General features: G+C 43.2%; 3 protein-coding genes across 3 annotated transcripts; 1 reads left to right on the forward strand and 2 right to left on the reverse strand.

The window, feature by feature from the left end:
- Positions 1 to 810: 810 nt before the first annotated feature.
- LOC134353282 (probable G-protein coupled receptor 139) lies at positions 811 to 3055 on the reverse strand. Its single transcript, XM_063061313.1, has 2 exons — positions 2986 to 3055; positions 811 to 1604 (listed from the first exon to the last, which is right to left on the reverse strand). The coding sequence occupies exons 1-2, from the start codon at positions 3053 to 3055 to the stop codon at positions 811 to 813; spliced, it is 864 nt and encodes a 287-aa protein (XP_062917383.1).
- A 14800-nt stretch (positions 3056 to 17855) lies between these two features.
- On the reverse strand, positions 17856 to 20165 carry LOC134352516 (probable G-protein coupled receptor 139). Its single transcript, XM_063059782.1, has 2 exons — positions 20096 to 20165; positions 17856 to 18754 (listed from the first exon to the last, which is right to left on the reverse strand). The coding sequence occupies exons 1-2, from the start codon at positions 20163 to 20165 to the stop codon at positions 17856 to 17858; spliced, it is 969 nt and encodes a 322-aa protein (XP_062915852.1).
- Positions 20166 to 24091: 3926 nt separating this feature from the next.
- LOC134352517 (probable G-protein coupled receptor 139) lies at positions 24092 to 34610 on the forward strand. The gene is made up of 3 exons (XM_063059783.1): positions 24092 to 24161; positions 24365 to 25263; positions 34323 to 34610. The coding sequence occupies exons 1-3, from the start codon at positions 24092 to 24094 to the stop codon at positions 34608 to 34610; spliced, it is 1257 nt and encodes a 418-aa protein (XP_062915853.1).
- The last annotated feature ends 37479 nt before the right edge of the window (positions 34611 to 72089 follow it).

Raw genomic sequence — 72089 nt, forward strand, 5'->3', positions numbered from 1 at the left:
AGAATGGGATAGTAAGATATTGTGCAAATGTGGAGACTGGCTGGGGGTATTGGCGATCAAGAGAAGAATGGGTAGCGAAGAGGGAACAGAAGACAGGAATAAATGAACACGATCACGCCAAACTGTGTGAGTACATTGGTGCTTGAAATTTCCCATTCTCGTTTAGACAATTGTCTCTGTGGCCCCCTGCATTGTTACCACAAAACACAACGCAAGATGAGAAGGGACAACTCCACCTTCAGCCTGGGATCATTGCAGCCTTCCAGATTTAATTTCGAATTCTCCGATCTCATACATTCTTGTAACATTCATCTGAATTTGACATTTCTGATTGTCATTAACTTAGTTCAGTTATTTCTTTTCTCCTATCCCGTCTGCAAACGCAATATGCTTCTTCCTGACTTTCGGCTAGATTTACCGCATCCGATATTCCCTCTGTTCTATTGTCCTTGCAACGTTTTCTGCTGTTGAACAGTTAATTGCTTTTGTTTTCTTTCCGTTCCGCCGAAGAGTTTCGGCACTGAAATCTTGATCATCTTTCCTCAGATGCTGGCTTACACGCTGAGTGCTTTCAGTATTTTCTGCTTGTATTAAGCCCCAGCCGAACAAACTCAAAATATTTGAAATTCAGGTGAATAATAAGTGCAGTTGTCTTCGAATAGGTGCACAGATACTTCTGATGAAAAGAATATCAATTCAGATTTAGACTTTAATTATTACGTTATTTTACATATTATATAAAGTGGATATTTCACCGCGTTCTTTAACTGCTTTCTGAAACTACTCTGAGTTACCGCGTATATAAAGGTATTAGTACAAGAATTCAATAACAGCACTTTCTCGTAGAATAAATTTGGGATCGTTGTAGCCGGCAATTTGATTATTAATCGTAAAACGCTTATAAATAAATTGTACAACGTTTGTCATCCACAAGAGGATGAAAGTACCCGAGATAGTAAACAGTAAAACGATGGATTTCCTCCGGTTGTCGATCTCTGGGTCACCTTGTTTCTCTCCATTGCCATGCACACGAAGCCTCCTGCGAGCTTTACTGGCTACTAGGATGTACCTGACGGTCAGAGCATTGAACAGGAGTATCAGAAAGAACGGAGCGAACGGGGTCAAAATACGGTCGAACCAGTCGAATGCTCTCCACAAGGCAGAAGTATAACGGATTTCCTTCATTCTGCAAAACCAGGGAACATCACTGATCACAAACATAGGTTCGTGTATAAAATACCAGGGTACGCTTTTCAAACTTCCGAAAACACTAATCGTTCCTATAACCACAACCGCCGTCTTCTCGATGCAGTATTTTGTTTTCAGCTTTTGGCAGCAAATGGCCACAAATCGATCAAAAGTGAAAGCGACTGTCAACCAAACGGAGCTGTCCCTGGTTGAATAAATTAAAGCAATGGTGAGACTACATACGGGTGTAATGGATAGAAAGCTATTCGGGAAATAAATACCGGGAATCCTATTTAATAAAACAGCCGTGATAATAACTAGGAGGTCGGTCGCCGCCATTGAGAGCAGATACTTCGTTATACACCGGGAGAGACCACATCTTCCTTTGCAAAGGATCACAATCGCCATTAAGTTAGCTACAATAAAAGAGAAAGACAGAATAGTATGATGTGGAATAAGCACCTCAATGATATAGTGCAATGATAAATATATTACGCAAAGATACAAATATCGGCGATGTAGATTTTGGCGAACGAAAATAAGCGTTTACATTTATAATGATATGCACAAAGATTAAAAGTCTCGATTCTAAATACTTCAATATGGTCAGTTTTCCATGTTCAATAACCTGTCAGTACTCTTCACCCGTACTGTCATTTAAGGAATTGAGAAATTGCGGGATGGTCGGCTGGATTGCGGAGGGAGAGGACAGACAGAAATTGATTAATGGAATAAAATCAGTCGGATAAACTGTGCTTTACGTTAATTGCGAGTCACAATTTCTCAACGAACTTCCATACGATACAAAATATAAAATGTCATTATTATAACTTGAATTTATTAATATAAAACGAAATTTTCGTTGTTATTTTGGTTAGATTGTCGCCATCATCGATAAATTGACGTATTACTAAACCCGGGCTATCCATAATTGTTACAACCAATCCCGTTGTGATGAATTCCAAACCAAATCGATGAAAACAATCATTTCGTTTACTTCCGCAGCTGCTATTGTGATAAAGCTACATTTGGATATAACCTTCAAAAATGATGCTGAGAGACATTCAGAAACAAAGCGACAGCGCGCAAGACATTCTTCAAGAAAATATTTTTAAGAGCGTCGCAGATCTTCCCCGTGACTAAGTTGGTTTCCTCCCGGTGCTCCAATTTTCAAAAACATGCAGGTTAGTGGATTAATGGGGTATTTTAACTTGCCTCTATTCTGTCGCTAAATACCCTTTCCATTTCATTTTCCCACTCAGACCCGATGTGCATTGCATATAGTACGACCCAATTCACAGCGCGTCTCTATATATTTAAAAGTGCATTGACATGCTACTTTACATTTCGCCCAATTCGTAATCACAAGTAGGAAGAAAAAGATCCCGTGACTGGAATTATCAAAATATTTTCAGAACAATAAGTAAAATTATAAGCATTTCAACATAGCTTAAAGTAGAAACTGCTTTGATTGCCAAAATGTTGTTTTTCTTCTCGTCTCTATGTTGTTGGATGAGTTCGGACAGAATCTGCCGGACACTTACGCAGGCAAAATTGCAGATATATTTTAAACGATTATTATGAGGTCTATGAACTGGCCCCTTTCCTTCCCACTGCGTCTTATCTCCGCGTTCACTTCGTGAAAGTAAATCAAGTCAATTAATACTGAGGTACAAATAACAATTCGCGTCATCCATAAACGCAGCCACCAAACAACGGAATCTGGAAGGAGCCAAACAATGGACTCTGGAATAAAGAGTATTCAGTACGGAGTAATATCCTGCTGAAAAGTTTCACCTGGAATAGCGCAAACTGCAAGGGCAGTGTAATAAACAGCGTACACTGGCCCTCTCGGCGGGGCGTGCATCTGTGCGAGCGAGTCTGTTCGGAATCGCACATACATTCAATCTAATTGACATTCACACGATCCGTCATATACATTTATAGTGGATAAGTCCACCTACCGAGCACAATTCCTGACAAGTACAATTAGAAAATAGCTTAATTTATCCATTAAAGTCTTCCAAACATCTGAGTACACTTTTGTTATTTATATTCATTGAACAAAGATAGTATAGCAATTAATCTGAGTTTCAATTTCCATGCATAAAAATGTATCAAACTGAATAACATGCTCATTTAAAAGGATATTCACAAATGTCTGACTATCTATCTATGTATATCTATATGCAGTACGTCCTCGTTATCCTTACCAAGATTTATCACTTTGCATTGAAAGTACATTGAATTTCACTCATCACTCCTACTTTTTTTCCAAATTAAGAGTGGTTCTATGGATCCTTCGGTTAAATTTGAAAAAACTTGGAGGCCATTTATTCAATATTTTCTTATGATGTAAGTTGACCCTTTCTGAATCCTTTGTAGTAATTTTTGTGTTCATGTATAGAGGAGCGGAGTTAACGACAATTAATAATTTTAGCCGATGTAATATGACAGCCCAAGCTCTCCTTTTTTTAGTTTACTTTTTCTTTAGTTTAGGGTGTTTTCTTTTTTCTCTTTATAAAATATCTTTTCCATGATTAGTTACTTGAGATTGGGAGGCTGAACTATATTTGTTACTTGGAATCTATGCTTGTTCATATTAACTGTTATTATTGTAACCCCGATCTCTATGTACCATTACTATTATTGTTATGTTTAATTTTGAAACTTAGTAAAAAGATTGAAAAGAAAGAATTTCACTCATCACACAATACCGTCCACATTCAATTGAAGTCTCACTTCTCCCCGCTCTTTAGCATAATTTCAACTTTTGCCACATCTGCATAGTTTCAAGTGTTTCCGTCTACATTCATGTTCTAAAGTCATCTTTGGGAAAGCAATACTTTACCATTGACCGCTGGGAAACATGGCTTGACATTTCTCGTATATCAAGGCAACCTTCGCTTCGTTGCTCTAAAATGTCACTGGCAGGGTTTATGTTGACTAGACCTGAGATATTTCATGCTTTGCTGGAGCTTCTGCATGACGGTAACTAGATTTGGTAGTCATTATCTGATGCTGCCTATTTTATCTGAACACATGGTAGAGAAGAGAAACCCATATAATGCAATGGGCGTCTATCTTCGACGCGAATCCAATTCTGCATTTTCTTATCACAATCCAGTGGCGTATAACTTTTCCAAAAATCTTGTCCAGGTTTCCCTTTGACGCATCTTCGAGATAATGCAAATCCGTTGTCTATCTAGTCTAATTAGTTCTAACCAGTGTTTCGAAACTAGGATATAACAGGTGCAGTTGATCATGCGTAATGTTTTACGTCATGTTACAGACAATGTTTGCACCAAAAAATTAATATTTCATGGCGTGGCAATTAGTTCAGATTGCACAAATGTGTTATCCATGTGGAAAGAAACAGAAGCAACAGTGTCACGTTTCTTCACAAAGTGTGCTGCCATGTTGCGGCCGCCCGCCAGCACAGAACGAATGATATGTCTGTCCAGATATAGCGGGCGTACGTGAACAAAGTTACCTGGAGCGCAACTGAAGTCTTTGCTATATATATAACTCCCTTTCTCTTGAGGTTAGAAATATGAGGTCGTCTTTTAACGAAAAGGGGCCTTGACAGAGTAGATACAGAGCTAATCTTTCCACTTGTGGGGATAAGCCTGAGCAAAGGGCACCAATATAAAGCAGTCAGCAAGAAATCAACACAAGGAGTGGTGTGAATCTCAGCCTTATTAACGTGGCGCCTTGCCAAACGCTTAAGGGACAAGTATTGCGTTAATGCAAAGAGATGAGAAAGTCAGCATGAGGCTTGAATATATGATATCCATGGAGAGGTTGTAACGTGGATTCGAAACTGGTTGTTATCCATGGACAGGTTGTAAACTGGATTAGAAATTGGCTGTTATCCATGGAGAGGTTGTACACTGGATTCGAAATTGGCTGTTATCCATGGACAGGTTGTAAACTGGATTCGAAATTGGCTGTTATCCATGGACAGATTGTAAACTGGATTCGAAATTGGCTGTTATCCATGGAGAGGTTGTAAACTGGATTCGAAATTGGCTGTGTGAGAGCAGACAGAGTGTGGTAGTGGATGATTGCTTCTCAGACTGGAGGCCTGTGACTAGTTGTGTGCCTCAGGGATCTGTGCTGGGACCATTGTTGTTTGTTGTCTATCAATGATCTAGATGATAATGTGGTGAATTGGATCAGCAAGTTTGCTGATAACACTAAGATCAGAGGCGTTGTGGACAGCGAGGAGGGCTTTCAAAGCTTGCAGAGGGATCTGGACCAACTGGAAAAATGGGACAGAAAATGGCAGATGGAATTAAATGCAGGCAAGTGTGGGGTGTTGCATTTTGGAAGGACAAATCAAAACACAGTAGGACATACACAGTAAATGGTGGAAAACTGAGGAGTGCGGAGGAACAAAGGGATCTGGGATTTCAGATACAAAGTTCCCTGAAAGTGGCGTCACAGGTAGACAAGGTTGTAAAGAAGACTTTTGGCATCCTGGCATTCATAAATCAAAGTATTGAGTATGTCATGATATCCGAATTCTGGTTGACGGTCCGGCTCATCGATCCTTATTTCGGGTTTTCCTGTTTTCCCTTGTTCCATTGGGTGCATTAATTGAGGCGTTTGATTCTCGTTTTGGGCTGGTACTTAAATACCTCTGCAAACAAAGGATTCCCTGCTAGACTGTTCCCTTCCCCTCCCTTCCGAATCCCCGATGGTTACCTCGCCTGCAACCTTCGTCTGCCACTTCGTCAAGTATCCTCGGCAAGTATCTTCTGCAGTTACTTGGACAGTTACCTCGGCAAATATCCTCGGCAGTCATCCCGGCCCTGCGTCCTAAAGAGGGTTCCGGCCCTGCGTTCTGGAAAGCACCCCGGCCCTGCGTTCTGGAAAGCACCCCGGCCCTGCGTCCTATAAAGGCCTCGGTGTCTCCGAGCCCAAGCAGGAATCCCGGATCCGTACCCTAGTGCCTAACTTAGCCAAGTCCAAGAGCCGAGCCAAATCTAGTTCAAGAGCCACGTCCTGCCCTGGAGTTTCCTCGTCCTGTGCTGGAGTTCCTCGTCCTGTACAGGAGTTCCCTCCCCCAGCCCTGGAGTTCCCTCGCCCAGCCCAGGAGTACCTCGCCCAGCCTGGTGCTCAAGTTCCCTCGTCCTGTCCAGTAGTTCCCTCGTCCTGTCCAGGAGTTCCCTCGTCCTGTCCAGGAGTTCCATCGTCCTGTCCAGGTGTTTCTCGTCCTGTCCAGGAGTCCCTTGTCTAGTCCATACCACGTCCAAGAACCTCGTCTAGTCCAAGCCTAGTTCAAGAACCTCGATATGTCCAAGTCAAGGCTTTGTGTTCTCGTCCTGTCCATATGCCTCCTCCTATGCAGGAGTTCCACGTCCAGTTCTGTAGCCTAGCCACGTCCAGTCCTGCAGCCACGTCTTGTCCTCGCCTAGATCCGGGGTCCGAGCCCGTCAAGACCCAGGATTCAAGGATAAAAGGTGGTAACATTTCCATGGGTGCAGAATATGCGGGAGATGTCCTCAACGAATCCTTTGCTTTGGTATTTTCCAAGGAGAAGGATATAGATGGTAGAGAGATCAGTGTCGAGAGTAATAATATGCGATGTAAATGAGGAGTTCTCGATGGGTCCCTTAAAGAGCATTAGGGTATGTAAGTCTCCAGTCCATTATATAGATATATAGCCCAGGTTATTGAGAGAGGGAAGAGAAGTAATTGACAATGGCCAATAGACAACAGACAATAGGTTCAGGAGTAGGCCATTCGGCCCTTCCAGTCAGCACCGCCATTCACTGTGATCATGGCTGATCATCCACTATCAGTATCAAGTTCCTGCCTTATCCCCATAACCTTTGATTCCTCTATCTTTAAGAGCTATATTCATCTCTTTTTTGAAAGCATCCAGAGACTTCGCCTCCACAGCCTTCTGGGGCAGAGCATTCCATATATCCACCACTCTCTGGGGGGTGAAAAAGTTTTTCCTCAACTCCGTTCTAAATGGCCTACCCCTTATTCTTAAAATGTGGCCTCTGGTTCTGGACTCACCCATCAGCGGGAACATGCTTCCTGCCTGCAGTGTGTCCAATCCCTTAATAATCTTATATGTTTCAATAAGATCCCCTCTCAGCCTTCTAAATTCCAGAGTATACAGGCCCAGTCGCTCCAATCTTTCGACATATGACAGTCCCGCCATCCCGGGAATTAACCTTGTGAACCTATGCTGCACTCCCTCAATAGCAAGAATGTCCTTCCTCAAATTTGGAGACCAAAACTGCACACAGTACTCCAGGTGTTGTCTCACCAGGACCCTGTACAGCTGCAGAAGGACCTCTTTGCTCTTATACTCAATTCCGCTTGTTATGAATGCTAGCATGCCATTAGATTTCTTCATTGCCTGCTGTACTTGCATGCTTGCTTTCAGTGACTGATGTACAAGAACACCTAGATCTCGTTGTGCTTCCCCTTTTCCTAACTTGACTCCATTTAGATAATAATCTGCCTCCCTGTTCTTACCACCAAAGTGGATAACCATCTGCCCACTCAGCCAGCCTGTCCTCATAACATTCTCTTCACATTTCACACAGCCACCCAGCTTTGTGTCATCGGCAAATTTGCTAATGTTACTTTTAATTCCCTCATCTAAATCATTAATATATATTGTAAACAGCTGCGGTCCCCAGAACTGAACCCTGCGGTACCCCACTGGTCACCGCTTGCCATTCTGAAAGGGACCCATTAATCACTACACTTTGTTTTCTGTAAGCCAGCCAATTTTCAATCCATGTCAGTACTCTACCCCCAATACCATGTGCTCTATTTTTGCCCACTAATCACCTATGTGGGACTTTATCTAAGGCTTTCTGAAAGTCCAGGTGCACTACATCCACTGGCTCTCCCTTGTCCATTTTCATAGTTATATCCTCAAAATATTCCAGAAGATTAGTCAAGCACGATTTCCCCTTCGTAAATCCATGCTGACTCGGACCAATCCTGTTACTACTATCCAGATGTGTCGTAATTTCATCTTTTATAATTGATTCCAGCATCGTTCCCACCAGCGACATCAGGCTAACCGGTCTATAATTCCTTGTTTTCTCTCTTCCTCCCTTCTTGAAGAGAGGAACAACATTAGCCACCCTCCAATCCACAGAAACTGATCCTGAATCTATAGAACATTGGAAAATGATTACCAATGCGTCCACGATGTCTAAAGCCACCTCCTTAAGTACCCTGGGATGCAGGGTATCAGGTCCCGGGGACTTATCATCCTTCAGACCCAACAGCCTATCCAACACCATTTCCTGCCTAAAATAAATTTCCTTCAATTCATCCATTACCCTAGGTCCTTTGGCCACTATTACATCTGGGGGATTGTTTGTGTCTTCTCTAGTGAAGACAGTTCCAAAGTACCTGTTCAACTCGTCTGCCATTTCATTGTTCCCCATAATAAATTCACCCGCTTCTGTCTTCAAGGGCCCAATTTTGGTCTGAACTATTTTTTCCCTTTTCACATACCTAAAGAAGCTTTTACTATCCTCCTTTATATTCTTGGCTAGTTTACGGGCGTACCTCAGTTTTTCTCCGCGTATTGCCTTTCTAGTTACCTTCTGTCGCTCTTTAAAATCTTCCTAATCCTCCGGCTTCCCACTCGTCTTTGCTATGTTGTACTTCTTCTCTTTTATTTTTATACTGTCCATTACTTCCCTTGTCAGCCACGGCCTCCCCTTACTCCCCTTAGGATCTTTCTTCCTCTTTGGAATGAACTGATCCTGCACCTTCCACATTATTCCCAGAAACACTTGCCATTGCTGTTCCACTGTCATCCCTGCTAGGGTAATGTTCCATTGAACTTTAGTCAGCTACTCCCTCATAGCACCATAGTTCCCTTTGTTCAACTGTAATACTGACACTTCCGAGTTTCCCTTCTCCCTCTCAAATTGTAGATTAAAACTTATCATATTATGGTCACTACTTCCTAATGGCTCCTTTACCTCGAGGTCCCTGATCAAATCCGGTTCATTGCACAACACTAGATCTAGAATTGCGTTCTCTCTGGTCGGCTTCAGTACAAGCTGTTCTTAGAATCCATCTCGGAGGGACTCCACAAACTCCCTTTCTTGGGGTCCAGTATCAACCTGATTCCTTGAGTCTACCTGCATGTTGAAAACCCCCATAACAACTGTAGCATTACCTTTGCGACATGCCAATTTTAACTCTTGATTCAACTTATACCCTACATCCAGACTACTGTTTGGCGGCCTGTAGATAACTCCCATTAAGGTCTTTCTACCCTTAGAATTTCTCAGTTCTATCCATACTGACTCTACGTCTCCTGATTCCATGTCCTCCCTCGCAAGGGACTGAATATCATTCCTCACCAACAGAACCACCCAACTCCCTCTGCCCATCAGTCTGTCCTTTCGATAGGACGTATACCCGTGAATATTCATTTCCCAGGCCCTGTCCACTTGAAGCCATGTCTCTGTTATTCCCAGAACATCGTACTTACCAATTTCCAACTGTGCCTCAAGCACATCCACTTTATTTCTTATACTCCGTGCATCCATATACAATACTTGTAATGCATTACTCCCCTCACCTCCCATATCAGTTCCTATTTCACTTGGCCATACTGTACAATCCCTTCTTGAGCTTTCTGCTCTGTTGATTCTGCTGTCTTTCTTAACTTTTCTTATTCTCACTTTCCCTTTATCTCCATCCTTATGTTTCCAGTTCGTCCGCTCCCTCCCCCCACCCACTACTTAGTTTAAACACACCCGTGTTGCAGAGGCAAACCTGCCTGCCAGAATGCTGGTGCCCCGCTAATTAAGGTGCAACCCATCCCTTTTGTACAATTCATCCTTACCCCGAAACATACCCCAGTGGTCCAGGAATGTAAATCCTTGCTTCCTGCACCAGTTCCTCAGCCACACATTGAGATCCATTATCTCCATGTTCTTGACCACTCCAGCACGGGGAACCGGATGTTCACTTTCACTTTTGAGGATTCCCAGCAATCGGTCCGTGACATCCTGGATCCCAGCACCAGGAAAGCAACACACCATCCTTAAATCTCGCCTGTTGCCACAGAAACCCCTTTCTGTACCTCTCACTATGCAGTCCCCTCCTACCACGGTTCTGCCTGGCGTCTGTCTCCTCGGCTTTGCCTCAGCACCAATTGTTGACTCGCAGACCCGTCCGTCTCTCAGACTGGCAGTGTCTTCTGTCCCGACAGCTTCCAAAAGTGACAACCTGTTTACGAGAGGCACATCTCCCGGGGTCTCCTGTACTTCAAGCATCCTTTCCTTGCTCATCGTCGTCCTCCTTCTCTCTTCCTGTATCCTGGGTGTAACGATCACACTGTAGGTCCTGTCCAGAAAACTCTCGTTCTCCCGGATTAACCTAACGTCGTCCAGTTGCCTCTCCAGTGCTGCAACACGGTCCTTCAGAAGCTGAATCTGGACGCATTTTCCGCAGGTATAGGATCCAGAGGAACTATTGCTGGAGCCTCGACTAACATCTGAGTGGTAGCACAAGAAAAAGCAGTGATTTCATTTACTTCCAAGGCTGAAGTGTAAAAAGGCAGCACCTCGCGGCAGTTGTCATAGTTAGATTGTGCCGAATCAGTGAACGGATTCATTTGAAAGGTTGAATAAAGATAGGCAGGGGCAAGCGGAGCGGCCATTGTGCGAATAGGCCAGTGTTGGAGTGACTCTGTTTCATCAGGCTTAGACGACGTAAATAGCTGATAAGTTTCTTGTTCTTCCTCTGTATTCTTCGTTCTTCATTTCTTAAGGCACAGTTAGTGCAGTAAGAATGACTGTAGCAGCCGTGATTTGTTTAGCGTGAGACGTGGGGATGGTGGGAGATGTCTGGTCTCCCAGTAAACCACATCTGCACTAGGTGCACCAAGCTGTAGCACCTCAGCAAACGTGTTAAGGAACTGCAGCTGCAGCTTGATAACCTTCGGCTCCTATGGCAAACCGAGGGAGTGAAAGATAAGATCTGGAAGGAGGTAGTAACTTCTAGGTTGCAAGAAACATGTAACTTGATGACTTCAGGAGAAGCAAGGGAAATATGTAACCAGTGCAAAGTACTCCTGTGTCTGTAACCCTCAATAATAAGTATACTACTTTGGATATTGTTGAGAGGACGACCTGCCGGGGAGAGCGGCAGCAATTGTGTCTCTGGTGCTGAGTGTGGAACTCTGGCTCAGAAGAGTAGAGAGGTGAAGAGAACTGCAGTAATGATAGGAGATTCCATGGTCAGTGAAATACAGAAAATATTCTGTGGATGTGATCGAGACAGCCGGATAGTCTGTTGGCTTCCAGGTGCCAGGGTCATTGATTTCGCGGATCGGGTCCAAAGGTGGTGGGGGGTGGGGGGGCGGAGGATGACGGCGGAGTGAGCAGCCAGAATCCTTGGTACACGTTGGCATTAATGACATAGGTAAGAAAGGTGAGGGAGTCCTAATGAGAGATTTGAAGGAGCAAGGTAAAAAGCTAAAAAGCAGGACATCCAGGGTAGTAATCTCTAGATTGCTGTCTGTGCCCATTGAGTTCAGAATACAATGATTTGGCAGATGAATGCTGAGGAACCGGTGCAGGGGCGTGAGTTCAGAGTTATGGATCATTGGCATCTCTTTAGGAGTAGATACAACCTGTGCGAAAGGGATGTGTTTCATCTGAATCCGAGGGAGACCAGTATCCTTTCTGGCAGGTTTGCTCGAGCTGTCGGGAGAGTTTAAACTAATTTTGCGGGAGGATAGTAGCGGGAGTGTTAGAATTGAGGATGGGGTAGTTGGATTACAAATAGAAGCAGAGTGTAGTGAATATGCTAGAAAGGAGAGGCTAATGATAGAGCAAAAACGCAGTGAACAAGAGAAGTTGCAATATAAAAGGGGGTCAAAACCGAAAAGGGCGACGACTACAGGACTAAATGTGATATATCTGAATGCACGGAGTATACCAAATAGGGAACACCATCTTGTAGCCCAGTTACAGACAGGCTTGTGTGATGTTGTGGGCAGCACTGAATCGTGGCTGATAGAAAATTATAGCTGACAGTTTAACGTCCACCAATGCATACTTTATCGATAGGACAGACAATACGAGGAGGAAGCGCGGTGGGTCTGTTGGTTAAAAAAAAATCAAATTAAGAGAAAGAGATGGTATAAGATCAGATGGGGTATAATTGCTAGGAAAATGTAATTGTAAAAAGATCCTGATGGGAATTATATACAGACTTCCAAACAACAGTAACGATGTGGCTACAAGTTACTACGGAGATAGAAAATGCATCTGAAAAGAGCAATGTTACAATAGCCATGGGGGATTTGAATATGCTGGTAAATTGTGTGTGTTGGGGGGGGGGATGAAGATGACGCCAGTGAAGAATGTAACCAAGGGCGAAATCCTCCAGGCGATGCAAATAACTTTCTTCAGTTCTTTCATATCTTTTTCGGCTTTCAAGGTTGCTTCTGCTACTGTGGAATCCGTGATCTACATTTTGGTGGCTGAATGGACGATGTGGCACCTTGCAGTCTCCGAGTGTGTTCCGTGAGGTTTCGGGTGAAGTGTGCGGACAGGAATCCAAGAACCCTGGAGAGAGCGCGCAATCTCTTGATTGACTCCATTTCTCTCGGATCCATCTGATTAAAGCGTCGAGAAGATCTGAAGTAAAAGAAGCGAGAGTGGTCGGCGAGCGAGTATTCTGCGCTGTCTACCAGCCTCTCGGTCTCTGCTGGTGGCGGATGGTGTCTAGGTGTGACAGTCTCTGCTTCCCTCTCGCTTGCTGCTCCCGCAGGAAGATGTCTGCGTTCGAGTGGTCTCTTTCTCCCTCGATGCTGTCAGAGGATGCTGCCTGAGTTCTGGTCTTGGACAAGGTTTAATCGGTGCAGTTTATGGATTGGACACTGGTTCGTGATGTGATGCGTTTCTGGTTTCTGGGCACTCATGTTTTGTTGTTGTTCTTCTTCTGTGCGATTTTGATTAAGGCAGCCTGTGGCCTGTGGCCTGCAGTGTATTGAGCTGGGCCGAACTGAGTAGAATGTGCTTGTGCTCCTTCGATTACCTTTTTGAGTTGTTGGGTTATGTAAGGTGTTATCCCTTGTCTGTTTTTTTGCCGTTTGTATTATATTTTTGAACGTTTGGTATTGGCGCTATTATTTGAACCAGTTCCATGTATTTTCTTTCACATTTTTTCGTGACTGTCTGTGGGAAGACGAATCTCAAGGTTGTATACCGCTTACATACTTTGATAATAAATGTACCTTGAATCCTTGAATCAAGATGGTACTGAATCCCAGGAGAGGAGATTTTATAGAACGCCGACAATATGTCGTTTCAGAGCAATTCATGGTTGAGCCCACATGGGGACCAGCTATTCTGGATTGAGTGTTGCGCAATGAACTGGAATTGAATAGAGAGCTTAAGCTAAAGGAAGCCTTTGGGGACAGTGATCTTAATATGAAGGAATTCACCCTGCAATTTCAGAAGGAGAAGCCAAAGTCAGAAGTATCATTATTAGGGGGGAGTAAGAAGGAATTACAGAGGCATGAGAGAGGAGTTGACCAGGATTTACTGGACCGGAAAATTATCAAGGGCTGACAGCAGAGCAGCAATGTCTGGAATTTCTGGGAAGGTTTAATTAGATTCATCCCAACAAAGAAGTATTCTAAATGCAGGATGACATAACTGTGGATGCCAAGAGAAGTCAAAGCCAGCATAAAGGCTGAAGAGTGGCATATAATAGAGCAAAAAATACTGTAAATTAGAGGATTGGGAATCTTTTAAAAACCAACAGTAGGCTACTGAAAATGTCATAAAGATGGAAAAGATGGAATACGAAAATAAGATAGCCAATAACGTTAACAGAGATTCCAAACGTTTCTGCATATGTATAAAATGTAAAGACGAGGAAAGAGTAGATATTGAACCACTGAAAACTGATGCTGAAGAGGTAGCAATGGGGAAGTAAGAAATGGCAGCCTAACTGAAAAAGTATTTTTCATCAGTCTCCACTGTGGAAGACACCAGCAGCATGTTGGAAGGTCAGTGGTGTCAGGCGTCAGAGGTGTGTGAAGTTGCCATTACTAGGGAACTGAAAGGACTGAAGGTAGATAAGTCACCTGGACCGGATGGTCTACATCCTAGTGTTCTGAAAGAGGTAGATGAAGATATTGTGGAGGCAATAGTAATGATCCTTCAAGAATCAATGGATTCAAGCATGGTTCCAGAGTACTAGAAAAATGCGAGTGTCACTTCACTCCACCCTTTAGTAAAAGAGAGGAACAGAAGGCCTTTGATAACGTGCCACACGTGAGGCTGCTTGTCAAGTTAAAAGCCCATAGTATTACAGGAAAGATTCTGGTATGGATTGCGCATTGGCTGATAGACAGGAGGCAACGAGTGGAAATAAAGGCAGCCTTTTCTGGTTGCCTGCCAATGACCAGTGGTGTTCCACGGGGGTCTTCGTTGGGACCACTTTTTATGTTTTACGACAATGATTTGGACAACGGAATTGATGGTTTGTGGCCGTGTCTATAGACGATAAAGGATAGGTGGAGGAGTAGGTAGATTTCAGGAAGCACAGCCGCTGCAGAAGGAATTAGATGGATAAGGAGAATGGACAATTAAATGACAGGTGGAATGCAGCGTCGGTAAATGAGTAATCATTCACTTTGGTAGAAGGACTTCTGTACGGCCTTTGACAAGGTTCCACACGGAAGGTTAGTTAGGAAGGTTCAATCGTTAGGCATTAATATCGAAGTAGTAAAATGGATTCAGCAGTGGCTGGATGAGAGACGCCAGAGAGTAATGGTGGATAACAGTGTGTCAGATTGGAGGACGGTGTCTAATGGTGTGCCTCAGGGATCTGTACTGGGTCCAATGTTGTTTGTCATATATATTAATGGTCTGGATGATGGGGTGGTATATTGGATTAGTAAGTATGCAGATGAAACTAAGCTAGGTGGAGTTGTGGATAATGAAATAGGTTTTCAAAGCTTGCAGAGACATTTAGACCACTAAGAAGAGTCGGCTGAAAGATGGCAGGTGGAGTTTAATACTGATAAATGTGAGGTGCTACATTGTGGTAGGACTAATCAATATAGGAAATGCGTGGTAAATGGTAGGGCATTGAAGAATGCAGTAGAACAGAGGGATCTAGGAATAATGGTGCATAGTTCCCTGAAGGTGGAATCTCATGTGGATAGGGTGGTGAAGAAAGCTTTTGGTATGCTGGCGTTTATAAATCAGAGCATTGAGTATAGGAGTTGGGATGTAATGTTGAAATTGTATAAGGCATTGGTAAGGCCAAATTTGGAGTATTATGTTCAGTTCTGGTCACTGAATTATAGGAAAGATGTCAATAAAATTAAGAGGATACAGAGGAGATTTACTAGAATGTTGCCCGGGTTTCATCTCCTAAGTTACAGAGAAAGGTTAAACGTGTTAGGTCTTTATTTCTTGGAGCATAGAAGGTTGAGGGGGGACTTGATAGAGGTATTTAAAATTATAAGGGGGGATAGATAGAGTTGACGTGGATAGGCTTTTTCCATTGAGAGTGGGGGAGATTCAAACAAGAGGACAGGAGTTGAGCGTTAAAGGGCAAAAGTTTAGGGGTAACATGAGGGGGAACTTCTTTACTCAGAGAGTGGTAGCTGTGTGGAACGAGCTTCCAGCAGAAGTGGTTGAGGCAGGTTTGATGCTGTAATTTAAAGTTAAATTGGATAGATGTATGGACAGAAAAGGAATGGAGGGTTATGGGCTGAGTGCAGGTCGGTGGGACTAGGTGAGAGTGTGTGTTCGGCACGGACTAGAAGGGCCGAGATGCCCTGTTTCCGTGCTGTAATTGTTATATGGTTATGGTTAAGGAATAAAAGTGTGTACTAACTTCTAAATTGAGAGAAACTTCACAAATCTGAAGCGCAAATGGACCTGGGGAGGGGTCCTCGTGCAGGATTCCCTAAAGGTTAATTTGCAGCTTCATTCAGTGGTGAGAAAGCCAAATATGATGTTAGCATTCATTTCAAAATGACTCGAATATAAAAGCAAGAATGTAATGTTGGAGGCTTTATAAGGCATAGATGTGGCCTCACTTGGAGTATTGCGAGCAGTTTTGGGCCCCTTATTGAAGAAGCGATGTGCTGACATTGGAAAGCGTTTGAAGGAGACTCACGAAAATGATTCCGGGATTGAAAAGCTTATCTGAGAAGCGTTTGATTGCTCTAAACCTCTACTCACTGGAATTCAGCAAAATTGGAGGGCTGGCGGTGAATCTCTTTGACACCTATCGAACGTCGAAAGGCCTCCATGAAGTGGATGTAGAAAGTATGTATCGTATGATGGGATACTCTAAAAAAAGTACGACACACCCTTCGAATGGAGAGTCGTCTATTAAGAACGGAGATGAGGAGGAATTCCTTTAGAAAGAGAGTGGTGAATCTGCCGAATTCTTTACACCAATCGCAGTGAAGATCTGATCATTTGGTACAGGCAGAGGTAGATAGATTGTTGATTAGCCTGGGTACAACTGAATGCTGGAGAAGACAGGGGATCGGAGTAGAGAAGCAAATGGAAAAACTATGATGAAATCTGTTTTCACTGTTGACTGTTCCTTGTTGAAATTTGTTGACACCAAAGAGTCTTTTTGTTGATCAGTGCCTTAAAAAGTCAAAATAAACCCACTGTGATTCAATGTTGTAAAACAATAAAATATTTATATACTTACAGACAGACAGAGACAGAGACAGAGAGAGGGGAGGCGAGAGAGAGCGAGAGAGGGATAGACAGAGAGAGAGTAGAAAGAGAGTTGCACATGTTTGTGTATATCGAATAAGTTAGGGTTAGAGACAGTGTCATTTTGAAGGCTACCAAGCAAGGGGTGAATTTTTATATACTGTAGTAAGCGCAAAGTGATAACGTGAGAATGGAGAATGGAGACGGAAACAGGGCAGTAAGAGATTGTGCAAATGTGGAGACTGATTGGGGGCATTGGGATCAAAAGAAGGATGGGTAGCGAAGAGGGAACAGAAGACAGGGATAGATGTACACGATCACGCAGTACAATGTGAGTACATTTGTTCTGGGAATTTCCCATTCCCGTTTAGACAATTGTCTCTGCGGCCTCCTGCATTGTTACCACAAAACACAATGCAAGATGAGAAGCGCCAACTCCGTCTTCAGCCTGGGATCAGCCTTCCAGATTTAATTTTGAATGCTCCCAGCTCACGCATTCTTGTAAAATTCATCTGAATTTGACATTTCTGCCTGCCATTAATTTAGTTCTGTTATTTCTTTTCCCCAATCCCGTCTGCTAACCAGGAAACACAATGTGCTTCTAACGGATTTACGGACGGATTTACCTGATCCAAAGTATTCCCTCGGTTCTACTGTACTCTGCAATGTTTTCTGCTGTTTGACGGTAAATTGCTTTCGTTTTCCTTCGGTTCCGCAGAAGAGTTTCGGAACTGAAATCCTGATCATCTTTTCGCAGATGCCGGTTTACACGCTGAGTGCTTCCAGTATTTTCTGCTTGTATTAAGCCCCAGCCGAACAAACTCAAAATATTTGAAATTCAGGTGAATAATAACTGCAGTAATAAAGTTTTTGGCCTTCGAATAGGTGCACAGATGCTTCTGATGAAAAGAATATTCATTCAGATTTAGACTTTAATTATTACGTTATTTTACATATTATATGAAGCAGATATTTCACCGCGTTCTTTAACTGCTTTCTGAAACTTTTTTGAGTTACCGCGTATATAAAGGTATTAGTACAAGAATTCAATAACTGAAGCATAATAGCACTTTCTTGTAGAATAAATTTGGGATCGTTGTAGCCGACAATTTGATAATTATTCGTCAAACGCTTATAACAAAATTGTACAACATTTGTCATCCACAGGAGGATGAAACTACCCGAGATAGCGAACAGTAAAACGATGGATTTCCTCCGGTTGTCGATCTCTGGGTCATCCTCTTTCTCTCCATTGCCATGCACACGAAGCCTCCTGCGAGCTTTACTGGCTACTAGGATGTACCTGACGGTCAGAGCATTGAACAGGAGTATCAGGAAGAACGGAGTGAACGGGGTCAAAATACGGTCGAACCAGTCGAATGCTCTCCACAAGGCAGAAGTATAACGGATTTCCTTCACACTGCAAAACCAGGGAACATCATTGATCACAAACATAGGTTCGTGTATAAAATACCAGGGTACGCTTTTCAAACATCCGAAAACACTAATCGTTCCTATAACCACAACCGCCGTCTTCTCGGTGCAGTATTTTGTTTTCAGCTTTTGGCAGCAAATGGCCACAAATCGATCAAAAGTGAAAGCGACTGTCAACCAAACGGAGCTGTCTTTGGACATAGAAATTAAAGCAATGGAGAGACTGCATACGGGTGTAATGGACAGAAAGCTATTCGGGAAATAAATACCAGGAATCCTATTTAATAAAACAGCCGTGATAATAACTAGGAGATCCGTCGCCGCCATTGAGACCAGATACTTCGTTATACACCGGGAGAGACCACATCTTCCTTTGCAAAGGATCACAATCGCCATTAAGTTAGCTACAAAAAAAGGAAAGACAGAGTAGTATTATGTGGAATAAGCACCTCAATGATATAGTGCAATGATAAAAATATTGCGCAAAGATACAAATATCAGCGGTGTAGATTTCAGCGAACGAAAAGAAGCGTTTACATTTATAATGATATGCACAAAGATTAATACTCTCGATGTTAAATACATCAGCACGTTCAGTTTTCTATGTTCAATAACCCGCATAGTCAGTATTTTTTACCCCTACTGCCATTTAAGGAATTGAGAAATAGCGGGGTGGGGGTGGCGAGATGCTCGGTTGGATTGTGGAGGGAGAGGACAGACAGTAATTAATAAATGGAATAAAAACAGTCGGATAACATGTGCTTTAGAAGTTAATTGCGAGTCACAATTTCTAAACGAACTTCCATAGATGTACAATATAAAATGTTATTACAGTATTGCTACGTAGGTTTATTGATATAAACCGAAATTTCGTTCTTAGTTTGGTGAGATTGGCGCCATCATCGATAAATTCACGTATTAATAACACCCGGGCTCTCTATATTACCGTTCTGATTAAATCCAAGCCAAATGGATGAAAACAAACATTTCCGTTACTTCCGCAGCTGTTATTGTGGTAAAACTACATATGGAAATAACCTTTAAAAATGATGCTAAGAGACATTCAGAAACATAGCGACAGACGCGCAAGACATTCTTCAAGAAAATATTTTTAAGTGTGTCGCAGATCCTCGCCGTGACCAAGCTGATTTCCTCCCGGTGCTCCAATTTTCAAAGACAAGCAGGTTAGTGGGTCAATGGGGTATTTTAAAATGCATCTATTCTGTCGCTAAGTACCCTTTCCATTTCTTTTCCCACTCACACCCGATGTGCACAGCGTGTCTTTATATTTTGAAAGAGTACATTGATTTGTTGCTTTTAGTTTCGCCCAATCCGTAATCACAAACAGGAAGAAAAGGATTCTGCGACTCGAATTATCAAAATCTTTCCAGAACAATAAGAAAAATTGTAAGTATTTCAACATAGCTTATAGTAGAAACTGTTCTGGTTGCCAAAGTGTTCTTCATCTCGTCTTGATGTTGTTAGATGAGTTCACACAGAATCTACTGGTCATTGCGCAGGTAAAATTGCAGATATATTTTAAATGATTATTATGAGATCTGTGAACGGGCCACTTTCCTTCTCTCTGCGTGTTACCTCCGCGTTCACTTCGTGAAAGTAAATCAGGTCAATCAATACTGAGGTACAAATTACATTTCGCGTCTTCCATAAACCCAGCCACCAAACAACGGAATCTCGATTAAACAGGCTACAGTAAGGAATAATATCCTGCTGAACAGTTTCACCTGGAATAGCGCATACTGCAAGGGCAGTGTAATAAACAGCGTACACTGGCCCTCTCGGCGGGGCGTGCATCTGTGCGAGCGAGTCTGTTTGGAATCGCACATACAATCAATCTCATTGACAGTCACACGATCCTTTATATATCCAAGTATAATGGACGAGTCCTCCTCCCTACCCCAATTCCTGAGAGGTACAACTAGAAAATAGCTCAATTGATCCACTAAATTCTTCCAACCATCTGAGTACATTTTTGTTATTTACATTCATTGAAGAACCATACTATAGCAATTAATTTGAGTTTCATTTTCCATGAAGAAAAATGGATCAAACCGAACAACATGCTCATTTAAAAGTATATTCACAAATTTCTAACTATCTCTCTATCTGTATGTATATGTAGTACGTCCTCGTTATCCTTACCAAAATTTATCAATTTGCATTTAAAGTGCATTGAATTTCACTCATCACACCATGCCGTCTACATTCACTTCTCCTCACTCCTCAGCACACTTTCAACTTTTGCCACACCGGCATAGTTTGAAGTGTTTCTGTCCACATTCATGTTCTAAAGTCATCTCTGGGAAAGCAATACTCTACCATTGATCGCTGGGAAACATCGCTTGACATTTCTCATATTTCTGGGCAACATTTGCTTTGTTGCTGTAAAGTGTCACTGGCAGGGTTTATGTTGACCAGACCTGAGGTATTTCATGCTTTGCTGGAGCTTCTGCATGACGGTAACTAGATTTGATAGTCATTATCTGATGTTGCCTGTTTCATCTGAGCACATGGTAGCGAAGAACACTCCATATGACGCAACCGACTTCTATCTCAGACTCGAATCCAATTCTGCATTTTCCCACCCCAATCTATTGGCGTATAACTTTTTCGAAAATCTTCTGCAGGCTTCCCAATCACGCAACTTCGAAGGAATGCAAATCTGTTGTCTATCTGGTCTAATTAGTTCTAACCAGTGTTTCAAAACCAGCATATAGCAGTTTCAGTTGATTATGCGTTATGTTTTATGTCATGTTATAGACAATGTTTACATCAAAAAATTAATATTTCATGGCGTGGTAATTAGTTCATATTGCAAAAATGTATTATCCATGCGGGAGGAAACAAAGGCAACAGTGTGAAGTGCCTTCGCGGAGTGTGCTGCCATGTTGCGGCCGCCTACCAGCACAGAACAAATGATATGTCTGTCCAGATATACGGGGTTTACGTGAACAAAGATACCTGGAGCACAACTGCAGTATTTTCTATATATCTAACTCAGTTTCTCTTGAGGTTAGAAACATCAGGTCGTCTTTTAACGAAAAGGAGCTTTGGTAGAGTCGCTACAGAGATAATCTTTCCACTTGTGGGGATAAGCCTGATCAAAGGGCAGTAATCAGCAAGAAATTAACACAAGGAGTGGTTTCAAACGTTTCCTGTGGACCACCTCTGGGGGTCCAAGACGCCGACTTCTTCAAAGAAGGGATCCGTATGCTCCACAATCGTTGGACTAAGTGCGTAAATGTAGGAAAAATAAATGTGCTAGGTTTTCTAAAATTGACTACGTCTACCTTAGGCCACGAACTTATCAATCTCCCCTTTTTTTTGTCGCCACTAACGTAATTGATTCTGCAGATGCTGGAAATAGAAACTAAAATTGCGTCACACTTTGGCCACCTTCCTTAAATACCGTAGGGAACATGCCATTCACGTGACAAAACATCACCCCACGGTCATAAGACAATTACATCATCCCACTGTGCCGTGACCAAACTGTGGACATGTAACAATACCACAAGGATGCAGACTACCTGGACGTTAACACCTAGATAAGGTTTTAATCTTCCAAACTGAGCTCTGTCTCATCATGCCAGTAGAGGAAGCCATGTTCAGAATAGGAAAGGAAAGTGAAGCTGAAATAGGTAGCCACCCGCAGATACTCTGTTCAGCGGCGGACAGATCAAAAGTGTTCGATGAAGCGATTCTGGAAGGAACATTTTATTTTATAATGTACTGAATCTGGTCGCCTTGCAATGTAGAACGGCGATTGACCCGGTGTCTTGCTTTGTTGTTGCACGGACACTTCATTCTATCCTATCCTGAGGAAAAGTAAAATCCGTGTAAATCCTGTACCTAAATCTATGTTCAATTACTTTATCTAATTCTGATACTGTTAAAAGTGTCCTGCTCTCTACGGTGGCATAATTTCGCATCACTCCATCGTGTTCCCCTTCAGCATACAGTGCTGTGGGAACATCAGACATCGCCTCTACCGTCTCTCCTCGGGTAATGTATTGGTGAATCTCCTCTCACCGTTACTATCACTATATTGTACTTCCTATGATGCGGTGCTAAGAACATCTCGTACATCTACACAAATCTGAACAATGTTTAATTAAGTTGAAACATAATCTCTCTGCTATTATATGGAGAGCTCCGACTAATGAGAGCCAGTATCCCATATTGCTTCTGAGCAAATTCATCGATCTGCTGTGCCCTCAATAACATGCATGTAAATATGTTTTCCGGTTCGTCATCTCATATTTATCTGGATTAATCCCCATCGGCCAGTTCTCATCCATTTGGCCAAGACAATGGTATCACTTCGTACCTTCTTTTAAAGTTATTTTACCGTAATACTTAAACGCTGCTAGATCGGCACAGCGAAAGTATCGAGTGTTCCCAATTAATTAATTTAGAAAGAGGGCAGTGTTCTTCAAATTAATCATTTCCAAGGATCACTGAACGCGGACGGGTAAATCTGAATGGGCAGTGCTTATTCAGGCCACGGCACTTTCAATGAACGTAATGGGAAGCGTGATTTTCGGACCAATGCATTGAGTTGGGTAAATTATTCGAGTCAATTAGGTTGGTGCCATAAAAATGGTTGATTGTGGGGAACTTTTGACCAATAGAAACATGGCATATGTACTTGCGCACGACAAAAGACGAGAAAGGATTCTCGTGATAGTAGCCAGTCCAACTGGGAGATGATTGCTGTACCTACATTCGGAGGTGATTGATTTATTAGTGATGTGAGAAAATGGAGAATAACTGGCAGAGAATGAGGTGCGGAACTTCCTTTAATGTTAACGGTCAACTCTTGGAAGGTCATGGGTAACCTTTAGCTAATACGTAGGAAGAGGGAATCCAAGATGAAGATCAATGCCGCACAGAGCCAATGTCAAATCATGTGACTGTTCATTGTTTAATTCAATTGATCAATTTAAAGTAAAGCATCCGAAATAACTTTCTAGGTTTAAATTTGTTTTCCCTCTGTGAGATTTGCGTAAAGTATTATGTGCATGAGAAACAAAGGAAAAGATCGCTGTCTGTTGCTTTACAAAAGAACTATTCCTTTTACTTTTTGGTGGAAGAGTTAGACTTTAAGAATAATTTTGCATAATATGTTGCGAATTATACCGTTGATGCAGATTAACGAGCCATGAAGTTATAAAAGAGCGGCGACAAGACAACGAGAAAGTAAAGGACAGCACCTGGTGTCGACTGTACCAGTTGAAGACGAAACTCCAAGATTAATTTATCATACTAATTTGGATTGAAGTGTAAATTTGGAACTGTCGTGCCCGCGTGTGTGTGCGCGCGCACAAACACACACACACACACACACACACACACACACACACACACACATACACGTGTGTGCATATGTTTGCGAGTGTATGGATTGATGTGAAAGTTCGAATAATTTTACAAACGTGGTTATCGGACCAATAATGTGATTGTATATGTTCGCAGTTGATACGCAATAGCAAAATTACTTATAGTTTAGGGAAAACTTAAACTCTGAGGGTGTTAATTTAATTGTTTCATTATTGCAACTCGGATGAGTGATGACATAATCTATGTTTGTTTCTGGGGCAGTGCGATTTAATTGTCCTGCTATCAGCTTCTGTCATTTATATAAAGGAATCCTTTTCTGCATCACGGACATAGAGTTGCCTGTTGATCAAAAAATTCACCCTCGGAACTAGGAGACCATGCATGGGCAAACAAAGGGCCTCGCGTATGCGATTTTCTACCCACTTCTGGCAGTTCTAGGTGTTCCAGGTAAATGATACATTGCGCAGACAGTTCTGCGCTCCTCTTGAATTTGGCAGAAAATATCTGTACGTTCCAGTCAGCTGCTTCCTATGCTTTACATGAGCCTTCCACATCTGTTGAAGGTTCAGGAGCTTCGTGTATTTTTCTGTTTTGTACAGATGCAGCAACATCTAAAATTAGTAATATCGACGTTTCTTTCTTTTAAATAGGTAATCTAACGACAATTGTGATCCTGTCCCGCGGAAGATGCAGTCTTTCTAGATGTATTACTCGATACTTGGTGGGGATGGCAGTGACGGATCTCCTGGTTCTTATCATAGCGGTTATATTAAACCGGATGAGTGTCATTTACCTCCCGGTATTTTTCCTCTCCACCACTCCGGTGTGTAGCCTAAAAATAGCTCTGATATACGCCGCTAGAGATAGCTCAGTTTGGTTAACGGTCGCTTTCACCTTTGATCGCTTTGTAGCGATTTGTTGCCAGAACTGGAAAACAAAATATTGCACGGAGAGAATGGCACGTATGGTTATCGCAGCCGTCTGTGCTGTGAGCTGTGTGAAAAACATACCATGGTACTTTGTTTATGAACCTTTATATATAATTGACGGTGACCCGTGGTTCTGCAACATTAAATCAAGTTTTTATTCGGAACTATTCTGGGCAGCTTTTGATTGGATTGACCGCATTTTAAACCCCTGTGCCCCATTCCTCGTGATGTTGTTACTCAATGCATTGACTGTCAGAAACATTCTCGTGGCGAACAGAGCCCGCCGGAGACTCCGGGTCCAGAATACTGGAGACAGGCAAAACGATCCGGAGATGGAAAGCCGAAGAAAGTCAATCGTTTTACTCTTCACCATCTCTGGAAGTTTTTTGGTATTATGGACCCTGTATGTTGTACATTTCTTTCACGTGAGATTTACAAACAATAGTTATTCGACAGGCTCGAATCTCAACGACCCCTGGTTTATTCTTCAAGAAACAGGAAATATGTCGCAGCTTCTGAGCTGCTGCACAAACACTTGTATTTACGCGGGTACTCAAACGAAATTCAGAGAGGAATTCATAAATGGTTTGAAATATCCGTTGATTCGAATTAGGAAACAGGTGAGATCACGATCATAGAAGGTGAGTTTGCCTTCTAGATCAGTTCTGATTTTTCATGCATCCGCTCACAAATAGGCTACGCGTGTTCCTATCTGTATATCTTTCTCGGATGTAGTCTTTCTGATTCGTGGAACTAACCTTTGCTGACAGATATCGACGGTCTGTTACTCATTGTGGCTGGCAAAAACACTCTCATTGCCAATGAAGCGCGCTGGACACCTTGGGTTCATCGTGATGGAGAGACGCACGGACCTTTTTCTGAATTCAATTATCTTAAAAGAAAAGAAGAACTCTCCCGGGGACTCACAGCATTGTCATAGAAATAATAGTTTCCCAAGCAGGAATATGGTGGATGAAAGCTGACCGTCATAAGGGATCAGCCATTTAGGACCGCAAAAAGATATATAAAAAATAGCCCTGGATTGGTGACATATCGGAATTCTCTTTCTAAGAGGACAGTGGAGCCTCGGTTACAAGTACAATAGAATTTTGAATAATAATTACTACAAGGTTTACAGAAATTTTTTGGAAGTAAATGGAATAGCTCTGATGATACCTGATCTCGTTAAATAGCAGAGGACTCATAACTGGCTAAATGGTCTCTTGATATATTCAAATATTATGTTAGTAATCTCCAGTGGCATTACAGAGGGAAAAAGTAATGATCACTGCTTGTTTTAGAAGTATCAGACCCACATAGTCTGTAAGTCGCTCGGAATATTACTCGGAAATAGAAATACGTGCTCCATGCTCTACTTACGCCACGGACGCTCCACCCTCCACGAACGTTCCCAGCCCTGAACAGGTTGCTATCGTCCAGTAAGGCTTATATCCACCTGTGCTCAAGTGTTCTGACAGATTGATGATGAACCATATCAACTCCTTCCTGACAACAGATTTAGAACCGCTTGAAGACCACATTTATTTCGAATTGGCAAGAACATCTCCTGGACAGTCTCCATCAGCCTAAGGCTGCGTGCTTAGCCCCCCTGATCTACTCGCGTTATACTTCTGACTGTGCGGCTGTGTGACTGTGTGACTGTGTCGGCCGAATCAAAACTGATGACGAATCAGCATATAGCATGGAGAATGACAATCTGGCTGAGTGGTGTCACGAAAACAACTTCTTACTCGTTGATAGAAAGACCAAGGAGCTGATTTTTGACTTCAAGATGAGGATGCCAGCGTTCATGAGCCAGTTCTCATCGAAGGATCAGAGGCGGAGAGGTCAGTAACTTTAAATTCCTCATTTCCTAGGACCTGCCTGGGGTGCTGCAATGCGGAGGGAGCACGACAGTACCTCTACTTCCTTAAGTGTTTGTGAGATTCGGCATGACATCTAAAAGTTTGACAAACTTCTATAGATGTATAGTGAAGAGTATCACAGCCTGTTGTCGAAACACCAATGTTCTTGAATTTCAAATCCTATAATAAGGCAATGATACGGCCGTGTCCATCACGGATAAAACCCTCCCCACCATTTCTCACATGTACACGGAGCGTTTTCGCAGGAAAGCTGTATCCATCATCAGCGACACCCACCACCCAGGTCATGCTCCCTTTTTGCTGCTGCCACCAGGAAGGTGCGGGAGAATTAGGACTCAAACAGACAGGTTCACGAACAATTATTACCCCTCAACCATCAGGCTTTTGAACCAAAGGGAATAATTTCACTCAACTTCATTTGCCCTGGAATAGCCCTGTGACCTATGGACTCATTTTCAAGGACTCTGAATTTATGTTCTCAATAGTTATTGTTTGTTTCTTTATTTATTTATTATTATTATTTCTTTCTTTTTCTATTTGTAGAGTTTGATGTCTTTTGCACACTGATTGAACACCCAATTTTTGTGGTCTACACTTGGTTCTATTGTGGTTATTATTCTATTATGTATTTGGTGAGCATGCCAGAAAACAATGAACGCAAGAGTTGTTATTGTGACATACACACATCTACCTTGATGATAAATTTACTTTGAGCTTTGTGGTTGCTGGCAGATAGATTATAAGAGGTGACCTGATCTTATATACAAGATGATAAGATGCACAGATCGATTGGATAAGAAGAGACTTTTTCCCAGGGCGCAAATAGCTTATTCGAGCGGGTATAATTTTAATGGGATTGGTTGAAAGTATTGGAAGGATGCCAGAGATAAGCTGTTTACACAGACGTTTGTGAGTGTTGGAATGCCCTGCAACAGGAGGTGATAGAGGCAGCTACATTATAGTCATTTAATGAAGTCTTAGATGGGTACAATGATGATAAACATCTGGATGGCTATATTGGGGGAAAGAGTTAAATTGATCTTAGAGTAGGCTACAACATCGGTATAATATTCCAACACTGTGGGCCGTAGGTCCTGTACTGTACTAAGTATTGCCTGTATTGCCGAAGAATTGAGCTCAAGTATCACGATTCTCTGCTGGCGCCTGCGTACGAAGCTCCCACTGTCGATCTCTTCTGAATAAACACGAAACTATATATTTCACTTCTTGTATGTCATTTATGTCTGCTTTTCGTATTGAATGCATTTCTCGGATTGTTGGAGACTGTGATTTACAGTTTGGAGATTGTTTAGGTCATCCAGCATTTTGCGGTGTCAGAGAGGCTCCGGGAGGCAGCGAGCCTCGAGGTGAGAAGGCTGTGGGGATTGGGAGGGTGGGGTGCGGAGCGGGTGTTTGACTACATTTCGCCGATTAAAGCTTCCATTGTTCGCCGATTGAAGCGACGAGGTAGATTGACCTATCGAGCCGAATGTGGAAGGTGAGCGCGCTGTGCCTGCCTTCTTATCGCTGGAGGGGTCACTTTGCTGCCGGAGAGAGGAGCCTGTGTGGCCTGTCGCTTTGTCCGGCGAATGGTACCGAGGTTTTATGCGTTTTGGATATGGATATGAATATTTATTTCGACCATGGTCTATGGACTGCCTTCAGTCATGTTTTGTTTTATTTATTCAGTGCTTTTCGCCCCTTATTTTTCGTTTTTTTGTGTGGGGGTGGGCATTTGGGGAACGATGTTCTTGTTGCGTTTCGGGCGGGGGAGGGGGTTGATGATCGTGTTGCCGTCCTTGGTTTCATGGATATCTGGGGAAGAAGAATCTCAGAGTTGTATACTTTGATAATAAATGAAACTTTGAGATACTTTGAGCTTCATGCAACGGTAGTAGGCGTCATCTGTAATATCATATTCACTTCTATCGTCCAATTATAGTTGGGATGTCGAAACTTTGGAGTGCATGCAGAAGTTTACGAGGAAGCAGTATAGAATTAGAGGACATATGAAAAAGGTAAAAATTGGACAAGTGAACTATTTTCTCTGGAGCGGCCGAGGATGCGGGGAGACCTGATGGAACTTTATAAGATAATGAGAAGCATATCACAATACTCCCAACACAACAAAATTCTTATACAACTTCAATATAACATCCAAAGGCCTGTACTCAGTAATGTACTCTAATTTATGAAGGCCAATGTGCCAAATAATCTCTTTACGACCGTATGTATCTGCGAGATTACCTTCTAAGTATTACGGACCTGTATTCCTAGTTACTTCAGTTCTATCGCATTCTGCAGTGTCCTACCGTTCATTGTGTAACTCCTACTCAGTTTTGTCTCCATATTACAACACCCCACACTTGTCTACATTAAGTTCCATCAGTCATTATGCAGCCCATTTTTTCCTGGTGATCCAGATCCCGCTGCTAGCTTTGTTACCCTTCCTCGTTGTGCACTATATCCCCCATCTTGGTGGCATCCGCAAAGTTGTTAATCCATTGCATCACGTTGTCATATATCTGCAGTACAACACTAGTCACAGGCCGCCAATCAGAGAGACATCTTTCTACTACCACTCTCTGGCTTCTCCTGCTAAGACAATGACGAAACCGATTTATGAATTCATCCTGAATGCCAGGCAACTGAACCTCTTGCCCAGCTTCCCGTGCGGGCCCTGTCCAAAGTCCTGAATGAAGTCCGTGTAGACAACGTCCACTTCATCAACTTCCCTAATCAGCTCCTGGGAAAACTATAAATTTGGTCAGACACGAGCTACCACGCACAAAGCTATGTTGTCTATTCCCAAGTAGGCCAAGTCTGTCCAAATACTCATATATCCGGCCCTTTCCAATATCTTCCAATAATTTTCCACTATTGAAAGCAGGCTGTATGACCTATAATTTCCTGGCATATATTGAAAAGCCGAACATCATTCCCCATCCTGTAGTCCCCTGGCACTTCACCAGTGGTATCTCTGCCATGTTCCACGCAGTTTCTGAACCAGCCTCCCACGAGGTCCGAGGAGAGGCCATAACAAGCGTCTGTACTTCCCACGAGAATTTTTCCTCATGACAGCATCACCTCCTTTTCACCAGTCCAGAGTACCTCTGTGGCCATCGCCTCAGCAGCAGAGATACCACTACGGATAATATTGTTGTTAGAGGCAGGGTGGTGGTGGTGGTGACCTATCAGAGGAAGGTCACAGCGGTCGGGATTCTGACTCTACGATTCGGCAGGGAGAGATGGGAGAAAAAGTTAGCTGAGGTGATAGCAGATTCGTTAATTAGGGGAACACAAAAGAGGTTCTTTGGGTGACAGCGAGGTACCCACATGGCATATTGCTTCCTGAGTGCCAGTGTCTGGGACATCTCGGATCGGGTCCTCACCAATCCTAAGTAGTAGGGTGAAGAGCCAGAGGTCAAGGTCTTAAAATAGAGTTGCAGAGGGATGTAAACCAAAGTGACAGAACGGTTAGTGAAGAGTTCGTGCACACAGATGTTGGTAAGACCTCAGACAAAGTCAGTAATCGGAAGCTTGAGCATGCTGCCACTAATGTCCTGATCCGCGTATATTTCAATGCAAGAAGCGTCGATGCAAAGGTGGATGAGTTCAGAGTATGGATCAACGCCTGGAATTATGATATTGTGGTCATTCGTGAAACTGGGCTGCAAAAGGGGTAGGACTGGCAATTCAGTATTCCGGGGTTCCGTTGTTTTAGACGTGACAGAGCGGGAGGGATTAAAGAAGGGGTGGTGTTGCTTCTTCTTCTTCTTCTTCTTCTTTGAGTTTTTACGGCAGTTGGGGCGTTGCGAATCAGGGATGACGTCGCTGCAATACTCAGTCAGGACAGACTGAACAACCCGTTTCGTGTGGCGTTATGGGTGGAACTGAGAAATATGAAAGCTATGACCACGTTGATGAGGCTAAATTACAGACCACCCAACAGTCCGAGGGATTTAGAGGAACTAATTTGCAGAGGGATCGCAGACTGTTGCAAGAAACATAAGGTTGTTATAGTCCGTGATTTTAACGTTCCACATATTGACTGGGGCTCGCACACTGTACAATGACTGGACGGGATAGAGTTTGTCAAATGTGTTCAGGCACGCTTCCTTAATCATTCATAGAAATCCCAACGAGAGAATGTGTGATACTCGGTCTACTATTCGAGAATGAGACGGGGCAAGTGACATAAGTTTGTGTTGGAAACACTTTGCATTTAGAGATCACAATGCCATTAGTTTCAAAGTAAATATGCAAAACGGTAGGACTCGTACACGGGCTGAGACTCTAAATTGGAAGGGAAAAAAGCAATGTTGACGGTATCAGAAAGTACCTGGGTAAGTATCGATGGGGACAGGCAGTTTTCTAGCAAAGGTATTCTTGGTAAGTCGGACGCCTTCAAAACTTAAATTTCGAAAGTGCAAAGCTTCACCTGTCAGAATAAAAGGTGAAGAGAACAAGTATAGAGAACCTCGGTTTTCAAGAGATATTGACGCACTGGTTAAGGAAGAAAGGAGGCGCATGGCAGGTGTAGGCAGGTAGGAACGAAAGAGATGCGTGTGGAGTGTACGGCATGTACGAGAGCACTTCCGATAGAAAGCAGGAGGGCTAAAGAAGGCATGAAGTGGCCCTAGTAGACGAGGTGAAGGATAATCCTTAGTGATTCTACAGGTGTATTAGGAGCAAAGGTATTGCAACGGACAAAATTAGACCTTTGAAAGATCAGAATGGGAATACATATGTGAAGCCAAAAGACATGTTGGAGATCTTATCAGGAGTCTGGCATCGAGACTACAGAAGTGTGCAAAGCGGCTCAACTTCATGAGCCCCATACAGATTACAAGGAAGAGGTGTTTGCCGTCCTGGGACAAATCAGGATAGATAAATCTCCGGGGCTGACAGGGTATTCTCCTGGGCCCTGCGGAAGGCAAATAGAGATTTCAATCATCCTTAGCAACAGTAGAGGTATCCCAGGGATTCGGTGATAGCCAGTGTCGTTCCCTTCTTTAAGAAAGGCCGTAAACATAAGCCAGGAGATTGTAAGCCATCGATTCTAAAATCAGTTGTGAGAAAGTTATTTGAGGGTATTATAAGGGACCGGATATAAAAGTATTTAGATAGACACGACCTGATCGACATGGCTTCGTGTGTGGTAGTTGATGGCTAACCAATCTTTTAGAGTTTTTCGAGGAAATTACTGGGAAATTGGATGAAGGCAAAGGAGGGGGTGTTCTCTGCATGGAGTTTAGCAAGGTTTTTAACAAGATCCTCTATGGCAGAGTGCCCCAGAAGCTTCAGTCGCTCGGGATTCAAGATGAGGTAGTAAATTGGATTATTCACTTGCTTTATGGAAGAAGCCAGAGAGCGGTAGTAGATGGTTGGTTGCCTCTGACTGGAGGCCGCTGACTAGTGGACTGCCATTGGGATCGGTGCTGGGTTCGTTGTTGTTTGTCAACTATATAAGCAATACCATATAATGAGGTTAACTGGATCAGCAAATTTGCGGATGGCAGCAAGATTGCGGGTGTAGTGGACAGCGAGGAAGGCTATCGTACTGTGCAGAGGGATCTGGATCAGCTGGAAAAATAGGCTGAAAATAGCAGATGGAATTAAATGCAGACAAGTGTGAAGTGTTGCAGTTGGTATGACAAACTATTTTACAGTGTGCACGGTAGGGCATTCGGGAGCATGGTAGAACAGAGATCTGGGAATATAATTTCGTAATCCGTTGAAAGTGGCGTCACGGGTAGATAGGATCGTGAATAAAACCTTTAGCTCATTGGCCTTCGTAAATCAAAACACTGTAGGAGTTCGGAAGTAATGTTAGAGTTGGATAAGACGTTGTTGAGGACTAATTTGGAATATCGTGTGCAGTTCTGTTCACCTTCCTGCAAGGAAGATGTAAATAAGTACATAGAAAATTTACAAAGATGTCAGGTCTTAAGGACCTGAGTTATAAGCAAAGAATTCATAGGTTTGGAACCTATTCCTTGGAACGTAGATGACTGAGAGGAGATTTGATAGAGGTATACAAAATTATGAGGGGTATGGATAGGGGAAATGCAGGCAGGCCTTTTCTGCGGAGGTTGTGTGAGACTACAACCAGATGTCATGAGTTACGGGTTAAACGTGAGCAGTTTAAGGGGAGCATGGGGGGAAACTTCTTCACTGAGAGGGTCGAGAATGTGTAGTCAAAGCTGCCAGCAAAAATAGTGCATGTGAGCTCGATTTCAAGTGTGTTTGGATAGGTACATAGATGACAGGGGTATGGAGGACTATAGTAGTTCGATGGAAGTAAGCATTTTAAAGTTTCCGTGTGAACTAGATGTGCCGTGGAGTCTGTTTAGTGCTGTATTTTTTATGACTATGCAATCCATGTACGTTCTCCTCACCAGTGTTTTGCCTCAGTCCACAGTCCATCTCCCGAGTAAATGCAGATGCAAAAAAAAAAATCTTTTGAAGATCTCCCCTATTTCTTTTGGTGCCAAGCATCGATGACCAGGCCGTTTGTCATTTTGGTCCCTTTTGTTACTAATATATCTGTAGAAGCCCTTAGGATTCCCGTTCACTTTATCTACCAGAACAATCCCAGGCCTTCCTTTAGATTAGATTAGATTCAACTTTATTGTCATTGTGCCGAGTACAGATACAAAGCCAATGAAGTGCAATCAGCATCTAACCAGAAGTGCAGATGAACAGTATTATTTACAAAATAACAGCGAATAAAAACTAAGTGCTACAGCACATAATGTAAAAGTACTGAGACAGTACAATATGGATGCAATACTGCTTAGCGCTGTGATGAGAGGTTCAGCAGTGTCACAGCCTCAGGGAAGAAGCTCTTCCTGTGCCTGCTGGTGCGGGAGCGGAGGCTCTTGTAGCGCCTACCGGATGGGAGGAGAGTAAAAAGGCCATCGTTAGGGTGAGATGCATCCTTGATAATGCTTTTCGCCCTGCCCAGGCAGCGTTTATGGTAGATGTTCTTAATGGGGGGCAATTGGGTGCCGATAATCCGTTGGGCAGTTTTCACCACACGCTGGAGTGCTTTGCGGTCCGATACGGGACAATTCCCATACCACACTAAGATGCAGTTGGTGAGTATGCTCTCAATGGTACAGCGGTAAAAGTCCGTCAGTATCCTGGGACAGAGATGAGCTTTCTTGATGCTCCGCAGGAAATAAAGGCGCTGTTGCGCCTTTTTGATCAGGATGGAGGAGTTCAGGGACCAGGTGAGATCATCGGAAATGTGGACACCGAGGAATTTTAAGCTTGATACACGCTTCAGCCCTTTACCCCCCAGTATTTTCTTCTTAAGTGCTTCCTTGCATTCCGTATAATCGCCGTATTTCCTTTCTGCCTTTACCTGCTGCGTATTTCCCTCTTACACTTAACTGGAACCTGGATATCCCTGGAACACCAAGTCTGAGATTCGTCTTCCCACTAAACAAAGAGAACGATGAAATCCGTTCAAAGAACGTCACCCCCCACACTCCACCAATGCGCAAAAAAAAAACTCCAAAAAGCATACAATCCGCGCAGGCGGATGGAAAAAAACGAACGAAAACACAGAATATGAAATACCAACTCACAAAGTAACGGACAGAGTCCAACATAGGCAGTTCAGTGACTTCAGTTCAATTTAGCGCACTGCCGGTCGTTATCTGAAGACCGCCCCGATCAAAATAGCACAAAATAGCAGGAACAAAAAGAGCGACAAGAAACCAGAAATACGTCATAACGTGAAATACAGAGTCCCCAAACCCCGTCGATAAACCTTACAAAAGACCCAGGAGTGCGGGGCCATTCGAGCGCATGGATCTTCCTCCGGGAACACCGAGCGAGAGGGAGAGAGACCGTCACATGCAGATTCCTACCTCCGACAAAAGCGAGCAGACACCTCCTCCTGCAGAAGCGAACGTGAGGTCATTGACGGCGCTGAGCACCCGTTCGCCTTCCGCTCAAACGTCGATTATTTCAAACTTCCCCGACGCATTAGTCGTCGAGCTCGGCGAGAAATAGAGTCAATAATGAGCTCTCGCTCTGTCTCCAGGCTTCTTGGCCTCGAAACTTAAGCTTCGCTCGAAGCCTCAAAAATACCCTCGGAGACAGCAAAGTGACAGATCGCTCAATCAGCGTCACTTGGGCCACTTCTATTTCACCATAATTATCTTGAAAATTGGTATTGTCATGTACCTTTCGCTAGGTCTTATAACAAAGAACCAAAAAAACAGTGGATCTGTTCAAAGAGATGATTATTACTTGCAAGGAGAAACATCTCCAATTCTCATGAATAGCAGGCTGCTACTGCTTTACAATTTACAAAGTTCCCTTTTTAAAATCAAGATTTCAAGTTATTCTTTGCCTGTTTTCTGTTCTGCAGGTAGGCTACTCAGCAGCTTCAATCCACATTTGAATCTCCCGTTAATTACACAATGAAGAGCGATGAAGATATTACAAGCCTCTCGTCCCATCCACTCTTCGCTTATAGAAAAGTACTGTGGGATTATGCAGCTTCCATTTTGCACGTTACAAGATTAAATTTATTAAAACCGCAAATTTTCGAATATATTTCCACATTTCCCTTCTTGTCATTGCATGACAACACCATAATTCCGTAAACTTGTGTTTTAGAATATAGTTATCAAAGTGATTTCAGATATTCATGTAATGATACTGTCTCAGAGCTTTGGTCAAGCAAAAAAAAAAAAATCCGGTTTTCCTAGACTGCATCAAATTCCTAATGCTCTCGTCTTCCAGGTCCAAATATCCTAGACAGAAACCCAAGAAGATGACTTTTCCAGATGTGTTTCGGACCAATATGTTGTGCCAAAAGAATATGTTAATATGGGTAAAACGACAGTGTTTATTGGTTTTGTTATAATTTTACTATTGTGCTCTGTTTTGTAGAATTTATTAAGCCTTGACTTAAATTCTCTTTAAAGTTTTCCTTTTCACTACTTACTTTGCTCTTTGATATTCCACATACTGATATGTTTCATATTCATTTCTCGGTTGCTGTATTGTACCCTACCAACACTGTTGCACCTTTCTTTATATTTCTGCTCTGTCTTTATGTTTACTTAATCGAGTCCAAAGTTTATGTTCCTGTCTGAAGAAAATAGTTCTATTATTTGAATTAATTACTTTATTTTGATAACGGTGGTTCTGTTTTCTTGTTGAAAACAGATGATAGACAATAGACAATAGGTGCAGGAGTAGGACATTCGGCCCTTCGAGCCAGCACCGCCATTCACTGTGATCATGGCTGATCATCCACAATCAGTATCCAGTTCCTGCCTTCTCCCCATATCCCTTGACTCCCCTATCTTTAAGAGCTCTATCTAATTCTTTCTTGAAAGCATCCAGAGAATTGGCCTCCACTGCCTTCTGAGGCAGAGCATTCCACAGATCCACAACTCTCAGAGTGAAGAAATTTTTACTCAACTCCGTTCTAATTGGCCCACCCCTTATTCTTAAACTGTGGCCTCTGGTTCTGGACTCCCCCAACATCGGGAACATGTTTCCTGCGTCTAGTGTGTCCAATCCCTTAATAGTCTTATATGTTTCAATCAGACCCCCTCTCATCCTTCTAAATTCCAGTGTATACAAGCCCAGTCGCTCCAATCTTTCAACATATGAGAGTCCCGCCATCCCGTGAATTAAGCTCGTGAACCTACGCTGCGCTCCCTCAATAGCAAGAATGTCCTTCCTCAAATTTGGAGACCAAAACTGCACACAATACTCCAGGTGGGGTCTCACCAGGGCCCTGTACAGCTGCAGAAGGACCTCTTTACTTTTATACTCAACTCCCCTTGTTATGAAGGCCAACATGCCATTAGCTTTCTTCACTGCCTGGTCACCTGCATGCTTACTTTCAGTGACTGATGAACAAGGGCACCTAGATCTCATTGTACTTCCCCGTTTTTCTAACTTGACGCCATTCAGATAGTAATCTTCCTTCCTGTTCTTGCCACCAAAGTGGATAACCTCACATTTATCCACATTTAACTGCATCTGCCATGCATCTGCCCACTCACCCAACCTGTCCAAGTCACCCTGCATTCTCATAACATCCTCCTCACGTTTCACACTGCCACTCAGCTTTGCGTCATCTGCAAATTTGCTAATGTTACTTTTAATCCCTTCATCTAAATCATTAATGTATATTGTAAATAGCTGCGGTCCCAGCACCGAGCCTTGTGGTACCCCACTAGTCACTGTCTGCCATTCTGAAAGGGACCCGTTAATCTCTACTCTTTGTTTCCTGTCTGCCAACCAATTTTCTATCCATGTCAGTACCCTACCCACAATACCATGTGCTCTAATTTTGCCCACTAATCTCCTATGTGGGACCTTATCAAAGGCTTTCTGAAACTCCAGGTACACGACATCCACTGGCTCTCCCTTGTTCATTTTCATAGTTACATCCTCAAAAAAATTCCAGAAGATTAGTCAAGCATGATTTCCCCTTCGTAAATTCATGCTGACTCGGACCTATCCTGTTACTGTTATACAAATATGCCGCTATTTCATCTTTTATAATTGATTCCAGCATCTTCCCCACCACTGATGTCAGGCTAACTGGTCTGTAATTCCCTGTTTTCTCTCTCCCTCCTTTCCTAAAAAGTGGGATAACTGATCCTGAATCTATGGAACATTGGAAAATGATTACCAATGCGTCCACGATTTCTGGAGCCACCTCCTTAAGTACCCTGGGATGCAGACCATCAGGCCCTAGGGATTTATCAGCCTTCAGTCCCATCACTCTACTTAACACCATTTCCTGCCTAATGTGAATTTCCTTCAGTTCCTCCGTTACCCTACGTCCTCTGGCCACTATTACATCTGGGAGATTGTTTGTGTCTTCCCTAGTGAAGAAAGATCCAAAGTACACGTTCAACCCGTCTGCCATTTCCTTGTTCCCCATAATAAATTCATCCATTTCTGTCTTCAAGGGCCCAACTTTGGTCTTAACTAATTCTTTCCTCTTCACATAGCTAAAGAAGCTTTTACTATCCTCCTTTATATTCTTGGCTAGCTTACCTTTGTATCTCATCTCTTCTCCCCGTATTGCCTTTTTATTTATCTTCTTTTGCTCTTTAAAAGTTTCCCAGTCCTCTGGCTTCCCGCTCATCTTTGCTATGTTATAGTTCTTCTCTTTTATTTTCATACTGTCCTAAACTTCCCTTGTCAGCCACGGTCGCCCCTTACTCCCCTTAGAATCTTTCTTCCTCTTTGGAATGAACTGATCCTGCACCTTCTGCATTATTCCCAGAAATACTTGCCGTTGTTATTCCACCGTCATCCCTGTTAGGGTATCTTTCCAGTCAACTTTGGCCAGCTCCTCCCTCATGGCTACATAGTCCCCTTTGTTCAACTGTAATACTGACTCTTCCGATTTTCCCTTCACCCTCTCAAATTGTAGATTAAAACTTATATTTTGGTCACTACCTCCTAATGGCTCCTTTACCTCGAGTTCCCTTATCATATCCAGTTCATTACACAACACTAAATCCATAATTGCCTTCTCCCTGGTAGGCTCCAGTACAAGCTGCTCTAAGAATCCATCTCAGAGGCACTCCACAAACTCCCTTTCTTGGGGTCTGGACCAACCTGATTTTCCCAGTCTACCTGCATGTTGAAATCCCCCATAACAACCGTAGCATTACCTTTGCGACATGCCAATTTTAACTCTTGATTCAACGTGCACCCTATTTCCAGGCTACTGTTTGGGGACCTGTAGATAACTCCCATTAGGGTCTTTTTGCCCTTACAATTTGTCAGTTCTATACATACTGACTCTACATCTCCTGATTCTATGTCACCCCTCGCAAGGGACTGAATTTCATTCCTCACCAACAGAGCCACCCCATCCCCTCTGCCCACCTGTCTGTCCTTTCGATAGGACGTATACCCTTGAATATTCACTTCCCAGCCCTGGTCCTCTTGCAACCATGTCTCTGTTATTCCTATAACATTGTACTTGCCAATTTCCAACTGAGCCTCAATCTCATCCACTTTATTTCTTATACTTCGTGCATTCATATATAATACTTCTAATCCATTACTCCCCTCACCTTTCATATGGATTCCTATTGCACTTGCCCATACTCTCCGATCCCGTCCCAAGCTTTCTGCCCCGTTAGTTCTGTTGCCTTTCTTAACTTTCCTTATTCTCTCTTTCCCTTTAACTCCATCCTTATATTTCCTCCCCCCGCCCACCCCCAACTACTTAGTTTAAACACACCTGTGCAGCAGTGGCAAACCTGCCTGCCAGAATGCTGGTCCCCCGCCTGTTAAGATGAAATCCGTCCCTTTTGTACAATTCATCCTTACCCAAAACAGATCCCAGTGGTCTAGGAATCTAAATCCCTGCTTCCCGGACCAGCTCCTCAGCCACACATTCATCAGGGAGATCCCTGATCTCCCTGTTCCTGCCCTCACCAGCACGAGGAACTGGAAGCAAACCGGAGATAACCGTCCTGGATTTCCTGCTTTTCAGCCTTCTTCCGAGTTCGCTGCAGAATTTCTTTCCTCTTCTTCCTGACATCATTTGTGCTGACATGCACCACCACTTCCGACTCTTCACCTTCACCCTTGAGGATTCCCTGCAATCGGTCCGTGACGTTCTGTGATCCCAGCACCAGGGAGGCAACACACCATCCTTAAATCCCGCCTGTTGCCACAGAAACCCCTTTCTGTACCTCTCACTCTGGAGTCCCCTACTACCATGGCTCTGCCTGACGTCTGTCTCCTCGGCTTTGCTTCAGCGCCAATTTTTGACTCGCAGACCCGTCCGCCTCTCAGACTGGCCCTGTCTTCTGTCGCGACAGCTTCCAAGAGGGTGAACTTGTTTTCAAGAGGTACATTCCCCGGGGTCCCCTGTACTTCAAGCATTCATCCCTTCCTCATCTTCTGCCCCCTTCTCTCTTCCGGTATCTTCGGTGTAACGATCTAGCTGCAGCTCCTGTCCAGAAAACTCTCGTTTTCCCGGATGAATCTGAGGTCATCCAGTTGCTTCTCCAGTGCCCCAACACGGTCCTTCAGGAGCTGAACCTGGACACACTTTCCACAGTTGTAGCAGCCAGAGGCACCATCAGTGTCCCTGACCTTCCACATCATGCAATCACACTGATGCCGTGACTAAAGTACACAAATACTTCTGTCAAAACCTCGAGTTTTTATCCGTGTTTCTGAGGATGCTTCTTTTGTCATCGTATCATTGTTTTTATTTGTTGAATAGAGAATTATTGATTGTTTTGCGTCGGGTTGGGGCTGTTTTCGTAAAAGTTTCTGATTTTGTTTTCCATGACCTTGCAGGTGATGAATTTAATAGCTTCTGGGGTTTTTTCCGGATGATTTTATAATGTCTTTGTGTAATTTGCATTTCTTCTGTGTCTTGAAGGACTGCTGTTGGGCCCTCATTAACTTGTATTCTTCTTTGATGTTTTGGGTTTATTTTGTCTGATCATGGGGAGGGGGTGGGTTTAATTAACACGGCACGAATTCGTTTGTGCTCCGGGATATATGTAAAAGGGAAACGCTACCGGCTAAGTGCTCGGCCGATTTTGATTCTATTTTGGAGTGTTTCTAACCGAGGTTTTCTATTCTTTGTCTTTTTGTATTATTCAAGGTTTTATTGGGTTTATTTGTTTAATTAAACTCAGGGATTAACTCTATTATTCCGAGTCTGCCTGTTTTCCTGCGGCTGGATTCGATCATGAACCCTAACAGATCAACTAAGCGAATCCTGGATCCATCATCACTCGAGCTTCGGGCAGCTCTGGCTCAACAAGCTGCCCCAGTAGGTAGACATCGTCGTTTGAGACCATGACCAAAACCCAAGGAGCCGGAGAATCAGGTGAATCTCCGTCTCAGTCCCACGATATCGAAAAGTTATCCAACCTGCCCAATTCTACGCAATTTGACAGGAACCCCGAGTCTTTCTATGGGTTTCTTACTCAGTGTTCCCTGGTTTTGGAGATGCCATTGAAGTTTCCCAAATAGAGGAGTAATGTAGCATACGTGATTTCACTCTTTTCGAGACAAGCACGAGACTGGCGACCACTTTGTGGGAGAGAGCTGCTTTTGAATGTGCCACTATCAGGAAGTTCGTTCGCGCGATACGCAGGGTCTCTATTCAGACCGTCTGCAGCAGCGAGCAGCTGGATGACTTCTTCGAATGAAGCAGGGGTCGCGAATCGTGGCAGATTGTTATATTGAGTTTGGTACTTTAGCTCGAGAGAGACGGTAGAAATATGCAGCCCTCGTTTCCGTTTTACTGAAATTTTGATAAACTGAAAGATGAATTGGCAGCCCGTGAACCCGTGCCGGACCTTACGGGCTGATTGATTTAGCCATCGGCCTTGATGTTCGATTATCCGAGGAACAGCGGGTGCAACGCAGTAAGTTTACTGAACTTGGTATTTCTTGCCCCGCTTAACCAATATTGTTCTCGTGCCCACGAAACCTTCCAACGACGTCCCCACTCGCTACCGAGGAACTCATGCCAGCTGGGCAGAACCCATCTCACCACTGTCTAAAGGGATATGGGTGAAAGGCAGGAGAATGGGGCTGAGAGAAAAAAAATAGATCAACCATGGTGGAATGGCGAAGCAGGCACGATGTACCGAATGGCAAAAATCTGCCCCTATATCTTACGGTTTTATATCAGGACGGTTATTATGAATTTTCTGATCCGTAATAACAGATCAGTCATAATACAATTTGGAGAATCTGACCCGAATAGAGCCAACATAGCTCTGCAGGTCATTGAGGAACGCAAGCTTCCAAACCACAGAAAGGTTGTGCTCCCCTAGGTGATGAGTTTTCTAAATTTGTCATTTCAGTCCTTATTTTTCTTTGTAAATTTTCCACATCGGTTTCAGAGAAAGATCTTTTTGCCAAAAGAACACGGCACGACTGACGGTAGTGATAACCGTGCTACGGGACGCGATGAAGGAAGGAATGAACACCGCCAGATATGGAGGACAGTCATCGTCTCATTTACGGCAGGAGCGTAACGGGCAGGAGAGTAGAGATGTGCACTCAAACACGCTTAGATTAGCACTACCTCGGACATAAGGAGGAAGAAGAATAACAGTAATGCAAAATACACACAACAGTGAGATATATTTTTATCAACGTATACAGGATTCAGCACTAAATCCGAGCATATGCAGTTCTGATAAGAAGTACATACTTCTAAACTTAAATGAGAGCACAACCCAGAAAAGTGAAGTGATTACCACCACTGAAGAAAAAGTTAACCAATGGAAGAGTATCGCTCTGCTTGGAAGACATATCAACGATCTGCGCAACTAAATGTCGACAGAGAAACATTGAACGCCTGGCTCACAGTTGGAGACCTCTTCCCAGAAACATAGGGATTCCTTTTAGCAATACACGACCAGGTAGTTTACATCTGTGCTCAATTCTGGTCGCCTCACTGCAGGAAGGATGTGGAACCCATAGAAAGGGTGCAAAGGAGATTTACAAGGATGTTGCCTGGATTGGGGAACATGCCTTATGAGAATAGGTTGAGTGAACTCGGTCTTTTCTCCTTGGAGCGACGGAGGACTAAGAGGTGTACAAGATAATGAGAGGCATTCGTCGTGTGGATAGTCAGAGGCTTTTTCCCAGGGCTGAAATGGATAGCACGAGAGAGCATAGTTTTATAGTGCTTGGACGTAGGTACAGAGGGGATATCAGGGGTAATTTTTTTTACGCAGAGAGTGGTGAGTGCGTGGAATGGGCTGCCGGCGGCTGTGGTGGAGGCAGATACGACAGGGTCTTTTAATAGACTCCTGGATAGGTACAGTACATGGAGCTTAGAGAAATAGAGCGTTTTGGGTAAGCCTAGATAGTAAGGTTCGGCACAGCTTTGTGGGCCGAAGGGCCTGTATAGCGTTGTAGGTTTTCTATGTTTCTATGAAAATGATCAAAAATACATGATAAAAGACCAATAAATTCATGCCGATAAATGCAAAAAAAAAAGAGAAAGTTCAGAAAAACCTTAAACAATCCAACACATGACAGGATCCTGCAGCTGTTTCATTCAATCTGATTACTTACACGGGCACAATCAAGTGGCAAACATCATTCGCCATATCCTGCTGTAAAATACACACCGCACATTACTATAAATACAAAGCTGGTCAAGTTTTAAGTTACTTTATTTTTTCTACGATTACCACAAATTATACTACGACCAATCCGTGATCACAGATATGAAAATCCATAACAACTGTCCCGATAATATAAGATAAACAAGTAACAACTGACTTAATAGATATAGCCTTTCCAAAACAGCTATAAAATATAGAAATCAATAAGTGAAAAACTCCAGAGGTATGCTAACTTAAAAGAGGGAATTGAAAGTCTGTTGAAGATGAACAGAGGATCCATTGCCCTAAAAGAAATACCTAGCCCTGGTATTAGCCCAAAGTCACTACACAAAAGCGTTAAACAGTTTGAGCTACAGAGCGATATCTATGTAAATCTCCAGAAAACCCCAACACTAAACACAACAAGAATAGTCCGAAATTGAGAAATGTGTGCTTGGCTATGACCATGCCCTAGGTTTTACCAGCTTGAGCCCGTGAAGGGTCTTCTGTCGCCCCTCAGACTCTTCTCCAGGTTGCGGAGTACGGAGAGTTCTGCAGATATACAGGGCAGGTAGGAAATAAAATACCATCCGCGAACCAAAGTAGGACCAAATGCCGGCATGTCTGTACCCAAATTGGGCGCAGCTCTGGTCAGCACCTGTTCTCCATGTTAGGGGTGACTGAAACCAAAACCTCACCGCAGGTATAAAAAGCATTATTCTTTCACTTGAGAAATGGAGAGATGAATAAACTCTTTTCGGGCTTCCAGCCGAGTACAAGTATCGAATATAACCGACGTTTCGATGACAAGCTCTGTCAACTTCATCAGGGGTGGAGAGATGCCCACGCTACAGAACGATACGGCTGCTGCCTGGGGATTGCCAGGGCATACCTTGAGCTAACACTGGGAATGACAGTAAGCGAACCGCTAGTGATGCACGACCGAATAGGCGGGCAGGCACCGGGAAATCCGAAAAAGATATGGCTAGCATTCAAATTAGCCCAGCAACACCGCGAGCTGGAACTACCGCAGATGTTTCTTTGAGGAGCAGTCTGCTTACAACTGAGACCACTCAAGAGAGGAAAACACGCGCGAAATGGTCATTAGAGGTAAGCACATTAATAATACGTGCATATTATCGAGAAAAGGAATTTGAGACTGATGTGATAGCACACAGGCACAAACGTCATCAACAGTTTATAGCATGATACCCCTTCATGTAAGTAAATGCACAGCGAAGTAGAGTGATAGTAAAATATAACTTAATCCCTATAGACATAAACCAAACAAAACATGACGTTGCACAATAGCTGGAAAGAAACCAAACTAAAAATAACAATGTTATACAAACAAATAATGAGGCAGTAACCCACCGGAGCACTGATGAAGCTACAATTTTTGCAATTGCTTCACAACCGGGTGGTAACAGCAACAACACGAATGTAGCGCCTTCGCAGAATGCTGATGACGAAGCTGAGGTAATCGACAAAACTATCCGAATATTTAGCACCACACTGATACTCTCACAATATTTCAAGAACTGCACATAATGATATACTCTGCAGTACTGTGCAATGGCTCCAAAATAGAGGCGCTCGAATAGAAACCAAAAACTGAGTAATGAAACGAGAATACCGAAGCTGGAAAAGAGATCAAGAAACAAAATTGACCCTTATCAGCAGAAATGGCCTTCTAATGGAGTATAAGCTATATAACACGAATAAGAAAGTTAAGAGAAAAGCTAAGGAAATACTAAGGACATACGGTATAAAGTCTATACAAGATACGATCAAGCTAACAAAAGCATTGTAGAATTTATAAATTCACTAACACAAAAGCTTGGTGCATCCAAAGCCAAAATAATAGACACAAGGAATGTGCCAGATGAAGAAGACAGAATTATCATTCAGAAACTATCTCAGATGGGGATAAGAGTGTGTATAGGAGCGAAATATACCAGACAGTTGAGTAGCGTCGCAGCAACAACATTGGACTCAATGTCAATAAGACAAAAGATCTAACTGTGGACATCAGAAAGGGTAAGACAAGGGAACACAAACCAAACCGCACAGAGGGATCAGAAATGGAGAGAGTGGGCAATTTCAAGTTTCTGGGTGTTAAGATCTCTGAGGATCTAACCTGGTCTTAACATATTGATGCTGCTATAAAGAAGGCCAGAGAGCGGCTATACTTCATTAGGAGATTTGATTTGTCACCTAAATAACTTCTACGGATGTACCGTGCTGAGCATTCTGATAAGCGGCACCACTGTCCGCTATGGGGGGCGGGGGATGGGGCTCATAATCAGAAGATTTATTGCTCTTCTTCCTATATTATTATGTATTGCATCGTACCGCTGCAACTAAGTTAAATTTCACGACACATGCCAATGATAATAAATCTGATTCTGATTCTCAAAAAAAGGCTTATACAAGACATTGAAAATAAATTGGGCGTGCCGAAATATCACCAACCCAAGCACAGAATTACCAACAAACACAGAGATAATGAACTTTTTGTCTAATGTCTGGTGAAACAGGATGACACACAATCTGAAGCAAGCTGGATAAAGGAGGGAAAAGAACGAACTCAAATAATCAAAGAATGCAAGTATCTGAAAATACAATGGATATCCCAAAAGCAGTTATTAAATAAATCCACAACTAGAAAAGTACTGGCAGTGATTATATTCATAGGTTTTTGTATAAAAATTACTTGCCTTTATCCGTACCAATTTAAAAAATCCTGAAAAAAACGCCCTAATTTTTGAAAGAAGGTAAAACATATCTCTTACCAAAAGGAGAAATCAGAAGTGATCCATTAATATATCCTCCTATTACTTAGTTGCAAACTATATAAAATTGTAACTTCATGCCTCTCGCAACTAATCATCACTCACTCGGTTAATCACAATATACGTAGAAAAGAGCAGAAAGGATGCCGTAAGGGTATGAAAGGATGTATCCTGTTTGTAGCAAAATCTTGCTTCAAAATACAAACTCAAAAAATATCTTACTACAAATACAAGCCTGATCTAGTTTTAGAATCAGCGTCCCGCAAATTATATTACAACCCATTCGTTATTACAGATGAGACAATCCACAATAACCGTCCGAATATAATAATATAGGATAAACAAGCAAGAACAACTTACTTAATAGATGTAGCCATTCCAAAAGCACATAACATACAAAAATCAATCAGTGAAAAACACCAGAAGTATGTTGAACTAAAGGAGGAAATTAAAAGACAATTGAACATGAACAGGGTACGTACATTGTCCTGATATTAATATCTACAACTGGTATCATCCCAAAGACACGACCCAAAAGCATTAAATAATTAGAGCTACACTGCGATATTTAATGTAAATCTTCAGAAAGCCACAAGACGGTACACTACTAGAACAGTCCAAACGCTCCTAGCAATTGAGATATGAGTGTGCTTGTTTATGACCGTACTTCAGGTTTTACCAGCCTGCGCTGAGAAAAATATAAAGTAATAATAATTAATAGAAAATCTTAATATATAAACCATACTGAATACATGTGAAATTTCTTTAACATCTGATGAAGCATTAGTGTACTGTAATCACCCTATCTATCAACAACCAAAAAATTACAACCACTGTTATCAAAATAAACAGAGGCATTTTCCAGGGCGACTCTTTAAGCCCACCATAGTTCTATCTAGCTTTTAACCTGCTCTCTAATTTACTGAATCGGACGAAAATTGGGCATCAAATCAGAAACACCGAAATGAAATATACTTTAACACACCTTCTATACATGGATGTTTTGAAATTATACGCTCCTTCGTCAGTAAAACTAAAGCAATTAATTCAAATAGTGGAACTATCTTCGACAGATATAAACATGAACTTTGGACGAGATAAGTACAGAACATAAAGAAAGGTGGAATAGAGATGTTAGAATAGAAACACAGCAACAGGATGGAATAAAACCGAATATGAATATGAAACATAACATAATAATAACCAACAACCAAGGAAAATAGATCATAGTGTGATAAAGGGAAAACGCTTGACAGAATTTACTGCAAGGCTGAAGGAAATCTGCCAAACAGAGTTCAACAGTTTTTAAAAAATGGCAATAAACCTTTGCTAAACCCATATTAACATATTCTTTTGGCATAATATTGTGGTACAAAACCGATCTGGAAAAATTACAAAGAAAAGGAAGTATTGAAATGATAAATATCAGAAAACACTACGTACACTTGAACACACTTAGATTAACTCTACCCTAGACAGAGGGGGAAGATGAATAAAAGATATTAAAATTTTACACAGCAGTCAGATAAAACTTCTAAGGATATATTTTCATCAACAAAAACAGGATTCAGCATTCCACGCGATCATATACAATTTGATAAGAAGTACACGCCAATGAGAGCACAACCCAGAAAAAATGAAGAAATTATCACTATTGAAGAAAAGGTTAACCAACGGAAGAGCATGACCCTCCAAGGAAGACATCCCCAAAACCTAGGCAGACTACATGTCGACAAGGAAGCACCAAACGCCTGATTCAGGCTTGGAGAGCTCTTCCCAAAGACAGAAAGTTTCCTTGTGGCTAGACAGCGCCAGGTGGGTACATAGAAAATATCAAAAATACATAATAAAAGATCAACAAACTCAAGACGATGAATGCAGAAAATACCAAAAGAAACTAGAAACAATCTAACACATTATCAGATCCGGCAAAAGTTTTGCCGAATTTGATTACTTACGGAGGCACAATCAAGAGGCAAACATCATTCACCAAATTCCTGCTTTAAAATACATACTCATAAAAGAAACCATTGCTTACTATAAATACAAGTCTGATCTAGTTTTAGAGTCACAGTCCCACAATTTTGTTGCAACCAATCCATTATTACAAATAGGGCAACCCATAATAACAGACCGGATATAATAATACAGGATAGACAAGCAAGAAATACGTAATTAATAGATATAGCCACACGTAGCATACAGAAATGAATAAGTTAAAACACCAGAAATATGCCGATTTTAAAAAGGAAATTAAAATACTATGGAACATAAACAGGGTTTACATTGTCGCAATTGTAATATCTGCAACTCGTATCACACCAAGGTTACTACACAATAGCATTAAACAATTAGCCCCGCACAGCAATATTTATGTAAATCTCCAGAAAGCCACAATATAAAACACCACTAGAATATTTCGAAACTTTCGAGTTATTGAAAAATGAGCATGCTTTCCCGTACCTCAGGTTTTGCCTGCTTTAGTTGAGGAAAATATATTATTACTGTTTCTTTTTGTTACGTTTGCTCACTTTATTATCTTTTGTACATTAGTTGTTTGTCCGTCCTTCTGGGTGTGATCTTCAAATGATTCGATTGTTTACCTTATATTTACTGTGCATGTCCGCAAGGAAACAAATCTCACGGTTGTATATGGTGGCCTGTGAATTATTTTGAGAATAAATTTACTTTTAAATTTACTTTGAACTTTGGAATTACAGATAGAGGGGTGGTGGTTGGCCTGTGCTTAAGAGTGTGGACAGAGCGTTGACCTATTGACACTAGAGAAACTAGATTTGAGGGTAGTAGTATGGAAATTAGAGGGGATATGAGGGGCATTTTTTACCCAGCGATTGCCGTGCATGAGGAACACGCTGCCTGAGATCATGGTGGAAGCAGAGTTGCTGACATCATTCGTGACCAGCCTAGAAAAACTAATGAATTTCTGGGCCAGGAGACTGCAGGTAATGACCTAGACAATGGGATTAACACAGATGTGTCACATCTAGTCACGTCTATGATCCTATGTCCTCTAGATTCCTTCTGAATGCCTTTACCTTACGTGCCTTCACTGCACTCCACCTCAAAACACTAAAATACTTGCCCACACATCTACTTTGCACTCACTTTAAATGCATGCCCTCCCGAGATTTCGACGCTGAGACAAGGATACAGTGATTTGCCCTATCTAGGCTTCTCATAAATTGATAATTTCTATCAGATCTCCATTCATTTCGCCAAAGAAACGATGGCCGTTTATCCAACCTTGCTTTGTAGCGCATACCCTCTAAACCAGCAATATTCCGGTAAATCTCTTCTGTACCTTCTCGTACCTTCTCCATAACCTCCAATAGTCCAAGTTCACCCAACATAACTTTTTGCTCCTTGAACTCAGTGCATCGACCAATAAAGGGAAGCATACTATTCCCATCCGTACCTCAACATCAGCGTGTGCACCACTTTCGTGGAGATATGACTTGGACCACAATATCCTTCTGTACATTCACTATATATTCACAAAAGAAAATAAAACACTGTATCTCTTGTATGCAAATGTTAAAGATGCACACAGCTGCACAGCTCTCCCCCCTCTTAGAAGATCAGAACACAACCTGGTTCACCTCCTGCCGCTTTTTAAGTCCAAAGTACAGCAGCTGCTAGTTAACACCAAGAGAATAAAGAAATTGTCTTCAGAGGCCATCGAGGCCTTGAAAGGCTGCTTTGAGGTTACTGATTGGAATGTGCTTTGTGAACCATATGGAAGGATATTAACGGACGTACTGACTGCATCACTGGCTACATCAACTTCTGTGTGGACCCTCTAATACCATTAAGGACTGTTCGCTGCTTCCCTAACAACAAACCATGTACCTCCAGTGATCTGAAGGCTCCTCAACTATAGTAAGAGTCTTTAAATCAGGAGGTAGGGAGGAATTGAAGCATGTGCAGAGGGAGCAGAAGGAGAAGATCAAGGTGGCTAAAGAGGAATACAGGGGAGAGCCGGAGAACATGCTTGGGTAGAGCAGCACACAGGAGGTGTATAGAGGCATGAAGACAATCACTGGCTTAAACTAGCCTAACTGTTGAGCCTTGGAATCCAGCCGTGAATAGGGTAATGAGTTAAATCAATTCTTCACTCCCCCCCACCTCAGCACACCAGACCAGGAGGGACCCAACGGTCCCTCAGCACCAAGACCTCCCCTCCTCCCCCTCTCCTCTCAACGCGTGGATGGACAATATAGACTACCACTGCATAAACCCCCTCCTTCTCCTACATCCACCATCTACATCTCTGCATACCAACTACTATTGACCGTCCCGCCAGCCCCACCTTCCACCAACTCCCCAGTCACCATAGACTCACCGTCACTACTGAGGGGGTGAGAAGGGCTCTGGGGAAGCTCAGTCACGGCAAAGCATTAGGACCGGATGGTGTAAACCCCAAGGTCCTGAAGGAGTGTGCTGAGCAGCTGTGTGGAGTTCGCCAGCGCATTTGCACTTTGAGTCTAAGCCTGGAAACGATCCCAGCTATGTGGAAAACATCATTTCCGGTCCCAGTACCCAAGAAGGGCCGACCAAAAGTTTTGAATGACTACCGTCCAGTGGTCCTGACCTCGCACATCATGAAAACTCTAGAGAGGCTGGTCCTGCCTCACCTCCGAACCCTGGTCAGATCAGCCCTCGATCCCCTGTAGTTGCCCTGCCAGGAGCACATTATAGACGACGATGCTGTCATCTACCTGCTGAACAGAGCCTACTCCTATTTAGATAAGCAGGGCAGCACTGTGAGGATTATGATTTTTGATTTTTCAAGTGCTTTCAATACCATACAGCCTTCATTGCTGGGGGGAAAGTTCCGTTCAATGCAGACTGGCACTTCCATTGTTTCCTGGATAATGGACTACCTGCTTGGTAGATCACAGCTTGTGCGGCTTCAGAGCTGTGTGTCAGACATGGCTATAAGCAGTACCAGGGCCCACAGAGGACTGTATTGGCTCCCTTCCTGTTTATCCTTTATACCGCGAACTTAAGATGCAACACAGACTTAAGTCATCTGCAGAAACTCTCTGATGACTCAGCAAGAGTTGAGTGTATAAAGGGAGGACAGGAGTCTGCATACGGAGCCCTAATATGATTAAGCACTTTTAGCAGTGTTGGTACTCTGAAAGAACTTTTAAGGTGGATAGGTCCCAGAGGTCTGAACAGATATACTACCACTTATTGAGAGACGTAAACGATGACATTTCTGGAGCTTTGACACAGGCGAGACCTCGGTGGAATGATGTTGTTCAGTTACACGCTGCACACTGACGATTTTATACTCCACATCTTTCTCCTCGGTAAATACTGATGCAAAGAATCCTTTGTTAGGACCTCACCCCAATCCTCGACTCTAAGCACATATTCCCTCGTTTATCCACGATTAGTCCAGCACCTCCTTACTTATCACTTTGCTCTTTATAGATGTATTGTATGCATTGGATTCTCTTTAACACCCCTTGCCAAGGACAGTTCATGGACACTCCTGACTCTCCCAACTTCCACACTGAGTCTTTTCTAACTTCTTTATAATACTCGATGCCTCCGTTTGACTTCAGCTTCCTAATCCTTGCATACGCTTCCTTTATCTTCTGAATGAAATTCACGACCTCCAAGATCCCTTACCTCCCAATGTTGTCCTTTCTTATTACTTGTCATGTACTTTGCGAAATTGGTTATTGAAAAGTTTCCACATGCCACGTGTGGACGGGCAAATAAATAAGTGTTCCCAATTAATTCTTCTTAATTACCCCCTAATACGTTTATGAATTTCCTGCCCTTATTTCACACTCTCGTGAAATGTCACTAATTGTCCTTTTTCATAGGTACCTTAAAAAATAAAGTTTATCATTACTTCCTAAATGCTATTCAACTAAAACGTCAGTCATAGGGCCAGGCTCATTTCCAAACTTCAGATCCAGCATGGCCTCTCCTTTTGCTGGACCATCCACATACTGATTTCTGAAACCATACTGCGTGCTCCGAACAAATTGTGTCTTACCTATTAGGAGGTCCCAGCCTATATCAGGGAAGTTAAAGTCACCCACGACGACAGCCCTGTAGTTTGACATCAGTATCTCTTTTCTGCTATAGACCCATTCCTCAATACCCGGTCGCTATTGGCAGCTCATACCATAATCCCATCAGCGTCATTGCAAGCGTCTTATTTTCAGTTCACACGTGCGAACAGGGTAGATTATCCCTCTATTATCTACCACCACCACCCCCCCCACCACCACCACCACCACGAGCGCAGCTGTGATTTTTTATGATTAATAGCCCAATTCCCCCCTCCTTCCACCGTCTTTTATATCACTCTTTTTTTCTAAAAACTTATACCCCGGCATATTATGCAGCAATTCTCATTTACTTATTAAGCAAGTCTCCAAAATTGCCACAGCATCAAATTTTCATGTGATGATCCATGTTCTAGATTTATGATAGTTGCGCTTATTAGTCTTATCGGATGTGATGCTGAGGCTTTATAAGGAGCTGGTGAGGCCTCATCCTTGAGTATTGTGAACAGTTCTGGGCTCCTCATCTAAGAAAAGATGTGCTGGCATTGGAGAGGATTCCGATGAAGTTCACAAGGAGGATTCTGGGAATAAAAACATTATCTTATGAGGAACATTTGAATGCTCTGGGTCTGTACACACCGGAATTCAGAAGGATGAGGGGCATCTCACTGAAACCTTCCGAATGTTGAAAGGCCTAGACAGAGTAGATGTGGAAACGATATTTCCCATGCTGGGGGTCCAGGACAAGAGAGCACAGCCTCGGGATAGAGCTGCGTCTGTGTAAAACAGAGGTGTGGAGAAATTTATTTAGCCAAAGGTAAGCGAATTTGTGACATTTATTACCGGAGGGAATTGTGGAGGCCAGGTCAATGGGTGTATTTAAGGCAGAGCTTGATAGATTCTTGATTGGACATGGCATCAAGGGTTACGTGGAGTGGGGATGAGAAGGGAAAAAAGGATCAGACTCTATGGGTCAAATGGCTTAATTCTACTCCTATGTCTTATGGTCTTATAGTCTTAAATAAACACTCTCCAGTCTGATCGTCCTATCATGTCTATTTCCTTTCACCTGCCTGTTCTTCCTTACAAAATTGCAGGTCATGACAACTGCCTTCCTCCCAATCTCTCCAATTTCTGAACTGCTGCTGTTTCCCATCCCACTGCCAAATCGCATTAAACTTTCCCGAATAGCAGCAGCCTACCTCCCGGCCAGAATACCCTTTTCTCTTGTAGAACTATCCCCTGCCCCAGAAAGGTTTTTAATGTTCCAGGAATCTGAAATCCTGTTTCCAGCACCAAATCCTCAGAGACGTATCCGTCTCTTTTCTCTTTCTACTCCTGTCGTTACGAGTAGATGGTACCAGGAGTGATTCAGAATTTACTACCAATAAGCAACCACTATTCCTTGATCTTAGTAAAAGAGGCGGAATCTACATGAAATTCCCCATAATATACTTTAAATGCGGTCAAACAAGCCATAGTGTTTATTAAAAGTTGCGCGATAAGAAAGAAAAATAAAGAACCGTAGATGACGCATACTGTATAGGTTCATGGAGAACTCCATTTCTACTTGGTCACGATAATTTAGGATGAGCGGCGTGTATTATTTATTTGAAAGCCATTTACAGATCATTTGCAAAGGAGAAAATCAGATCAAAAAATTATCTTATATTTTAAATCAAAATACAGTATGATATCAACATTGTTTACAATGCAAAGCAAAAAGGAAAAGTTGAGCGCATTAACTTGTTTGTTTAATGACTGTAACTCACATACAATGATGGTGTAACCTTATGTGTGTCACTCCAGTGGTGCCACTTAACTGCCTGGCTACAGGTTCTCAACGATTATATAAAGGATATCTTGTATATCACACCGACAGAGTTGATTAGTGAACATCGTGGGTGCCGGGAGACCATGCATGGGCAAACAAAGTGTGTGGGTTATGCGGTTTTCTACCCTGTTCTAGCAGCTATCGGTTTCCAGGTGAGTAATGTGTTGCTCAGAAAATTTTAGTATGCTGCTGCTTTCTTCCGTTTAATTTGGCAGAGACAGGCCTTTAGGAATTTTCTGATCTCCAAAGCAATTATTCCACCTCTGCAGAAGAATCCAACACTTTCAATGCTGTGAAATGTATGTTGCTTTCAGAGACTAATCGCTAGGTAACACAACTAAATAGAGTTTTCTCCTTTTTGAACAGGTAACATAATGACAATTACAATCCTGTCGCGTCGGAGATGCGGTCTGTCCAGTTGCATCACTCGATACCTGCTTGGAATGGCAGTGACGGATGTCCTGCTTCTCATCATGTCATGATCCGGATCGGGATCCCTTTAAATTTACCTTGTTTATGTTACGATCCGGACCGTTAATTCCCTATTTTCCCGTGTCCCTCGACTTTGGTGATTAGAGACAATTAACGCTCGGCTGAACCGGTAGTTTATAGTCTCCGGCTTTCAGCCGTTCGGCGCGGAAGCGTCTGCAAAGTCATCAAAGGTATGGTGTGCCGATGTCATCTGGCTGGAGCAAGCCTAGTCTCTGCCGAAGCGAGTGCCAGTAATTCGCCTCTCCTCATCGGAGCAACCCTGTCCAGTTACCTCGCCAAAGCGTGCCTGCAAAGTTTCCTCACCGAGGTGGGTCCGTCAGTTAACCCGCCAGAGGGAATCAAGAACCGCTGTTTACTGTTCCCGGGCCGAGTCGAGAGATCGCCACTACCCGGAGGCTCCAAGTCAAGTCCTGGCTACGGCGGCCGTCGAGCACCAAGTCAAGTCCTGGCTCCGGCGGCCGTCGAGCACCAAGTCAAGTCCTGGCTCCGGCGGCCGTCGAGCACCAAGTCAAGTCCTGGCTCCGGCGGCCGTCGAGCACCAAGTCAAGTCCTGTCTCCGGCGGCCGTCGAGCACCAAGTCAAGTCCTGGCTCCGGCGGCCGTCGAGCACCAAGTCAAGTCCTGGCTCCGGCGGCCGTCGAGCACCAAGTCAAGTCCTGGCGGCATGTGATTCCTGTCCTATCCCCTTGTCTGAATCCCTTCTCTGCCCCTCTCGCCTCTAGTCCTCGTCTGCAGCCCCCGCCTGCACTTCGGTCTAGTTTCATCATCGGAGCTAGGTCGGTACTGTCTGGTGTTCATTCGTGTTGGTCTTGTCTTGTCCTCGCCTCCGTGGGGTACGTCAGGCCGTCTTGACGTTGCCCCGCAGGGGGTCATGAGTCCCGGCCCTATGTCCTGTACTCAAGGAGGGGTCCCGACTCTGTGTTCTGTGTATATGTCCATGGTTCCACGTACCTGCTCCCCGAGACCTAGGCTCTGTGTTCCCATGTTCCTCCTCTCCCTAGACCATGTCATGTTCTTGCCTGGTTCTGGGGTCCGAGCCCGAGGCAAGACCCAGGTAATGGGTCCTTGCCCAGTCTCTGGCTCGGAGTCCATACCCTAGCCTCTTCATGTCTCCTCTAGTTCTGGGAGCTGATTCCGAGTCCCAGCTCAGACTCTTCGTCCCAGCCTAGTCGTAGTCCTCAGTCCTTGTCCAGTTCGCTACTCCTGCTCCTGCTCCTGATATCGAACAACAAACTAAATCTAAGTAACCTCACAAGATGCGTCTTGCATTTGGGTCCATCCTTGGTCCCAATGCCCCGCCAGTGTGACACGTCATCGCAGTTATACTAAACCGGATGAGTGTCATTTACTTTCCGATTTTCTTCCGCTCCACCACTCCGGTGTGTAGCCTAAAAATAGCTCTAATCTATGCGTCCAGAGATAGCTCAGTATGGTTAACGGTCGCGTTCACGTTCGATCGATTTGTAGCCATTTGTTGTCAGAAATGGAAAACGAAGTATTGCACAGGAAAAGTAGCCGGTGTGGTTATAATATTACTGTGTTGCGGCCTGTATAAAGAACGTTCCATGGTACTTTGTATTTGAGCCTTTATATATAATTGACAGTGCCCCATGGTTCTGTAACCCTAGATTAAGCTTTTATTCTGCACCGTTATGGACAGCGTTTGATTCGATCGACCGCATGTTAAACCTTTGTATTCCACTCCTCCTGATGCTGTTGCTCAACGCACTGGCTGTCAGAAACATTCTAGTGGCGAACAGAGCACGTCGGAGATTACGGGCCCAGAACACTGGAGGCAAACAAGGTGATCCAGAGATGGAGAGCAGAAGAAAGTCAATCGTATTGCTCTTCACCATCTCGGGAATCTTTATAGTGTTGTGGACACTGTATATTGTGCATTTCGTTTATGTGCGAATCTCGAGCAGTCATTACGCCACAGGGTCGAATCTTAACGACCCCTGGTTCATTCTTCAATAGGCAGGAAATATGTCTAATATTCTGAGCTGTCGCACCAACACTTGTATTTATGCGGGTACTCAACAGAGGTTTAGAGAGGAATTCATAAATGGTTTCAAATATCCGTTCAAATGGTTTAAGAAACTGGTGAATTCACGGTAACAGGGGAATTGTTTTCTTTCTTCGGAACAGTTTTGATTTCTCGGCGCCCTGTCTGCTTATTGTGCACGAGTCTTTCCTGTCTTATCCAGATCTAATATTCCGTTTTCAGGGAACTGGCATTAACTAATATATTTGACACCTGAGTTCCTTCTCCGTGCTTCTGTTTTTCAATATTTAGCTACTTTCTCGTGGAAAATGGAGTGCGCTTTAGGCCCTGTGAGTTGGGAGAGGCGCACAGATGTGATTTAATGTGATTGAAGATTGAAAATTCATTTGGGGCTTGACTGTATAGGCTAAGCAGTGATCTGGTCCCTGGCTGTTGCGCGTTGCATCTGAGTTGAATGGTGAGCGCTCAGCCAGTCAGAACCGCAAAGAGGAAGAAGTCTACGGGAGAGGTGATGTCTGTTGGAAATGGTTTTCAAAGAGGACTATTGAGCTTCGATCGGTGAGTGTATTCAGGATTAAAACTGATGGAATTGTGGGTGGTGATGGGCTCAAGGGTTTGAGTTTCTAACAGGAAATGGTATGGCGGCATCAGACCTGATTTATTGAAGAGCACAGCAGTAAAGGAATGGGAAATTAACTCCTGATACGTCAATTTATTGTGTTTGCGTTCCCAACAGAAGTTGCTGAAACAATTTACTTCGTATTGTCTTCCATATTTAACAGCCACCCTCTGTTGTTTAAGACTGCGTGGGACCCACTGAAACCAGTCATTTGTATATAAGGGCATTAGGAAACTGAACCATGTGCCGCACGCACCACTTATCTCACTGATTTTACATTCCACGCACACATTTCCTGCTTCTAAAATAAGTCAGTTTCAGTTGTTTACAGATAATTAAGAAGTTGGAAATTGATGCTGGGTTGTTTTGTTTGGTCGTCTTGTTAAGTGAGTTTCCAGCTAATACTCTTGAATGGGCTACAGTTTATCTGACTAAATGGCAGAGCGCATTCGAAAGATCACAAGCCAGTTCCATTCTGCATGATCTGCATATGAATCCGTTCCACAAAGAACCTGCGGTTGTATATCACAAAAATAAAACAAACCGTTCGTGTGCTTTAATCTTACATTTTTTTAAACCAATACTGCATTTGTCACAACGTAAAGTTGCTCTCCGTCCGCTCTTTATTTCGCTGATATCGAATAAATATCTATTATCCGCAATCAAGTTTACACCAAGGACGCTCGTTTCAGTGCTCGCTCATCAAACCTTTCCTGATTCAGCACAAAGCGATCTTCACATTCTCAAAATTGTTCTCGAATTGCTCCATATTATTACTTCTCTTTTTCGTGCTAACATTGTGCAACCCTGTATTGAGTCATAATATCTAAACTTCTATAAATCACCACCTTCCTCCTCAAGGCAATATCAATGCCTTCAGCAATATCCAAATAGAATGTGATCCACCAAATTCTCAGTCTCTGTGTCTTTATTTTTTGCATTCAAGAGTTTCCAAAACTTGACATTAATTATCTTAGCTGCTTCTGTGACGGGATCCTGAATTATCCCTTATGAACTGTTTTTAAAAAGAGAGAGAGAGCTGTACAGCACAAAAAAACTTGTTATTAAGAGAGAGAGAGGCGAAGACTGCTCACAGTTTATTTGGAATTTCTGCAAGGACACTGTCAGCTTTTCAGTTCCTACAGAGAGAGAAGGGAGGAGCTACTTGCTGGACAGCTGGTGTTCAGCACGCTGAGATACATACCAGGTCAACTGGTTGTTAGACAGACACACATGGTTTTGGACACGGGATGAGCTTTGTTGTGCCCACAGAAAGGTGGGTGTTTACAGGATCGATCAGTGGCTCTCGCAGTGTGGAAAATGTGTGACCGGTGGGAAGTTATTAGTGTGTCCAACCCTCACCTGGGTTGATAACTCCACCACAAAAAAACGGTCCCCTTGTTGTGGTCACATTCGGAGGACAATGGGAGGAACCGACGGCATCGGCTTACTCGGACAACCATAACACCTCTCTCTCTCCATCGGTACTCAACTCAATCCCACGAACTGAACTGAACTTTATCCATCATTGTAAGACTGTATCCATTTATCCCTAGGCTTGAAGAAGCTTGGTTTTTATATCTCCACACACACACACACATATATATATATAATCTTTGCTACCCTGTTTGATTTATCTGATTTTGTATTACTGTATTGCGTAGTTACTAATAAATAGCGTTAGTTATCAGCAATACCAGACTCCAAGGTGTTTTCCATTTCTGCTGCCTTTAACCCGTCACGGGGTACGTGACACTTCCCCAATATCTCCTTACAGATTTTATTTCGATTTTTTTTCTGATGTTATTTCTACTGGATTAATTTACTGTACTAAAGCCGGTATAAAAAAGAACATCATTGTTGTTTTCCCACCTCCGACAGCACGCGTGCGGTTTATACTGTGCCTCTGTCTCACTTTGGTCAGGGAAGGGCATTGTGGCCACGTTTAGCAACACAGCGGTAACTAATTATTTTATATAACCAGCAATATGTAAAAATGTGCTTAGATTTTCTTTAGGTTGACATCTGCTAAGGTCTCATTGTGGAAGTTTATGACATGTACCTTTAAAGGTTTCTGCCAGAGCTTTGAGCGTACTCATTGGGCATAAACCGTAATTCTGCATTATAACCAAAGAAGCTTTTTTCTGTCTTTCTTTTGCTGGACGTGGTGGTTACATTTATCGGTACGTCATAGTACAGGTTCTCCAACGTACGAAATTGTGCCAAAGAAATTAAACTCATGACTTAGGCGGATCAATTCTGACTGCACATAGTTCCTATCCCCACGTTTTCGGCATGCTCCTGTATCTACCTTTGAGCATCTTGAACGCCTCTGTCATATATGCCTCCACCACTACTACAGGGAGAACATTCTAGGCACCGAACACAGCCTGTTTTTAAAAACCGGTCCTACACATCTCCTTTAAATTTTCCCTCTCAGCATTTGTGCACCCCCTCCCTAGTTTTAAACTTTTCAGCTCTGGGAAAAAGTTATCGACGGCCTACTCTGGCTATGCCTCTCATATCTTAGAAGTTCTATTAGACTCCCTCAGCCTTTCGCCGTTCCAGAGAAAACATCTCTATTTAGTTCAATCTATCCGTTTTAGCAGATGATTTCTAACGTAGCCAGCATCGTAGTAAACCTCTTCTGCAACTGCTCCGATTCATCCTCGCCATTCCTATAACTAGGTGACCGGAAATGAATGCAATGGCCCGGATGCGGTCTACCAGAAGTTTACAAAGCTGCAACATAACTTCTTGAATCGTGAACTCAATGCCGCGATTACAGATATATCATACAAATACTTTACCACTCTATTAAATTGTGCAGGGACTTTCATTGTGCTATGGAGCTGGGCCACAATTTCCCTTCGTATATAAACGTGGCACCACTAACTATGTGCTTTCCCTTGGTATCTAATTTCCCATAGTGCAACATCTCACACTTGCCCGGGTTGAACCCTGTCTGCGCTTTCTTCTCCCAAATCGTCAGCTGATGCATATTCCAATTCATTCCTTTGCGGCCTTCCATCCGATCCACAACGCCACCGATCTCTGCGTCATCTGCAAACTTATAACCTACCCATCACGTTTTCATAAAACAAAGGTCCATCTATGTTCCTGCGGAGCTCCACTACTCATGGACGTTTAGCCAAGAAACAGCCCTATATCGTAAAAGCACGTCGAGTGAGTCCCTCCGTGACGTTTCACATAACTCTGCCAGGGCCCCTGTGATTTCTGTACTTGCCTCCCATTAGTTCTGCGGGACACCTTGTCAGGCTGTTGGGACGTATATTTGCCTGAAGACAAATAGCATCTCCCCTTCTGTAATCCAGATACGGTCCATGACCCCCCCCCCCCCCGAGTAAATACAGATGCAACGAAAATCCATGCAAGATCATTCTATCTCGTTATGTTTCATACACAAATTACTTCACTGATCTTCAAGTGCACCAACTTTGTCACCTGCTGTCCTTTTGATTTTAATGTATCCGTAAAGACTCTTCAGCTTGGAAATTACTGGGAAAACGTGCCGCTCGGGAGGTTGATTGGGTTGAGTTACGGAAACTCATTGTGATGTAGAGAGGGGGGTTTCGTCGCTGACTGGTTGCGTGGCGAACTCTGTGCGTTGTTGCCGCGCAACCAATCAGCTACGAGACCCCCTCCTTGCATCACAATTGAGTTTCCGTAATGACGACCAATCAGTTGAATCATCAGTAAATAAAGGCCAAGCATTCGGGGGACACTCCACAAATTAACAGCTGATGATGTCTCCTCGCACGTCAACAAAACGTTTGCAAATGAATTGCCAAGATTGGAGAACAACTCAAACCACTCATCTTTGAGTTTCTCCTTGATTTTGTCTGAAAAAGCAACCTAATACCTTTTTTAGCACTTCTGATAACTGTCATAACTGTTCTCTTGAGTTTCTTATGCTCTTTAAGCTCCTTCTTCCTCCTTGCCTATAACTACTACTTATCTTAATTAATCAGGGCTCAATATCCTACGCAAGCCAAGGCTCTCTAAATCTATTAGGTTTTTCTTATATCTTAATATACAAACACGGTACTCTCAATAATTCTCTTTGGAAGACCTCCCTACATACCAAGCATCCGATAGCCAGAAAACAACCTAACCCAATGCACATCTACAAGATCAGTTTTGATGCTAGCAAAATTGGCCATTCTCAAATTCAGAAAATCAATCTGAGAAACATAGATTTTTCTAGAAACATAGAAAGCCTGCAGCATAATACAGGCCCTTCGGCCCACAATGCTGTGCAGAACATGTCCTTACTTTAGAAATGGTGGCGCAGTGACATCAGTGCTGGACTCCGGAGAGAAGGTTCCCGAGTTCGAATCCAGTCGGGCCGCTCCCGGGCACTTTCCATCCGTGCCGGGTTGAGTGTCGAGCTCGCAACTCGGCCTCGTAAAAAAAAACTGCGCTGTGGGAAGGACGTGGGGGACCACTCACAGAATCTTTCCTCCAAGACAACCACTTGAAAAAGTGGTCGTGGAGGCTCTAGCAGGGTATGGCATACAAAAAAACCCATAGCCCTCTATCTTTCTAAACTCCATGTCCCTATCCAGGAGTCTCTTAAAATGCCCTATCATATCCGCCTCCACCACCGTCGCCGGCGGCCCATTCCACGCATTCACCACTCTCTGCGTAAAAAAAAAGCTTAGCCCTGACATGAGCTCTGTACCTACTTCAGTTTCTCCAGTATTACCTTAAGCTCCCTACTGTGACCTACTTTCAGCCATAACTCATACCGACAAATCTCTAATTGCGCCACAAGTTCAGTCACCTTATTCTGAATACTATGTGCATTTAAATACAACATCTTCAGTCCTGTATTCTTCGCACTTTAATTTTGCCTCTGTGGTACAATTTAGCTCTTTGTACTATCTGCATTTGTACCCATTCCTTGTCTTTGCCCTCCTTATATTCGTAATACAGCCATTATCTACTTTTAAACTGGCAGGCTCATCCTCAGCTCTATCAGACAGGTTGGCTCCCATACTCCTGCCATATTAGTTTAAACCACTCCCAACAGCTCTAGCAAACCTGCCAGCAAGGATATTGGTCCCCCCTCGGATTCAAGTGCAACTCAACCCTTCTGTACAGGTCACACCTACCCCAGAAGAGGTCCCAATGATCCAGCAATCCAGTTGTCCCGCCACGCATTTATCTGCCACCTCATTCTATTCCTATCTTTCCAGTTGTGTGGCACAGGCGGCAATCCCGAGACTGCTATCCTTGGCGCCTTGCTTCTCAACTTCCTAACTCCCTGTATTCTGTTTTCAGGACCTCGTCCCTTTTTCTACCTATGTCGCTGGTACCAATACGTACCACAACTTCTGGCTACTCGCCATCCCTTTTCAGGATATTGTGGATGCATTCAGAAACATTGCGGACGCTGGCAACTGGGAGGCAAGCTACCATCCGTGTTTACTTTTGACGTCCAAAGAATCACAAATCTCTCCCCCTAACTAAAGAGTCCCCTATTACTTCTACCATCCTTTTCAGTTCCCTACCCTTCTGAGCCACAGAGTCAGACTCAGTGCCAGAGGCGCGGCCGCTGTTTCTTCCCCGCGCACCCCGCCCCCCCGGTAGACACCCCCCCGACCCCGCCCTAATGTGCGACGTTTTGTGGCAGCAGTACTGTGCAAAGAGGAAATTACTAAAAATTACAAAATAAATAAATATTGCACAAAAAGACATAATGAAGTATTGCGCACGGGTGCGTGGAACATTCAGAAACCAGATAGCGGGCAGGAAGAAGCTGTTTCGGATTCATTGAGCACCGGCTCCTCGATGACTACAGGTGACTATTCTCGCGACTTCTCCTTCTTGAAATCCCAAATTCATTTCGCCTGCTGACGTTGAGATCAAGTTTGCTGCAGCAACACCTCTCAACCAGGCGATTTATCACACTCTTGTACTGTTCCTTAACGCCATCTGATATTTCCCTAAAATCTGTATCACGTGCGAATTTATAGATGATGTTTGAGTAATGCTTAATCACAGTCTTGAGTCTGTACATGAACTGCACCTGTTATTTATGTAACTGGAGAATATAGATTCTAGGGCAAGGGTAAAGAATTTGAAGGAGATATTGCTGACCAGAGAGTGATAGATATGTCCACTACCCGAGAGCATCTAAAATCAGAATCATTGACTACATTTATGGACAGTTAACAGGACTGCTTGAACCCTTGGGACAGGAGACTGCGGGTAATGCGTTGGAAAATGGGATTAATACAGGTAGGTTCCTCTGGGCACACCAATGATCCTATGTTCCTCTAGGCACCTCTTAAATGCTACTATCGTACTTGCCTCGAGTCCACTTCTGGAAATGCATCCCAAACACAGACAAAACCCTGTGAAATATTTACCCTGCAGATCTCCTTTGAATTCCTCGCTCCCTGTATTAAATGCATGTTTCTAGTATGCCTAACACCACACATCATCAAAATACCTACCGTGAAGCATGGTGATGGCCGCATTATTTTGTGGGGATGTTTCACTGCAGCAGGCCCTGGAAGGTTTGTGAAGGTAGAGGGTAAAATGAATGCAGCAAAACACAAGGAAATCCTGGAGGAAAATCTGATGCACTCTGCAAGAGAACTGCGGCTTGAGAGAAGATTTGTTTTCCAGCAAGACAATCAGCCTAAGCATAAAGCCAAAGCTATACAGGAGTGGCTTAAGAACAATAAAGTTAATGTCCCGGAGTGGCCAGATCAGTGTCCAGTCCTCAATCCAATTGAGAATTTGTGGCTGGACTTGAAAGGACTGTTCACTCATGATCCCCTTGAAATCTGACAGAGCTTGAGCAGTTTTGTAAAAAAGAATGAGGAAATTTTGCAGTGTCCAGATGTGCAAATCCGATAGAGACTTATCTACATAGACTCAAGGCTGTAGTTGCTGCTGAAAGTGCATCTACCAGATACTGACTTGAAGAAGGTGAATAATTATGCAATAAATTATTTTGTGTTTAATAATTGTAATGAATTTAGACCATTTTGTAGAAATCTGTTTTCAGTTTGACACTAAAGAGTCTTTGTTGTTTAATGTCAAAAAAGCCAAATTAAATCCATTGCGATTCAATGTTGTAAAATGATAAAACATGAAAACTTTCAAGGGAGATGAATACTTTTTACTGACACCGTATATATTCCACAATTATCCCTATTTATCTTCTTGAGTAATAGAAGAACGTCATCTACTCGACAGTCCTCCAGTATCTCTCCGGAGCTAGGAAAAGACCTTTGCCAGAGTTCAAATAATCTCATCTTTTGCCTCTCTTAATGACTAGGGGGATATCCTGCCAGACATCTCCACGTTAAAAGTTGTTAGGCGTCCCAACACTACGTCGTTTACCTCAAAATGGCCAATAAAATTAATACACTCCACAATTATGTCATTATGCTCTAAATCCTTCTCCTTGGAAAATCTCGCAGAAAGTATTCTTGTTAGATACCCAAGCACATATTTCCTTATTTATCCTTGAATATTCCATTCAGGTCCTTGCTTATTATTTTGCTCCTGATATATTTATTAAATGAATTGGGATTCTCGTTAACCCTCTTTGGCATGGACATTACATTGAACCTCCTGTCTCTCCTAATTTCAGTACTGAGTGACTTGCCAGTTTCCTTATAATACCCATGAGCTCCGTTTGATATCAGCTCCTTAAACCTTACAATCTCTTCATTTTAATTCTTGATTAAAATCAGTTTCCTTATATTCTTGTCTTGGCCTTCCTTCCTACTTTACCACTTTTGTCATCTATTCTGCGCATTTGGTCTTTAAGTGGACTCCATATATCACGTGTGAACGTGCCAAGAAGCAGCTGTTTCAAATGAAGTCTCCTTAATTAGTCCCCAGTAGTCGTAAGTTGCCCTGCTCCAAATTTGTACTGTCGCTCAACTTCCGTACTTATGCTTACACGTGTCACCTGTACCTCTTGTGCAAGTCGCCGCTGTCCCAGAAGAGAAGCCAATTATCTAAGAACCTGAAACCCTGCCACTGCAGCACCGCCTCGGCAACAAATTCACCTGTTCTCGCTTTATAATACAGCCGTAACCAGTAGGTAGCACAATCTTTGATGTCCTGTTTTTCAGTCTCTTTCCTTACTCGCTATACTCACACGGCAAGGCCTCATCATTTCTACTCCTCTCTCTCTCTCTCTCTCTCTCTCTCTCTCTCTCTCTCTTTCTTCCTCTCTCCCTCTCCGTCTCTCTCTCTCCCTGTCTCTCTCTCTCTCTCCCTACCTCTCTCTCACTCTCTGACCATGGACTCATCTCATGCCAAAATCTTTCCAAACTTGTCTTAAATGTATTTACTGTATTTACTGAAGTACCCTCCACTACTTCAGTGGGCGGAGAATTCCACAGATTCACCACTCCTCCTCCTCATCTCCGTCCTAAATTTACTCCCCCAAATCTTGAGGCTATGTCCCCTAGTTCTAGTCCCACCTACCAGTGGAAACAACTTTCCTGATTCTATCTCATCTATCCCTTTAATAGTTCGATAAGATCTCCTCTCATTCTTCTGAATTCCAACGGGAACAGTCCCAGGCTACTCAATCTCTCCTCATAGTCGAACCCCCACCCACATCTCTGAATTCAACCTGGTGAACCTTCTTTGCACCACCTCAAAATCCAATATATTCTTTCTCAAGTAAGGAGACCAGAACTTCACGCACGCAGTACTCCAGATGTGGCCTCACCAGTACCCTGAACAGTTGCAGCATAACCTCCCTGCTCTTAAATTCAATCCCTCTAGCAATGAAGGCCAACATTCCATTTGCCTTCTTGATAGCATGTTGCACCTGCAAACCAACATTTTGCGATTCATTCACAAGCACTCCCAGGTCCCTCTGCACGGCAGCATGTTGCAATATTTTACTTCCAAAGTGGATGGCCTCCCATTTATCAATATTGTACTCCATCTGCCAGACTCTTGCCCACTCACTGAATCAATCTATACCTCTCTGCAGACTGTCCATATTCTCTGCACATTTTGCTTTTCCACTTAATTTAGTATCATCAGCAAACATACAGTACACTCGGTCCCCTATTCCAGATCATTAATATATATCCTGAACAGTTGCGGGCCCAGCACCTACCCCTATGACACATTGCTCACCACTGATTGCCAGCCAGAAAAACACCCGCTTATCCCAACTCTTTGCTTTCTATTGGTTAACCAATTCTCTATCCATGCTAATACGTCACCCCAAATCTGTGCATCATTATAGTATGGATGTCTTTTATATGGCACCTTATCGAATACCTTCTGGAAATCCAAGTAAATATCACCCATCTGTTCCTCTCTATCTACTGCGCTTGTTATATCATCAAAGAACTCCAGTAAATTTGTCAAACAGGACCTACCTTTGCTGAATCTATGTTCTTTAATGATAGCTTCAAGCATTTCCCAAACTACAGATATTAAACTGACCGGCCTATAGTAACCTGCCTTTTGCCTACATCCTATTTTGAACAATGGCATGATATTTGCCTTCTTCCAATCCACTGGGACCTGCCCAAAATCCAGATAATTTTGGTAAATTGTCACCAAAGCCTCTACTATAACCTCTGCATTTGTTTCAGTACCCTGGGATGCATTCATTCAGGACCAGTAGATTTGTCTATCCTTAGGCCCACAAATTTGCTCAGCACCACCTCTTTAGCGATAGCTATTGTATTGAGGTCTTCGCCTCCCATCACATCCATATTATCTCTCTTTGGCATGTTAGACATGTCCTCCACCGTGAAGACCGACACAAAATAATCATTCGAAGTCTCGGCCATTTCCTTATTTCTCAGTATCAATTCCCCCTTCTTGTCCTCCAAGGAACCTACATTCACTTTTGTAACCCTTTCCTGCTTTATATAATTATTAAAAATTGCTATCGATTTTTTATATTTTGTGCTAGTAAATTTTCATGATCTATCTTCCCTTTAGTGGCTCCTTGTTGCTTTTTAAAGTTTTCCCAATCTTCCAGTTTCCCACTACGCTTGGCGACTATGTACACAAGAGCTTTTAGTTTGATGCTTCTTTCATTTCCTTAGTTATCCAAGGCTGGCTCCCCCACCCTTACTGTCCTTGCTTTGAACTGGAATATACTTTTGATGGGCACCTTGAAAAATCTCTTTGAAAGTCTTCCAAGGTACCTCAACCGTCCCACCATATAGCCTGTGTTCCCAATCTACCCTATCCAACTCTTCCCTCATCCCGCATAAATCTCCCTTCTTTAGGCATAATACACTGGTTTTTAGATCGAATTATTGCACCCTCCATTTGAATGAGAAACTCAATCATACTGTGATCACTCTTTCCAAGAGGATCCCTAACTACAAGATCACTAATTTTACCTTGCTCATTGCACAGGACTCGATCCAAGATAGCACGTTCTCTTGGAGATTCGGTAACATGCTGTTCAAAGAAGCTATAAGGTATGCATTCTATGAAGTCCTCCTCAAGAATGCCTCGACCAACTAGATTCACCCAATTTATGTGCAAGTTAAAGTTCCCCACGATAACTGCTATTCCATTCTTACGTGCCGCGGATACCTCTCGGTTGATTGCCCGTACCACTGTAATGTTAAAATTCGGTGGCCTACAGACATTCTCTGCAGTGATTTTTTCCCTTTACTATTTCAAGTCTCTACCATGGATTCAACATTCTGTTCCTTTGATCTCACTATCACCCTGATCTCATCCTCAATTAAGAGCACTACCCCACCTCCCTTACCTTCCTGCCTATCCCTCCGTATTACTTACGAGAGAAAATCTGCAGAAGCTGGAAATATGAGCAACACATACAAAATGCTGGAGAAACTCAGCAGGCCAGGCAGCATCTATGGAAAAAAGTGCAGTCGACGTTTCGGGCTGAAACCCTTCGGCAGGATTGCAGAGAGAAAAAACTGAGGAGTAGACATTAAAGGGAGTTATTTCCCTCGTGATACTTATCCTTGCAAGCGGAACAAGTTCTCCATAGGCCCCTACACCTCCTCCCTCACTATCATCCAAGACCCTAAACAGTCCTTCCTTGTGACATTTCACCAGTGAGTCTGTTGAGGTCACTTACTCTGTTCGGTCCTGGTGCGGCCTCCTGTATATTGGCGAGACGTGACTTAGATTGGGAGAACACTTCAGCAAGCGTCTACACTCAGTCTGGCAGAACAAGTGGGATCTCCCAGTGGCCACCCATTTTAATTGTACTTGCCATTCCCATTCTGATATGTCCATCCATGGGCTCCTCCACTGTCCTGATGAAGTTACACTTAGATTAGAAGAACCACACCTTATACAGTATTCCATTTGGGTAGCTTTCAACCTGATGGTATGAACTTCGATTTCTCAAACCGGGTAATGTCACCAACCCCCTCCCCTTCTCGATTTCCCATCCCCTGTTCTCTCTCTCACCTTATCTCCTTGCCCGCCCATCGCCTCCCTCTAGTGCACCTTCTCCCTTTTTCTTTCTTCCTTAGCTTTCTGTCTCTTTCACCAATCCATTTCCCAGCTCTTTACTTCATCCATCCCCCTACAGGTTTCACCTATCACCTGCTGATTCTCTCTCCCCTCCCCCCACCTTTTAAATCTACTCCTCAGCATTTTTCTCCAGTTCTGCCGAAGGGTTTCGGCCGAAATGTCGACTGTAATTTTTTCCATAGATACTGCCTGGCCTGCTGAGTTCCTCCAGCATTTGAGGGAGGGGAAGATGGCGGCGCAACGCAGCTCGCAGGGGCCACTCCGGTGGTGATGTCTGTTATTTGTCAAGTAGGATGCCGTGCACAATCCTGATTTGATGGAGACGGACATGATAGCACGGAGGAACATCTGGTGAAACTTCTGAAATGCCTGCTTCGCTGCTGCTGCTACTGTGTGATCCAAAATCTCCGGAGGGGAAGGCCCCGAGCCCTCGGTTTTGCTTGTCGCTCGGCGGCCGGGGAGGGGTCGAAGCACTCGGCAGAGGATGGTGCTCGGAGAGGCTGCGACGAGGGGGGTGCTGGTCAGAAGCTCGAAGTTTTTGGACGGACTCAGAGTTCGCTGCGGTCGGGTGCTTCCAATAGTGCTGTATCGGCAAGTTTGCGGCGCTTGGAGGTTCATGGCAGGGGGAGTTTCTCCCTTCTACTGTCTGCGTGAGATGATGGGGCTATCGGGATTTTGAGACTTTTTTTTACCGTGCCCATGGTCTGCTCTTTATCAAATTACGGTATTGCTTTACACTGTTATAACTATATGCTATAATTATGTGGTTTTGTCAATTTTAGTCTTGGTTTGTCCTGTGTTTCTTGTGATATCATTCTGGAGGAACATTGTATCATTTTTTAATGCATGCATTTCTAAATGAGAATAAACGAGGACTGAGTGTCCTTATAATCTAATTTTGTGTGTGTTGTTTCCGTATTACCTGATATCCTTGGATATTTAATTCCCAATCCTCTCCACCCTGCAATCACGTTTCTGTAATGGCTGCTAAATCATACCCCTTTATACCGATCCATGCCACAAGTTCACTGACCATGTTTTAAATACTACGGGCATGCGGGTGAACAGCCATTACACTCATATTGCTTTTAAAATCTGGTAATCTTTGTCTCTTTTACACTGACTTTTCTACAATCCACCCTTACTTTTCTCTTTTTAAACTATATCTTTATCCACAATTTTCTCTTTTGCTTTATCCATACTTCTACAATGTTTTCAATCCACGATTTATTTTATAGCCCTATCCACAGCCCTAGTTATGTGATTAGCCAGGGTCCAGCTGCCATCACGGCTCAGATGGAGCCCGTCCCAATGGAACAGCCCCCTCCTTTCCCAATACTTGTCCCAGTTTCCCATGATTTCAAACCCACTTCTTCAACACCAATCCTTGAGCCACTCATTTAACTCTCTAATCTTCTTGGTCTCTATTTTTCCCTTTCAGGGTTCTTTTGAAGACCCCTGACCTGGAGTTATACACTGACTACGGTTCTTTGTGGGAATGGGAACCGCTGTCCTGGGTTTACAACTGGCTGGTGTACACGGCAAGGGCTCGGCCTAAGACTTCGGCTCGGCTTTGGAGGCCTAGGATCTCGGGGCTCTGAAGACGGGCGGATCGAAGCTTGGTGTCCCGAACGGGTGTGTCGTGGGAGCTGGAACATCTTTGGCTGTATGCCAAGAGACCTGAGATCTTTGAGTACAGAGCTCGAAAAAAGAAATGCAACGGACTTTTAACATTGTAAACCAGCGAGTTGTTTGTTACGTCTCCCCTCTCGCTGTGAAACGGAGACAACTCTTTCCCCCTTATTAAGGAGAGAGAGGGCCTGAGGTATATCGAATGCTGGGGGAACAATGTAGTCTTTGGAGTAACAGCAAATCTGTGTCTTTACTGTTGTTTTTGCTCACGCTTGAGTGCTCGGTGACGGGTGGCGATGCTTTTTTTTTGCCGGTGGAGACAGGGGGGATTGTGCTTGCTGCCGCTTACGCACGGGAGGGGGGTGAGCTGGGGGTGTGGTACCTTGGGGTTGTAGCACTTAACTGTCGTTCATACTTTGGGGCATTCCTCTGTTTTCGTCGATGGTTGCGAAGAAAATGCATTTCGGATGTATATTGCATACATTTCTCCGACATTAAATGTACCTTTGAAACCCTGTGCCAATTTACACGTGGCTCAGATAGTAATACAGAGACTGCCACATTTTTGGTTCTGCTCTTTAATTTAGCTGCTCAAATTCCCTCAGCAGAACCTCTTTCCTCGTTCTACCTACGTCATTAATACCCACATGGGGCACGACAACTGAATCTTTCCCCTCTCACTGCAAATTCCTCTGCAGGTCAGATAAGATGTACCAGACAGGGAACACAGCCTTCCGGACGCTCTGTCCCCGCGACAGAGAACTTTGTCTATTCCCCTGACTATACAAACCCGATTAACCCTAACCTAATCACGAGAAAATTTACAATGACTAATTAACGTACCCGGTAGGTCTTTGGACTGTGGAAGGAAACGGAGTACCCGATGAAACCCTAGGTATTCCATGCGGAAGATGTACAGACTCCTTTCAGAGAACGCCAGGACTGAACACCGACACGGCGAGCAGTAACAGCGTCACGCTACCGCTGCGCTACTGTGGCGCCGACAGGGTCCCTCTGTTACTCAATATGCACTGTCCCACCATTCGAAGTGCATGTTCACGCCTCATTAGTACTCTTAAAATGTATCACTCTCGTTTAACCGGATTAAGCTCTACTTGCCATTTCTCAGCAATTTCACCCAGACATGGATATCCTCCAAAAGAGCTTATTATACCAATGGGAGACAATCGCTGTACATGCTGATATGTTATAGATACTTTGGCGATATGGGTTAATAAAGATATTGATGCATAAGGAAAATGCCAGTCGTTGGAAGTGGGACACGAAACCTGTCCGCATGCTAATTATCAGGTCTTGGAAGATGATGGTTTGCCTTGAGTTACAATTAAGTAGAGCAGAATCCAAACGCCGGTCATTGCTGCACGGAGCCAATGTTGAGGTACATGATTGTTCGTTGTTTAATATATGAATTGAATACCGATGAGTCGTGATAACTATTGTCGATTGTAAATCAGTTATCGTTTCTGTTTTAATTGCGGAAACAATAATGGCGGTTACTTCTTTCTGAACAACAATATGTTAAGCAATATAACTTCAATACAACTTTATATATATATAAACCAAATGAATAGTAAGATCTTAGGTTTAAAGAAATGCAATATTATGTCAACATTCCATATGGTGTATGGAAAGTTTAAGGTTGAGAGCATTAACTTGTTTGTTTAATGACTAACTCACATACAGTAATGACATAGAAACATACAAACATAGAAAATAGGTGCAGGAGTAGGCCATTCGGCCCTTCGATCCTGCACCGCCATTCAGTATGATCATGGCTGATCATCCAACTCAGAACCCTGTACCTGCCTTCTCTCCATACCCCCTGATCCCATTAGCCACAAGGGCCATATCTAACTCCCTCTTAAATATAGCCATTGAACTGGCCTCAACTGTTTCCTGTGGCAGAGAATTCCACAGATTCACCACTCTCTGTGTGAAGAAGTTTCTCCTCATCTCGGTCCTAAAAGGCTTCCCCTTTATCCTCAAACTGCGACCCCTCGTTCTGGACTTCCCCAACATCGGGAACAATCTTCCTGCATCTAACCTGTCCAATTCCTTTAGGATTTTATACGTTTCAATAAGATCCCCCTCAATCTTCTAAATTCCAGCGAGTACAAGCTAGTCGGTCCAGTCTTTCATCATATGAAAGTCCTGCCATCCCAGGAATCAATCTGGTGAACCTTCTTTGTACTCCCTCTATGGCAAAGATGTCTTTCCTCAGATTAGGTGACCGAAACTGCACACAATACTCCAGGTGTGGTCTCACCAAGGCCTTGCACAACTGCAGTAGTACCTCCCTACTCCTGTACTCGAATCCTCCTGCTATAAATGCCAGCATACCATTCGCCTTTTTCACCGCCTGCTGTACCTGCATGCCCACTTTCAATCACTGGTGTATAATGACACCCAGGTCTCGTTGCACCTCCCCTTTTCCTAATCAGCTACCATTCAGATAATAATCTGTTTTCCTGTTTTTGCCACCAAAGT

The sequence above is a fragment of the Mobula hypostoma genome, chromosome 10 (genome assembly GCF_963921235.1).
Source record: "Mobula hypostoma chromosome 10, sMobHyp1.1, whole genome shotgun sequence".
Lineage (NCBI taxonomy): Eukaryota > Metazoa > Chordata > Chondrichthyes > Myliobatiformes > Myliobatidae > Mobula > Mobula hypostoma.

Coding starts and splice junctions, on each gene's coding strand:
- LOC134352517 (XM_063059783.1), top strand. CDS start 24,092: ATGCATGGGCAAACAAAGGGCCTCGCGTATGCGATTTTCTACCCACTT. Junction 24,162..24,364: donor GGCAGTTCTAGGTGTTCCAG/GTAAATGATACA, acceptor TCTTTTAAATAG/GTAATCTAACGACAATTGTG. Junction 25,264..34,322: donor TGATTCGAATTAGGAAACAG/GTGAGATCACGA, acceptor ACCTTACAAAAG/ACCCAGGAGTGCGGGGCCAT.
- LOC134353282 (XM_063061313.1), bottom strand. CDS start 3,055: ATGCACGCCCCGCCGAGAGGGCCAGTGTACGCTGTTTATTACACTGCC. Junction 1,605..2,985: donor TGCAGTTTGCGCTATTCCAG/GTGAAACTTTTC, acceptor CTTTTATTGTAG/CTAACTTAATGGCGATTGTG.
- LOC134352516 (XM_063059782.1), bottom strand. CDS start 20,165: ATGCACGCCCCGCCGAGAGGGCCAGTGTACGCTGTTTATTACACTGCC. Junction 18,755..20,095: donor TGCAGTATGCGCTATTCCAG/GTGAAACTGTTC, acceptor CTTTTTTTGTAG/CTAACTTAATGGCGATTGTG.